We start from the raw sequence: 58530 nt of genomic DNA, 5'->3' as shown, positions 1-58530 counted from the left end.
ACGCTGAAATGGATATGATGACAAGACGGTTAAAAGACCAAGAAGAATCAGAATTTTATGTAGTATGGAATAAAGTGTATATATGGATGAATAAGAAAAAGAAGAATGTATGACTTATATTTTGTGTTTTATTTAGTCTATAAATGAAAGGGTTTTTTATATATAAGATCAAGTAGAGTTTCTTCTTTTCGCTTAAAGTATTAAGTTGACTTAAAGTATTAATAAGGTATTCTTTTTCTGTACGGAAACTTAACTTCTAGAATAAGCAGGGGTATTACAACCCCAAATTTATGTTAAATGTATGTTTGTTGGTTTTGTCTTTTTATGAAAAATCCAATAAAGTTTATCAAAAAAACAAAAAAACCACTACAGTAATTTGCTTAATAACTATGGCAAGAAAAGTCATGAAATAGGGCAAAATTTGCTTAACAACTGTCTTGCTTAACAACAAAAAAATTGAGTTCAATTGTGGTCATAAGTCAAGGATTATGTTTTCCTCACAGGTTTTTCATGGTCTATGTCTTTTGGTACCAGTGGCAAAGAACAAAACAATCCAGTTGGACAACAAATTAGAACAACATGGCTAAAGACTACAAAGTAGAAATGCCAATACAAAGGGGGGGGGGGAATTATTAATCTGTTAAAGCTGGAAGTGGCATTTATTGTCTTAGCTATTTCCTAAACCAAGTAATCCGGCATTAATGAAAACAAGGTTTTCAGTTGCTTTAGTTCTGAAAAAGAATCTCTACAATTCCCACCCAGGGTTCAGGATTGACAAAAAGAAAAAAATAAGCAACCACAAATCTTCAACAGAAGTAGGTTTTATTCCCAAGACCTCCGGAGCTAACTCATGTGCGGTCAATCAAAATAGAATTGAAAAATAAATAGATGCACACAATGCAGAAAAAGTAATATTGAAGTTACAACTGTCTTAAGTGGAGATAAAATTATGCACAGCATGACCTTGTGAAAAGGTGAAGCACAATTCTATTTAAGTGACTGTATTCATCAACTACTACAAGCTAAAATTAAAGGGTCTGCAGGCCAGGGAGAGGAAAGGAACAAATGTCAAAAGCAGCATTACACTGATACTAGATCCTTTTGTTATAAAAATCACACAGTTTGTAATATTTCCTACTCATACTTACACAGCATCACTTGTTTGATACAGGGAGTCTTCCTTCCTTCCTCCCTTCCTTCCTCTTCTTTAGGAATCAAAAATCTTACTTGGCCAGCTAAGATCTCTTTTGAGAGTTATCCAGCAGCTGATTATATGACATGCTTTTTTTAAAAGTCTATCAAATTCTTTGGCCAAGTAATTTATTTTTAAATCCCCTGCTATCCTGATTCTGATCTCTCCCTGAGTCACTCCATCAGTTCTCAGCATCAGCTTTCCAGGTGTGCAAATTCCTGCAGTCAACGTTTTGCAATATTTACCTCACTCTTGAACATTTCTTTTTTACTTCTGTTCACCTTTCCATTCCTCCATTAGTCATCTGAAAATTTTGTTACATTGCATATAAGTAATAATCAGTTCATACAGGTGTTGCAAGAACAAAGATCAAAGAGACTTTAGTAATGCAAACAATGGCACAATCATACAAAAATATTGCCTGGGCCATGGACCATCAAAGGGAGGCAGAAAGTGAGAAGGTGGAATGACATTCTCCTGGCGTATCCTGAAGTTCCCTGAAGAGGACAGAAGAGAGATTCCAGAGTTTCTTTGGACTTGTGAAAGAACTGGAGCAGCATTTTTTGGAAAGCTCAAGTCAGAATCTAATAAAGGAGAAAAAAAATCCAAAAATGTGGCTGAATTAGCATTTCCCAAATCTGTCATTTCTGAAAGTTAATATAAGTAACATCATTGTAAAGGAACCCCACTTAGACAGAAGTGAATAAGACAACAGAGGAAAAGGAAGCTATTTCAAAAATTGAATCCAGACTAGTCATTGTAGCTAAAAATCAAAAGTGATAATTATACTATACAGTGGTACCTCTGCTTAAGAACTTAATTCGGGATTCCCTTCATTTTTGCCGGCACTCCTTTGAATCCCAACGAGGGGATTCCCCTGCGGCTCAGGGGAATCCCCACGCTTCAGCGGATGTCCGGAGGTGGGGTTTCCCAGAGAGGGGAGCCTCAGGGAAATCCCAGAGCTTCGACTGGCAACGGAAGTCCGGAGGTGGGGATTCCCAGGCAAAAGGGGTGACTTTTGGGAGGGGGTTGCACGCATTATTTGCTTTGGGGGGAAATTGCTTCATCTTACGAACTTTTCATCTTACGAACCTGGTCACGGAATGAATTAAGTTTGTAAGACGAGGTATCACTGAACTTCTCAAATTAAAATCCTATGGCATCTCTGGACCCCTACATGATTGCATAACTGTGTTCTTCATTTCTGCACCTGACAGTAGTAGCGGACATAGGAATTGTTTTCAGTTTCTGGACAGCCTGCTTTCCCAAAACCTCTTCTCAGGCTTGTAATATGCCAGGCTTAACTAATTCTTCTCCAATCATATGAATTTTTTTTAATTTTTGCAATCTGAAGTGCTATCAGAAAAGAAGCCTTTAATAAGGACTTATCTTCAAGTGTCATTTTTGTTAAAGCACTTACTTGCTTTTCCGTATTTTCATGCATTTAAAAAAAATATTCAAGTGCCATCATTGGATAAGCTCTCAGAACACACAACACAAAGCGGCCATGGATCCAGCTCACGACCAGGTTCTTGAATAAATCCCAATTTCAAGTAGTCCAAACCATATCTTCTTGATACACAGAAACATAGAAACATAGAAGACTGACGGCAGAAAAAGACCTCATGGTCCATCTAGTCTGCCCTTATACTATTTCCTGTATTTTATCTTACAATGGATATACAGTGATCCCCCGATTATCGCGAGGGTTCCGTTCCAAGACCCCTCGCGATAATCGATAACGCGCGATGTAGCGGCACGGAAGTAAAAACACCATCTGCGCATGGGCGTCCTGTTTTCCATGGCCGCACATGCGCAGATGGTGGAGTTTGCGTGTGGGCGGCGGGGAAGACCCCTTCGGCCGCCCAACAGCTGATCTGCTCCGCAGCGTGGCAGCAGCGAGGAGCCGAAGATGGGGTCTCCCCGTTACCCAGGCAAAGGGGAAACCCCAAGATCGCTTGCCGCTTGCCCGTTCGCCCGCCCGCCCGGCTGCTCGCTTGCAGCGCGGCAGCAGCGAGGAGCCGAAGATGGGGTTTCCCCGTTGCCCAGGCAACGGGGAAACCCCATCTTCGGCTCCTCGCTGCTGCCGCGCTGCCGAGCAGATCAGCTGGTGGGCGGCCGAAGGAACCTTCCCTGAGTGCCGGCCGCCGCTCGAGAGCAACAGGGGGAGACATAGAGAAAGAGAGAGAAGGAAGGAAAGAGATGAGAGAGGGAGGAAGAGAGTTTGAGAGAGGAAGAAGCAAGATAGAGAAAGAGAGAGAGAAAGAAAGATGAGAAAGGAAGGGAGTGACGTCATCGGGTGGAAAAATCACGATATAGAGATTCGCAATGATCGGGATCGCGAAACTCGGGGGATCACTGTATGTTTATCCCAGGCATGTTTAAATTCAGTTACTGTGGATTTACCAACCACGTCTGCTGGAAGTTTGTTCCAAGGATCTACTACTCTTTCAGTAAAATAATATTTTCTCATGTTGCCTTTGATCATTCCCCCAACTAACTTCAGATTGTGTCCCCTTGTTCTTGTGTTCACTTTCCTATTAAAAACACTTCCCTCCTGAACCTTATTTAACCCTTTAACATATTTAAATGTTTCGATCATGTCCCCCCTTTTCCTTCTGTCCTCCAGACTATACAGATTGAGTTCATTAAGTCTTTCCTGATACGTTTTATGCTTAAGACCTTCCACCATTCTTGTAGCCTGTCTTTGGACCCGTTCAATTTTGTCAATATCTTTTTGTAGGTGAGGTCTCCAGAACTGAACACAGTACTCCAAATGTGGTCTCACCAGCACTCTATATAAGGGGATCACAATCTCCCTCTTCCTGCTTGTTATACCTCTAGCTATGCAGCCAAGCATCCTACTTGCTTTTCCTACTGTCCGACCACACTGCTCACCCTAAATCCTTCTCTTCTGAAGTTTTTGCTAACACAGAACTGCCAATGCAATACTCAGATTGAGGATTCCTTTTCCCCAAGTGCATTATTTTACATTTGGAAACATTAAACTGCAGTTTCCATTGCTTTGACCATTTATCTAGTAAAGCTAAATCATTTACCATATTACAGATCCCTCCAGGAATATCAACCCTATTGCACACTTTAGAGTCATCAGCAAATAGGCAAACCTTCCCTACCAAACCTTCCCCTATGTCACTCACAAACACATTAAAAAGAATAGGACCCAGAACAGACCCTTGTGGCACACCGCTTGTAACCTGTCTCTGCTCAGAATACTCGCCATTAACAATAACTCTCTGATGTCTATGCTTCAGCCAGCTTGAAATCCACTGAACTATCCAGGGATTAAGTCCAATCTTCACTAATTTATCTATCAGCTCTTTATGTGGAACCATATCAAAGGCTTTGCTGTTAACAGGGATTGGTTAAACAAATCAGTCAGGGGGGTAGCAATGACAGATCTGAGTTCTTTAAGAACTCTGGGGTGGATGCCATCTGGACCCATTGCCTTATTTATCTTTAATCGTTCAAGTTCTTCTAAGACATCGGCTTCTAAGATCACTGGAGCCGAATCCGTACAGCTGGAAGCAATGCTATATCCCTCTATAGTATTATTTTGTAAGGTGTCTTTTGAGAAAACTGAACAGAAGTAGCTATTGAAATGGTCAGTGATCTCCTTATTCCCATCAATGCATGTATTATTCCCGGTACTAAGCTTCGTGATGCTGCAGTTTTTCTTCTTCCTATCACTAATATATATGAAGAAGGTTTTATCCCCCTTCTTTACAGATTTTGCAATTTCTTCCTCTTTTGAGGCTTTAGCAGCATATATTATCTGTTTCGCCTCCTTCTGTCTCATTTTATACACCTCTCTATCAGCTATACTTCCAGACTCTTTATAGGCAGCCTTTTTTTCATTGACTATAGCCCTTACATCATTGCTAAACCATAGCGGTTTCTTCTTCCTTTTACCTTTAGTTATTTGCTTTACATACAGTCCTGTGGCTTTTAAGATGGCCTTTTTTAATACAGTCCACTGGGTGCTTGCTCCTGCCATTTTATCCCTCCCCTTTAATTCATTATTTAAATATTCCCCCATTGCATTAAAATTTGTTTTTCTGAAATCCAATACTTTGGTTGCAGTATAGGATTGCTCACAATCAGTTTTTACATCAAACCACAAACATAGATGGTCACTGCAACCTAAATTTTCTCCCACCTTGACCTCTGAAACCCAATTCCCATTCGTAAAAACTAACTCTAGAATATTCTCCCCTCTAGTTGGTGTCTTAACTAGCTGTGCCAGAGCTGCTCCTGTAAAGGCCTCTACTATATTCTTACTTTTGCATGTAAGGGCACTGGGGATATTCCAGTCAACATCAGGCATGTTGAAATCACCCATAACTGCCATTAGGGTAATTTCATCCACCATCTTGTTGTCATGTTCCTCAGATTGCCCTGGAGGCCTATAGATCACCCCAATTCTAATGACAGAACCGTCTTTATTTTGCATGCAAATCCAGAGGGTCTCCAGATCTTTACATGTATTTTGAATTAGTATTGTTTTTAGACTTTCTTTAACATAAATGGCTACTCCATCTCCCCTTCTCTCTATTCTATCCTTCCTATACAGTGTATATCCTGGTATGGATATTTCCCATTCATTAGAATCCTTAAACCATGTCTCAGTTATGGCAACTAGATCCAAATTATCTCTAGATACTTTGAGAATGAGAATGGTACGTTTCTAAGGAATTAGCTAAGTGTGTTCAAAGATCAGGTCTTCCAATGGGTCCTTAGCCAAGTGGGACACTTATGGGCATCAGGTCCCCAGGGCTGGGGGTTTGACTCCTGCACCCAATGCACTTTTTCTTGATTTAATTCTTGATTTCCTACGGTAAATTTCATTGCCACTAATTTTCTTTATTTGACACAGTGTTGCATTCTAATACACGCATTTTTATGCAGCTATATTATAAAGATGGCACACCTGTAACCATAGTTCCCTCTAAGCTAAGCAGTGAGCAATCGCTCACTTAAAAATCATCATCAACTCAGAGTTTTCCAAACCTGCCCAGAAGCCGAGAGGGAACGAGTGAGAGGGAAGGAGAGAGAGAGGAAGAGAGGGAGAGAAACAGATAGAAAAAAGAGAGGAAGGAAAAGAGAAAGAAAAAGAATGGGAGCAAGGAAGAGAGAAAGAAAATCAAAATCTAGTTTGAAACTAGCTCAACTATTTAAGTGGCATTTTGATATTGATAGAATTGCCCTATTATGAGCTCACTGTTATAGACACACAGTACAGTATTTTATTTTGAAATTCTCTGAGGCAAAACAGGGTGGGTTTTTTGTTTGTTTGTTTGTTTGTTTGTTTGTTTATTGATTTATTATTTTTGTGCCGCCCAGTCCCGAAGGGACTGCCGCTCAGACACTATACTTTTCCGCCCACCCCCCCCCCAAAAAATTAGAGGGAACACTGCCTGTAACAGGTAAAAACAGGGAGTTGCTTGGCCTTGGGGCTGGTAAAAAAGAAAGGAAGGGCGTTTTGATTGCCGGGTCAAAAAGATAGGAGGCACCTTTTCTTTGGCTGGTGATAATTTCAACCAATCACAACCAACAACTGTTGCATTTGAATATTTGTGTTTTTATATTATTATTATTATTATTATTATTATTATTATTATTATTATTATTATTATTATTATTTTATTAGATTTGTATGCTGCCCCTCTCCGCAGACTCTGGGCGGCTCACAACAGTGACAAAAACAATATATAATGACAAATCTAATAATTAGAATCTAAAATAACAATTGTACATTTAAAAATCTAAAAGCAAGGAATCCCAATATAAAACACATACATACAGTCATAAAGTGCACAAAAACTACATAGGCTGTAGATGTCTCAGTTCCCCCACGCTTGACGACAGAGGTGGGTTTTAAGGAGTTTACGAAAGGCAAGGAGGTTAGGGGCAGTTCTAATCTCTGGAGGGAGCTGATTCCAGAGGGTCGGAGCCGCCATAGAGAAGACTCTTCCCATGGGTCCCGCCAGACAACATTGTTTAGTCGACGGGACCCGGAGAAGACCAACTCTGTGGGACCTAACCGGCCGCTGGGATTCATGCGGCAGAAGGTGGTCTCGCAGATATCCTGGTCCAGTGCCATGAAGGGCTTTATAGGTAATGACCCACATATTGAATTGTCACAATATATAATACCTACTATTATATAAATGTCATACCTGTGACAGGTAAAAACAGCAGCAATGAAGCTATATGGCAAATTCTTTCATTTCCCATACATGAACGAATGACCTGTTGTCCTAATTAGATTGATTCTGGCAGCAATTCAATCCCCAAATTACATACCCTTGGCTCTTGCGTGGGCCGGACTAGCTGCAACATTGCTACCAGGTGGAAGAACTGCTCATTCTGCTTTTAAATTGTCCTTCAACATGCAACATGCGAAGACAGGACCTTTCAAAGGTTAACATGTCCTCATTCCTCACATGCCTATGATTCCAACTGATATTCCATTTCAGTTTCAGAGATTGCAATTTCCAATTTGACTGTTGTTATTGCAATCACCATCAACAAAGATCAAGGCCAATCTTTAGAGTTGTGCAGTTTACACATGGGTTGCTTCTTACATGGGCAATTATATGTTGCATTATATGTTCTACAGCTGGCACATCAGACAAACCAGACTCAGCCACCGCAACACATGGGCGGGTACAGCCTTGATACAAATTATCAAGAATAATTTCTTTTTCCAGTTTCTCAAAATAATTCTCTTAGCAATGTCCCAGGACTGGTACAACATTAAAAATAGTCAAATTCCAAACTTCTGGGGCATAATGTAATGTAACATTAAATATTTAAATATTAAATTTTAATATTTAATAGTAAAAGATTTCCCTATAAATACTTTTGTAAATAATAAAGTTATTCTGAAAAATGTCAATGATGTTTTATTTTTGTTATATCACCAGCAAAGAAAAACTGACATCTATTACTTCAGTATATATTCTGAGGTGTCTAGTAAATTTTAAATGAAATATTTTAATGACTTTTAATCCTAAACCTAATAAAATGAATTTGACATTTGTAAGCCCTCTAATCTTTGATGTTCTTCATATATCTGATATACTGTATCTGTAGATGCCATTAATACCAATTTTGAAAGACTGTATCAGGACTGTATCAGGAAAGACTGTATCAGGAAAGACTTAATGAACTCAATCTGTATAGTCTGGAGGACAGAAGGAAAAGGGGGAACATGATCGAAACATTTAAATACGTATGTTAAAGCGTTAAATAAGGTCCAGGAGGGAAGTGTTTTTAATAGGAAAGTGAACAAAAGGACAAGGGGACACAATCTGAATTTATTTGGGGAAAAGATCAAAAGCAACATGAGAAAATATTATTTTACTGAAAGAGTAGTAGATCCTTGGAACAAACTTCCAGCAGACGTGGTAGATAAATCCACAGTAACTGAATTTAACATGCCTGGGATAAACATATATCCATCCTAAGATAAAATACAGAAAATAGTACAGTATAAGGGCAGACTAGATGGACCATGAGGTCTTTTTCTGCCGTCAGACTTCTAGGTTTCTAGGTTTCTATGAAACATAGCTTAAGATTTTTTTTATATAAATATGTTTCAGGTTTAGATTCAGACATGAGCTACTCAAACATGAAAACACATCAATTTTTTGGAAACAGCCAAAGCATTTGATCTATACTGAGCCACAAATATGTGTCCCTTTGAATTCTGTGAAATATGTGTCCCTTTGAATTCTGTGAAAATTAATGAATAATTTTTAGGATTTCATTACCATGTGCCTCAAATTGCTTTGGAGGGAGATTTTCTTCTGAGGGAATATTAAATATTCCACTTTCACAGGCAAGCCAGTAGAAAGAGGTTAATATTTAATGGCTTCACCCAGGCATTCCCGATGGAAAAATGTCATTTTGAATGTCATTGTATTGACCTGTTACTTTTGCCTTTTTTACTTTACCTAATGACATATTTATCCTGGCCTTTCACAAGGTCGTAACAACTCACATTTGCCAGCAGGCCTGAGGCCATTGAGTCCTGGCATCTCACTCCGGCTGATGATATGAATGTAGGTTTGTGGTTAGGATGAATGTGAATGTTTCGTTTTAATAATTCTGGGGCTTTAAATACTAGATTTATGTTTGGGTTTCCCCTTTGCTGTATCTTGTATTTCATTCTTATTTTTGTAAGCTGCTCTATGGAGAAGGGTAGCATAGAAATCCAAACAAACAAACTAATAAATAAATATGGACAGCAGGGCCTCAATATTCCTAAGTAAAGGATTCATTCTGAGTTTTATCAAAAAATTGTGATTTCCCCACAAAATGTTTCAGCTTACAATATTAAATGGTCACACATTTTGGTACCTCTGTATATTTATTTATACAACCACGAATACATGCCTAATAAATATGTATGTAATATGAATATTTTTTTCTAATATCAATTATTGGTTACAAACTGGTATAATTTTTGGCAAGCTGGGCAGCATACTGTGAGATCTGTGGCTTGAAGGGAGCAAAGAGGGTGACTGGCAGGGAGGATTAGATCAGTACAAGCCTTACATGTTAAATAGGTGGTGGGAGTATCCAGTGATCGCTGCTGAGAAGATTGTCCTTCCTGTAAAGAGGTTTGGTGAGTGCCAGAAGTTGCAGAAGTGAAGCAACTTCGCGTGCAAACGCTTGTGTTGGAGTTTTGCTCCCTACGGCTTCTGGAACCTGACATATATATTGTTGCATTTTGGGTTTTAACCCGTTCGCCCTGAATCTTAACGGGGTGCACAGTGGCACAAAAAGGAATTTCCTGAAAAGCTTTGCGGGATTAAATAAAAGGGGGGGAAACCACAACAGCCTGATCGCAATTGCCACCTATGAATGAAATCTCTGTAGATGTAGACTTTGTACGAACAAATATAATGAAAGGGGTTCGTTTATATAAAATATGTATTTTCTTTTTTAAAAAGTCATATACCGTATTTTTCGCTCCATAAGACGCAGTTTTTTTCCTCCCAAAGTAGGATGAAAAATCAGCCCCGTCTTATGGAGTGAAGATGCAGGCAGGGGGGGGGGGGAGGCTGCGAACTCGGAAGCGCCATCCCGCCGGCTGGCTGGCTAGCTGCTGCCTGGCCCCCCTCCCTCCCGGAGGAGGGTCTCCCTCCGCACCACCAGCGGCGCTCCCCCCACCAGCCAGCCAGCCAAGCCCTGCGCCCGCCGGAACTGGCTCCTCGCTCTCCCCCCGCCGCCCGCCGCGTTTGCAGGAGGTGAGGAGGGTCGGGCGGCCCGCCAAGGCCAGGAGGGACGCCGCTGCCCCCCCTTCCCTCTCTCCGCCCGCCGCTGCGCCTCCTTGACGCCGAGAGGAAATGCCGGCAAAGGCTTTTCTCAGCAGAGGCCGGCGAACGCGATATTCAATGTCGGGGGCGCATGGGCGGTTGCACGCACTCCCTATCTCCCTGCTAGCCCACTCGGAATATTCAAAATAAGAAAAGCCTTTGCCGGTGAAGGTTTTTCTTATTTTGAATATTCCGAGTGGGCTAGCAGGGAGATAGGGAGCGCGTGCAACCGCCCGTGCGCCCCCGACATTGAATATCACCTTTGCCGCCGGCCCCGCCTCTCCTACAACCCCCTTGCTGAGAGCTCTCGGGAAAGGTGAGGCGGGCAGGGCGTGCGCGCGTCACCGCTGAGAAGAACGGAGAGAGAACGAGAGTGAGTGAGAGCAACAGACAGCAAGATAGTGAGAAAGAGAGAGTGAGAGAAAGGGGGGGAGAGAGAGAAAGAGAGAGGGGGAGAGAGAGAAAGAGAGGGAGAGGGAGAAAGAGAGTGGGAGAGGGGGGAGAGATAGCAAGAGAGGGAGAGAGAGAAAGAGAGAGGGAAAGGGGGGAGAGAAAGAGAGAGGGAGAGGGGGAGAGATAGCAAGAGAGGGAGAGAGAGAAAGAGAGAGGGAAAGGGGGAGAGAGGGGGGAGAGAAAGAGAGAGGGAGGGAGAGAGAGGAGATAAAGGAAGAGGAGAGAGAGAAAGGAAGAGAAAGAAAGAAAGAGGGATAGAAAGAGAGAGAGAGTGAGAGATGCTCAGTGAGCCTTTCTTTGAAGTTGCCTTTCTTTCTTTCTTTCTTTTTCTCTCTTGCTCTCTTGCTCTTTCATTCTTTTTTCTTTCTCTTTCTTTCTTTCTTTCTCTTTCTTTCTCTCCTTCCTTCCCTCCTTCCATTTCTTTCATTCCCCCTCTCTATTTTTATTTCTCTTTCATTTTCTTTTTTTCTCTCTTTCTTGCTTTCTTTCTTGCTCTTTTTCTTTCTCTCTTTTACCTTCCCTTCCTCTATTTCTTCTTTTCTTTCTCCTTCCTACCTTCTTCCCTCCCTCCCTCCCTTCAGTCCTTCCTCTCTTACTCTCCCCTTTCATAAGTTTCCTTGCTTCCTTCCTCTGTTCCTGTTCCTTCCCCCTTTCTTTCTTTCTTTCTTTCTTTCTTTCTTTCTTTCTTTCTTTCTTTCTTTCCTTCCTTCCTTCCTTCCTTTCCTCCCTCCATTTCTTGCTTTCCTTTTCCTTCCTCCCTTCTTTCCTCCCTCACTCCCTTCTTTCACTTCTTCCTCTATTCCTCTCCCCTTTTTGGCTCAAAATATTTTTTTTCTATTTTCCTCCTCTAAAATCTAGGTGCGTCTTATCAGCAGGTGCGTCTTATAGAGCAAAAAATACGGTAAATGCATTAGAAATATCTATGTACAGTACTTGAATACTGTGTTGAATAACTACAGTATATATAGAATTGTAACTAATTACTGGTAAAATAATTTACCTTTTTTTCCTTTATTGTATTTTTTGTTGTTTAAAGTGGTTTCCTTTTGGAAATATATGCATTTTTATCTTTACGATTTGTTTGTTGTTTTTTACTTTGCGGGTTGTCATGGTTTTAAAAGTCATTTTTAAAAGCTGCCTTGCTATTATTTGTAAGTCAACGTCCGGGCTTTCCAATCTTCTTGCGCTCGCTTTGGAATGCTTGAGGAAAACGTTTTGCCAAAATTGGCCGCTTCACCACAGAGGGAGGCAATACGGGGGGCGTGCGTGTTATTTATTGTTACTGTATTTAGTTACATCCCGCCTTGACATAACTGAAGGGGGCGAACGCGTGTATATACTTTACAGTGTAATATATTCATAGTAATCAATGACAGGAAACAAAATTGGACATGTGTGTGTGTATATACACATACACACACATATTCACCCACCCACAACAAATCCACCGTTAAGTCGCTGGGGGAGTTTTCCGTGTGCCAGAGTGAACCGCCTACAGGTAATACCAGGTAAGGGCGGTTTATGGACCCCGCCGGGGGACCCCCTGATTCTGCGCAGTCGCTGTGTTTGAGCTCTCCAGGTTTTTCCCGCTCGCCTCATGCTTTTTCCCTCCTCCGTTGAAGGGACGGAGGCGTCTGCTCGCTGGACGTCCGCGGAACGAGGAGGCTTTTGCCTTTATGCCTGTCCCCGTTTCGTCCCCAACATATTTTTTTCTTTCTTCCGAAAGAGACCCTTTCCTCTGAGGGAGACTCGGTTCCAATTGGCTCAAGGCAAAGTTCAAGCCAATGGGAGGCGCTGTTGGCGGCTAATGCGGCGGCTCCAGTTGCGCTGCCCGCCTTGTATACTTTGTGTGTGTGTGTGAATGGTATAAGTGGGGAAAGAGGAGCTGGGGAAAGCGGTCGCTGCCTCCGAGGACCGCCTAAAGTTGCGAAGGTGGCGCTTAAATCAACTGCAGGTGGGTCGCACGGACCCTAGCTAGCAAACCCAGCTCGCCAGAAAGCAGGCCGTTTATTTATTTTACACTTTGGGGAGATGCAACCCCGTCGTAGGTGGCCTGGGAGGGGGTTTCTGTTGGCAGAGTGTGGATGCATGTATTTATTTTTATTTATTTATTTCTCAAAAAAATATACAAGATAGGTGAGGGTATAAACCAGGGGTCCCCAGACTTTTTACACAGGGGGCCACGTTCACTGTCCCTCAGACTGTTGGAGGGCAGGACTATAAAAAAAAAACTATGAACAAATCCCTATGCACACTGCACATACCTTATTTTAAAGTAAAAAACCAAAATGGGAATGTACTATTTAGAGGGGGGGAAGAAGTCTGAAATTCATATATGTTTATGTTTTGTTTTTAATTTTATTTTGTTAACATCTGATTGGCTATACAAGGTTTTCTTGGTTTATAGAAAAATGTATAAAAATGTTTATAGAAAAATATATAAAGAAAGAAGGAAGCACTTTGGCATAATGGTTAATAAGTTAGAAATATAATTGTACTTTTTGAAGGAACATTAAGGAGGGAATTTAATTAAAAGAAAAGTACGGTATGTACCTGGATGACAACATTAGAAAAAAAACTTTTGCAACTTTTTTGATGATTGATATTAATTACTGACAAAATACCACATTTTATTCAGGGAAAATTAGATGGTACATTGTATTGTTTGAATGTATGTTGAGAGAAAATTTTTTAAAAAATTACACCCCCCCCCCCAAAAAAAAGTCCTTCCTTCCTCCACCCCTCCATTCATTTCATTCTTCCTTCCTTCTTTGTTCCCTCCATTTCTTCTTCCTTCCTTCCTTCCTTTTCCCTTCATTTCTCCTTCCTTCCCTCCCTCCCTCCTTCCCTCTTTCCACTTCTCTCTTCCCTCTCCCTTTTTCTCATTTATTTCGTTTCCCTCTCCCTCGTTCTTTCCCTCCATTTTCTCCTTTTTCTCTTTCACATTCCCTCCCCCTCTCACTTCTTTTTTTCTCTCCCTCTCTCTCTTGCGTTCTTTCTCTCTCTCTCTCTCTCTCTCTCCTTTTCTTCTCTCTTCCTTTCTATTTTCTCTAGTGGCTAAAAAATGGGGCAATGCAGTTAATCACATTGTTCTAAAACTAAGCAACCAAAGATCTTGAGATAAATCTGGTCTGATGAAATCAAATAGAACAGGATAGGTTACTTTTATCTCACCTGTACCTGGATTTAAGGACATCTAGTTTCTTCATTCTCTTTCATTCTTCCAGGGACAAATCAGCTATGTGGCTCTTCCTGGCTGCCTTGACACTACTGGTAGGGTTTTTCTTTCTTTGCCGATGGTACCTGGAAAGACAAATGGTGGAGAACCTGACAGAGAAATATGTTTTCATCACCGGCTGTGATTGTGGCTTTGGGAAACAGCTGGCCAAGCAGCTGGATGCTCGGGGTCTGCGGGTGTTGGCCTCTTGTCTGACTCCCGAAGGGGCAGAAGAGCTGGAAAAGATCACATCGGACCGGTTAAAGACCATTCTGCTGGATGTCACCAATGCTGAGAATGTTGTAGCAGCAACTGAGTGGGTGAAAACTTGTGTGGGGAACAAAGGTGATTGACTCTGTTTATTAATCTACATGATTTTTTTTTGCAGGAAGTGGGGAAAAAGTTGGCTTGTTTCAAGCCATCAGGTTTTCCCTCTCCAGGAGACATAATACATTTTCACTTTTTGTATTATTGATTTCATTAATTAGTCAAATGCATATTTAAACCAAACGGTTGGTTGGTTGGTTGGTTGGTTGGTTGGTTGGTTGGTTGGTTGGTTGGTTGGTTGGTTGGTTGGTTGGTTGGTTGGTTGGTTGATTTATTAATTATGTACTGGTTTAGTTTGTTTCTTCTTTTTTTTGCAAAAGGTTTTTTATTTTTTCTATCACTCCATACATAAATCAATATATCTTAAATTATTGCAATATAGTAGTGAAGTACATAGTTATACTGTTTAATCAATCATTCATAAATTCTTTATATATAGCACTTTATTCCAGATATATTTTAGTAAAATAGTACTGCTTTTTTTTAAAAAAGAAACACAAATCTAATTTTGTCTTCTGGGATCTCCACCAATTAATTTTTAAAAAAGTTTCTCAAATGTCACTGTTAGCTTAATTTACCAAGATAATTATTCCTTCTCTTGCCTTTTAATTTTAAATCATATTGCTTACTCATTTTTCTTAATCTTTTTATTTGTCCTTTGTTTTTCTTATCCCTTATTTTATCATAACTAAATGCCCCATAAGGATCAAAACTTCATTTATCTCATTTTCTTAGGTTCTCATAATGCTTCTCATATTAATCATAATTATTTTATCTACATTATTCCAAGTCATTTAGTTCTTCAATCTCCACAATGTATTTTTCAAATACATTTAAACTGATCTCATATATGGAATAATAAACAATCAACTAGTCTACGTGGACATATTACCTATCTAGAATCTCTAATCTGTGCTCTGCAAGCAGAAATCAGGTGCAAAATTCAGCCTTTCCATTCTAATGAGCCACATTACCAGTCCCTTCTACCACAAAGATCCTGCAGGAGAAGAGCTGTATAGGCAGGCTTTGTAATTTTAATTTAATTGGATTAATTTTGTTGTAATTTACTGTTTTTATATGTTGTAAGCCACCCTGAGTCTTCAGAGAGGGGCAGCATAGAAATCCAATTAATAAATAATAATAAATAAATAAACTGTGGGATCTGGCAGGGTAAGAGCTGTGAAACACAAACACAATGTTTTTGCTGTGTCCCAGTATAACCTATATAGTTTCTTGACAGTGATGGGCTCCTATGGGAACGGTCAGGAACACAGTTCCAGTAGCAAAATTTGGAACTCCACCCCAGAGCACCCAATTTGCACTGAAAGATGTTGAAACAAAATGCATAAGCCATGCCCACATTGTGGTAGTAAAAATCTTGATAGCCCATGACTGCTTATGCAAGACACCCTATATTTTATTTCAACATCTTTCAGTGCAAATTGGGTGCTCTGGGGTGGAGCTCCATTTTCGCTACCCCACTGTGTTCCCCCCATCCAGGCAGTAGCCCATCCCTGTTCCCTGACTGACCTTAATAGGGACACTAAAGCAACAGGTCAAGGGAGTTGTGATAACAATAACTCGAATAAGCAGGGGATTGTGGTCCAAGATGAAGAACTTAGAAACATAGAATCATAGAAGATTGACGGCAGAAAAAGACCTCATGGTCCATCTAGCCTGCCCTTATACTATTTCCTGTATTTTATCTTAGAATGGATATATATCCCAGGCATGTTTAAATTCAGTTACTGTGGATTTACCAACCACGTCTGCTGGAAGTTTGTTCCAAGCATCTACTACTCTTTCAGTAAAATAATATTTTCTCATGTTGCCTTTGATCTTTCCCCCAACTAACTTCAGATTGTGTCCCCTTGTTCTTGTGTTCACTTTCCTATTAAAAATACTTCCCTCCTGAACCTTATTTAACCCTTTAACATATTTAAATGTTTTGATCATGTCCCCCTTTTTTTTCCTGTCTTCCAGACTATACAGATTGAGTTCATTAAGTCTTTCCTGATAAATTTAATGCTTAAGACCTTCCACCATTTTTGTAGCCAGTCTTTGGACCCGTTCAATTTATCAATATCTTTTTGTATATATAGTTTCCTGACCTCCAGAACTGAACACAGTATTCCAAATGTGGTCTCACCAGCGCTCTATACAGCGGGATCACAATCTCCCTCTTCCTGCTTGTTATATCTCTAGATATGCAGCCAAGCATTCTTCTTGCTTTCCCTACCATCTGACTGCACTGTTCACCTATTTTGAGACTGTCAGAAATTACTACCCCTAAATCCTTCTCTTCTGAAGTTTTTGCTAGCACAGAACTGCCAATACAATACTCAGATTGAGGGTTCCTTTTGCCCAAGTGCATTATTTTACATTTGGATATGCAACTTGTATTAGAAAGTGGAAAGTGTGAATCACGTATTACACATCAGTCACACAAGAGCAGCAAGGTATCCAAAAAGAGAAGCCACCTTCTGGTTGGTGATTCAATTGTAAGGGATGTAAATTTAGGAAAGGATAATGAAGTTTTGAAAGAGGTCAGATGTCTGCCAGGTGTTACTGCCAGCAGAGCCAAGAGACATATTCTTAAGATAGTCAAGAATGCCGGTAAGGACTGTGATGTTGATGCTATTATACATCTTGGCACAAAGGATCTATCCCAAAAAGATGTGCTCCCTGTGCAGAATGACTTCCAGAGCTTGGGGTATGAACTTAGTAGTTTACGTTGTAGGCTTATCTTTTCAGAGGTGTTACCAGTATATAAGGAACAAAAAGTGAAAGGTCAATGTAGAGCTAAAAGAGTGGTGCAAAAGGGAAGGCTTTGATTTTATTAGTCATGATGCCTGCAGCTGGTCCAATGAAAACTGTACAAAAGAGATGGTTTGCATCCATCAAAGAAAGGGACTGAGCTACTTGGTATTAAATTCACAGATTTCCTGGATAAACATTTAAACTGAACAGCGGGGGCAGAGAATTAATTGATACAGACCCTTTCTGTCCCCAGCATTCTAAAATTAATAGGATTAATGTGCACGCAACAAAGATAAGGGTAAGTTTATCAGCCCTGCTGTCATGCAAATCCAAGGATTTAATACAGTAGTGTTTTTTATTATTGTAAGCTGCTTTGAATATTTACATAAGCAGAAAAGCAGGTATACATTTAAAAATATCAAGAAGTTAATGAGTACTGTTATCAACTGCATCAGTGGCCATATGTTTATACTAAACTACAACTCCCATTATCCCAAATTGCCATATCATGTGCACTAATCAAACAGGTAGCAAGAAAGATGGTGCAATCAGGCACAAGACAAGTTATGCAAATGCAGGGTCAACCAAAATGGACTTAAATATCTATACACCAATGCACAGTATATAAGGAATAAACAGGGTGAATTAGAAATTCAAGTAAATGAGGAAAGATATGATATAGTTGCCATTATGGAAACTTAGCGTGATGAAACTGACAAATATACACCTAGAAGGATTTAAATTATTTAAAAGAAACCAATCATAAAAGAGGAGGTGGAGTTGCACTATATATAAGAAATAACTACAACTCTGCAGAAATAAAGCACAGCAATAAAGAAAACAATCTTGAATGCATTTGAGTTAATATTAAAAGGGGTGGGGGAAATGACATTGCCATAGGTCTATACAGGGGTGGGCTGATGCCCGGACGGGGGGGACGCAGTGGGGTAGCAAAAATGGAGCTCTACCCCAGAGCACCCAATTTGCATGAAAGATGTTGAAAGAAAATGCAAGCTGTCCTGCATAAGCCACGCCCACAGTATGATAGTAAAAAAATTGGTAGCTCTTCACTGGGTCTATACTATAGGCCACCCAACCAAACAAAGGAAGTAGATGAACTTTTTGCTAGTCAGCTATCTAAGGTATGTAGGTAGCACATCACATGAGGGATTTTAATTACCCTGACATCAACTGGGAGACAAACTCTGTACCGAATGGAAGATCCAATAAGTTCCTAACAAACTTAGCGGACAACTTTGTTACCCAAAAAGTAGAGAAGTGAACAAGGGGATCAGCATATTGGACTTAATTCTCACTAACAGAGATGAAATGATAGAAGGTGTTGAAGTTACAGGAACCTTGGGGGCAAGTGATCATGCAATATTGGAATTCAACATTATGCAAACACAAAAAGTAGAACAAATTTCAATAAACTTAAAGAGAACATGGGAAAGATTCCATGGATGGGAACCTCAAGGGGAAAACAACTCAAGAAGCTTGGGAAATTTTGAAAAGTGAGATTATAAAAGCCCAGCTAGTTCAATACCAATGAAGAAGAAAAATGATAGGCCACAAAAATCCCCAGCATGGCTGCATAAAGAACTCTCTGATAAATTGAAAGACAAAACGGACAAGTATAAAAAGTGGAAAGAAGGGGAAACAGCTAAGGCAGAATACCAGCAAATAGCCCGAGCCTATAAAGATGAAGTGAGAAAAGCTAAAGCTCACAATGAACAAAGCCTTGCAACAAGAGTAAAAAATAATTTAAAAAGCTTCTTCCAACATATTAAAAACAAGAAAAAAGTCAAGGAAACAATTGGTCCATTGCGGGGAGAAAATGGCAAAAAGGTGACAAGCAAGAGGGAGAAAGCAGAGCTGCTCAACATGTTTTTTGCATCTGCCTTTACACAAAGAGAAAAACCCTGTCCAATCTATCAAAAATGGCACCACAAAAAACATATTAGGAACACAAGTTAAAATAGGGGAGAAAATGGTAAGGGAACACATATCTACTCTAGACAAATTCAAATCACCAGGACCAGATGGATTATATCCCAAGATTCTTAAGGAACTGGCAGACAAGATCTCAGAACCATTGAACTATATCTTTCAAAGATCCTGGAGCACTGGAGAACTGCCAGAGGATTGGGAAAGTGTTGATGTAGTTCCCATCTTCAAGAATGGGGAAAAAACAAGATCTAGGAAACTACAGACCTATCATCCCTCAATACAAGGGAAGATTTTGGAAAAGAGAATCAAACAACGAATCAACACCTAGAAGCAAAATAATAACCAAAAGCCAACATTGGTTTGCCAAAAACAGATCATGCCAGACTAATCTTATGGCATTCTTTGACAAAGTGACAAAATTAGTGGACAAGGGGAATGCTGTTGAGGTGCTTTACTTGGACTTCAGTAAAACTTTTGACAAAGTATACCATAACCTAATACTAAATGTTCTGCCGGGCTCCATGGTATGAGTCTCCCAAAAATTCAAGGGTACAAATTTCAGACACACACACACTTGAAAGTTCAAAAACAATGTTCTTTATCACAAAAATTCAAAAGAAACAAAGCACCCTTTTTGTATTGCAAAGAGCACTCGTCCCAAAACAACCTGGTAGTCTGTACAATCCCCTTAATCAGTCCTTAAGTACTTAGCTAGCAGCTGTGTAGGAATGTCACAGCCCTCCTTCTTCCACGAAGTGAAACACACACACTTTGCTCTGCTTTGGTTTCAAAGTCGTGAAAAATCAACAAAGTCCGGAAACAGCAAGGCACAGTCCTGAAGAACAACGATCAGATAATCTTCCACAACGGCCAAGCCAGCACACTGCTATTTATATCAGCAGCTCTAATTACTGGAGCACCACCCAAACACAGGTGGCCTCTCTTATCTCCTGTAATATTTCTTCAATTGGTCTCTTCGATGCATAATTCTGCGCATGCGTGGGTCTAACACTTCCTCATCTGAATCGACCAAAGATAATGGGGATTGGCTTCCTGGGCTGTGTGCCAAGCCCCCCTCTTCCAAGTTACCCCCACCTTCTTCTTTGTCTGAGGAAACTGCACTACCTGACTCTGTCAGCAATAAAACAGGCTTATGACATTTTGATGTTTCCCCTGCATCCACCTCCACATTCCTTGGGACAGGAGCTGGTCCAGAACCAACCACAACACTAAATAAAGTAGAAAAATGTGGGATTGACAGCAACACAATCAGATGGATTCAAAACTGGCTAACCAACCACACTCAACGTGTAGTGCTCAATGGAACTACATCTACATGGAGGGATGTTCGCAATGGAGTTCCCAAGGCTCTGTTTTAGGCCAGTATTCTTCAACATCTTTATCAATGACTTGGATGAGGGGATAGATGGAGAACTTATCAAATTTCCAGATGACACCAAACTGGCAGGAATAGCCAACACTCCAGAAGAGAGGCGCCAAATACAGAAGGATCTTGACAAACTTGAACAATGGGTGCTATCTAACAAAATGAAATTCAATGGTGAAAAAAGAAAGGATCTACATTTAGGCCAAAATAACCCCCAAAATGCACAGGTATATATGGTACATTGCTCAACAGTAGTAATTGTAAGAGAGATCTTGGAGTCCTAGTGGACAACCATTTAAATATGAGCCAGCAGTGTGCAGCAGCTGCCAAAAAAGCCAACACAGTTGTAGGCTGCATTAACAGAGGGATAGAATCAAGATCATGTGAAGTGTTAATACCACTTTAGAAGGCCTTGGAAAGGCTACACTTGGAAGACTGCATTCAGTTTTGGTCGCCACAATGCAAAAAGGATGTTGAGACTCTAGAAAAAGTGCAGAGAAGAGCAACAAAGATGATAAGGGGACTGGAGGCTAAAACATATGAAGAACTGTTGCAGGAAGTGGGCATAGCTAGTTTAAGGAAAAGAAGGACCAGGGGTGCCATGATAGTAGTGTTCCACAAAGAAGAAGGAATCAACCTATTGTCCAAAGCACCTAAGGGTAGTGCAATGGGCAATGGGTGGAAACTAATTAAAGAGAGAAGCAACTTAGAACTAAGGAGAAATTTCCTGACAGTTAGAACAATGAATGAATCCGTGGAACAGCTTGCCTCCAGACGTTGTGAATGCTCCAACACTGGAAATTTTTAAGAAGATGCTGGATAACCATCTGTCTGAAGTAGTGGAGGGTTTCCTACCTAGGCAGGGGGCTTGACTAGAAGACTTCTAAGGCCCCTTCCAACTCTGTTGTTGTTGTTGTTGTTGTTGTTACTATTATTATTATTATTATTAATAATAATAATAATATATATCTTTTTTTTATTTGATCTATTTCCACTAATTCTTAGTTTTCCACAGTTATAGTAATAACCTTTTTTGGTTTGCATGCCAAAAGGGCTGGTGTGGGTGTGCTGGCATGCGTGCACAATCCCACACCCCTTCCCTTCCCCCCTCACATGCACACACACCTACCCGCGCTACCCTCCATGCATGCGCACTGGCATTTCTAAAGCCTAGTAGCTGGAAAAATTGCCCAAACAGACAAACAGGAAGTTCAAGAAAACGCACTTCCAGTTTTTTTGTTGTGCTGTTTTTTGCACTCCAGAGGTTCGGGGAAGCTTCAGAGAAGCTCTGGAGTGCCAAGGCTGGTACTTCCAGCGCCCATGGGGAGCCCTGGGGCAGTTTTGGAACCTGTTAAGGAGGATTACTACTCCACCCCGATCGTGCATTTTCAATTGTGGGATATTGCATATTGCATGCTTTTCACTCCCTTTTTTATTTATTTCTTTTTATAATTTTCATACTTTTCACCCTTAACCCTCCCCCTCCCTCCCCTCAGTTCTTTCTTATTCATAACCCCAGTCAGGTCAGAGTTCTAGACAATTTCTTCTTTATGTCTTCATTGTCCTTATCCCTTTCCACCCATGCAAAATAAAGTTTCCATTTTTTCCTTATCCTTTCAACTTTTTCTTCCCACAGACGGTTCACTGAGGTAATATGAGTTATTTCCATTTGTTTTGGGGTTTTGGGGGGTTTTTTGAAATATTTTTATTGGTTATTTTTTTAAAAAGTATAACAAACAAGACAGACAACATTCAACATATAAAAGAGCTACAGTTGCTCCGCTACAAAAAGAAGTCTTCCTAATACAGAAGAAAAAAAACCTAACTCTAAGTTAGATCAATACAGAAAGATAAACTGATCAGTATAATATTTCAAGTAACCAATAACTACATTAAATTCTTAAATTTGAAATATTTTCTTACATCTATATATTTATAGTTGACATAATTAATTAAAACCAATTAAAAAAAGAAAGTTTATTCAACATGTATCTCTATATAATATTCAATCTTATAATATATTATAATATATTAAGTTAGTTGATATTTTATTTCCACATTTCCATAATCTTTAAAATTCTTCTTTTGTATTCCACCAATTATACACTTCCTGCCAAATTTTATAAAATTCTGTTTCAGCTTGGTTATTTAACCGTCTCGTCATCATGTCTAATTCTGCACATTCCATAATTTTTTTAAAAACCTCTTCATCTTTTGGAATTTTCTTTTCTTTCCATTTCTGTGCAAAGGTAATCCTAGCTGCTACTAATACACGAATTATTAAATAATATATTTCTTTTTTGTATCTGACATCTGTGATACCTAGTAAGAAAAATTCTGGAGTCTTCCTAATCTCTTTATTTGTAATTTCTTTTAACCATTTTTCTACCTTGTCCTAATAAATCTTAGTTTATGGGCATGTCCACCATAAATGGAAATATGTGCCAATTTCTTTTTTACATTTCCAACAAACAGGTGATGTACTTGGAAACATCTTAAAGATCCTATTGGTGGCAAATGCCATCTATAAAACATCTTTATTTGTTTTTTTTCAAAAGAGACCGATTTAGTTATTTTCCAATTATATGTCCAAACTTTTTCCCATGTATCTAAATCTATTTCTTTTCCAAAATGTTTGCACCAACTGATCATATTATCTTTTAGTATCCAACCTATTGTCTTGTAATTTATTAAGTACTTATATAGTTTCCCAATTAATTTTGCTTGGTTTTGAATTATGAATTTCTCAATTGTATTATTATATTTTTGGAAGATGAATGTTTTTATATCATTTTGGTATCTTGAGTTAATCTGGGCGTATTGCCACCAATCTATTGCTACTCCTGATTCTTGTAATTCTTGTCTTGTTTTCAATTTTAATTGATTGTCCAGTAAATCTCTATATTTCCATATTCTACCTTCATTTAATAAATTGGAGTGCATTACTCAATCTGCTCATTGCCCGCGTCACGGGGCCACACCCTTCCCTCCCCCCTGCGGTAAGCCTAATTGTGGGCTTAATCCTGCTGGCTGAAGGGTGATTGCAGTTTATTTTTCACATTTAAATCACAGATTCTACTCAACATATAACCTTTCACCTTATTCCATCGTACCATCAGCTTTTCCAGTTTGTTTTCATCAAAGTTGTTTAATCTTATTTCCATAATTTCAAAATGTATGTGATCCACCATGTACCAGTACCAATTCTGTAATGTCCATTTTATAGACTCTTTCCAACCCAATACCACTACTGCTTGAGCACTTTCCAATGCTGCGGTTTTTATTTCTTTAAAATCTCCTAGTTCTCTTTGTTTAATTAAGATCGCTATTTCTTTTGTAATTATCCAATTAATATTTAACATTTTCTTAATTTCATTCTGCACTTCTTTCCAAAATGTCTGAATTTCTACACACTCCCAGAACATATGCATAAAAATTCCCTTCTTTTGGCAACCATGCCAACAATTACCTTTCTCTTTCCCCTGGAAGTGTGCAAGTTGTGCTGGTGTATAATACCATTTGTGAAAAGTCAGGACTCCGGTAGTTTAAATCAAACTGGTTTATTCATGGCAAGAGAGATTACAAGACACTGGAACGGTAGATTTGCCGGAATGAGGGCAACGGCTAACCCGTTGCCCTTTTATACTCTTTTTTAACGCGGGCTTTTCTCAACTGACACACATTTAACTTTCGCGGCTATTTTCTGAATAGCCGCGTCTTAACCAATCGCAGATTTTCTGCGAATATTTTTAAACAAACACAACACCCCTCCCTCTTTGGCTGAGACCATGATTACGTGTTAATCCACGTCACATAGTCCTGCAAGCGGATTGGTGGCTTTACAGATCTCTGGGACCTGCGCAGTTCATTTTGCTGGGAGCTGCTTGCCTGGACGGCTGGCTCCGTTGCTCCGCTAAGGCTAGTCTCTGACGGGCCTGGTTGCGATGATGCATTTTGATCTTCGCCGGCCGCCAGGGGCAACAAGCAGCCATCGCTGGAGTCTCGAGGTGGTTCTGGTAAGTCCTCTATTGGTTTGTCTACAGTAGGCAAAATGTCTGGGTTAGTCTTCATTCTCTTGCGTAGTTGGTCGACATGCCGATGCCAACTGCGCCCATCTGTTAATATTACGATGTATGTTTTTAACCCTGTTTTATCTAATACTGTTCCATCTTTCCATTTATCGTTCGAATCATAGTCTTTTGCATAAATTAAATCCCCGATGTTAAACTGTCTCTCACTTTGTACTTTTATTTCTTTTTGGTCATTCTGGTAATTTGGGTGAATTCTGTCTAATTTAGAACGGAGATTTCTGCCCATCAAAAGTTCTGCCGGGCTTTTGTTTGTGGACGCTGACGGCGTAATATGCTGAATGGTTAAAAATTCATCAATTTGTTGTTGCCAATCTCCTAATGGTGCTTTGTTTAATGCTTCCTTTGTGGTTCTAACCATTCGTTCTGCTTGCCCATTAGCTTGGGGAAAATGAGGTGGGGTGAGCACATGCTTTATGCCCTGGTCTGCAAGAAATAGTTCCATTTGACGGGCTGTTAACTGAGGCCCGTTGTCAGATACCAAAATATCTGGAATACCATGTGTGGCAAACATTTTCCTTAATGCCTTTATAGTTGCGCTAGTAGTTGTGGATGCCATGAGTTCAATTTCCAGCCACTTGGAGTATGCATCCACAACCAGTAAAAAGGATTGGCCCCTGATTGGTCCTGCAAAGTCAATATGTATTCTAGACCAGGGCCCTCTTGGTGTTGGCCACTCTGATGGTGTGACTTTTGGTGGGTTGGGTCTTGTTCTCTGGCAGGGTACACAACCACCCACCCATGACTCTATGTCCTTGTCCAACCCTGGCCACCATAAATGACTTCTGGCAATAGTTTTCATTTTGACTATTCCTGGGTGACCTATGTGCAATAACTGCAATGCTTGCTTCTGTAAGGATTTTGGAATAACAACCCTGTCTCCCCATAATATACAATCTTTTAACACATTTAATTCAAACTGTCTATTCTTAAAAGGTTGAAATTGGTTTGGTTGTTGTTCAATTGGCCATCCCTTTAATATCCATTGTTTAATGTGTTTCAAAATTGGATCTACTTGTGTCTGATTGGCTATTTCTGTTGCTGTTAATAACGTTTGTTTACTAGTTTCAATTAATAAAACGCTTGAGGCAGGGGCTGGATCACTGACTAATTCTGTTTGGGGGCACCTGCTTAATGCATCAGCATTTCCTATCTCTTTCCCCCCCCTGTGGATTAATGTATAATTGTAAGCGGCTAAAAAAATAGTCCAACGAGTCATGCGAGGGGAAAGAAAGGCGGGAGTTTGTTTGTTTCCCGCCAAAATACCTAAAAGCGGTTTATGGTCGGTGATTAACGTAAAGGGCCGACCACAAAGGTAATAATGAAATCGTTTAACTCCAGCGACAAGGGCTAACGCCTCCTTGTCGAGCTGGGAGTAATTCCTTTCAGCTGCCGAAAGAGTTTTAGAATAATAGGCTATTGGGGCTTCTGTGCCGTCCGGAAAGTTATGGCTGAGGACGGCTCCTATGCCGAACGGTGAAGCGTCGCAGGTTAGGGACAAAGGCATAGCTACATTATATTGAACTAAGACACTATTGGATGAAAGCAAATTTTTTACTGCTGTGAAAGCGGCTTGTTCTTTTGGTCCCCACGTCCAGGCAGAGTCTTTCTTTAGGAGGTTATGAAGCGGTTCTGCCACCGTCGCTTTCTGTTTAAGAAAGACGGAATAAAAGTTAAGGAGTCCTAGGAATGCTTGTAAGTCTGTCTTATCTGAGGGGGTGGGGGCATTTCTTATGGCATCAACTTTGTCATTTGTGGGGTGAATTCCAAAACGATCTATTGTAAAACCCAAAAATTCAACTTTGGGCACGGCCCAAGAACATTTATCCGCTTTTAAATGGAGTCCTGTTTCTTTAAATTTAATTAAAACGCGCCTGATTCTGTCCCATAACTCAGATTTGGATGTGGCTGATATTAATACGTCGTCGAAATATGGAACGACCCCGGGAATATTATTTAAAATGCGTTCCATCAGACCCTGAAAGATACCTGGGGCGGTAGAGACTCCAAACTGGAGTCGGGTGCATTTAAAGGCACCTCTATGAGTTACGATTGTCTGGGCCTCAGAGGTGTCTTGATCTACGGTAAGCTGTTGATATGCCTGGGCCAGGTCCAACTTCGCGAAGATGGACCCATTTCCTAAGGTGTGCAAGAGTTGTTGCACTACTGGGATTGGATAGGCATTATGCGGTAGTGCTTTATTAATCGTGGCTTTATAATCGGCGCAAATTCTAATAGAGCCATCCGGCTTAACGGGCGTTACAATAGGGGTTTCCCATTTGGCATGATCAGTGGGAATTAAAATGCCTTGAGCTATCAATTTGTCCAATTGTTCATCCACTTTAGGCAAGAGTGGAATGGGAATTCTGCGGGGCTTTAACCGGATAGGCGAAATATTTGGGTCCAAATTAAACGATATGGGGCTGCCTGTATATTTACCCAGAGTGCTAGAAAAAACTTCGGGAAATTCTTTCAACAAATCATTTGGGTCAAAAGAGTCACATACATTGTTAACCCCTGAAATTTCAATGCCTAAAGGTTGTAACCATCTAAGTCCCAGTAATGTGTGTTTAGGACCGTCAACCACTAACAGAGGTAAAAACCCTTGAAATTTTTTAAACGCAATAGGAACATTTAAACATCCTAATACTGGAATTGCATGGCCCTGAAAATCACTCAAACCCGGTTCCCAAGGTTGCAAGTCAGTTTGTTTTACACGAGGTAAATATAATCTAAGTTTTTCCCAAGGCATTATGGAATGTCTGGAACCGGTGTCTAATTCCATTTGGCAGGGGTGACCGTTGAGGAAAAGAGAAACAAATAGCTTGTTTTCCGCAGCGGGGAAATTGCAGTTTACGGAAGAAGGGGAGTTACCTCGTTGGGTAGAAGAGGGCGAGTTGTCAGCCGGGCGGGAAACGTTGCGTGAAAACGGTGGTCGTCGATTCCTCGGTAAAAAATAGGGTCGTTGGTTTTGCTGAGTTGCTGGAGTTGGGTTGGCGGCGCGGCAGACTTCAGCGATGTGGCCGCGGCGCTGGCAACGGCGGCAATAGGCGTCCTTGAAATGGCAGCGAAAACGAGGGTGATTTCCGTTGCAGCCGGCACATCTGTCTGCACGGGAGGCTTCTTTGGCGTCATGGTCGGAGGCTCTTCGGATTTGGAGACAGGTGTCGTCTGGAGTAGCGGATTCCGAGTGTTTTTCATCAGGAGAGCAGGCGTGCCAAGGTGATTCATCAGGAATGTGATGAACGGTTGAGGTTGCGCGTTTAATTTCGGCAACAGATGTTTCAGATACCTCGGAGGCTTTTGCTGCCTTAAGAATGTCTTGGAGAGAGGCATCCTCATCAACTAAATATTTCTTCTGGAGCGTGATATTGGTTAGACCGAAAATAAGGCGGTCAATCAATTGTTCCTCTGGATCCTTGTATTTGCACTTCGGAAGGAGTGCGCGTAGCCGAGTTATAAAATCGTTGGTGGATTCTCCGTCCGCTTGCCTCATCTGAGCGAATTGATGGCGGTATACGCGGACAGGAGTCGTCGGCTGGTAATGAGCGGCGAGTTTTGCTTGTAGAGTTGACCATGCGACGGTTTCCAGGGTGTCTGGGTCAACGAGTGTGGAGGCTAGGCTGTAGACTTCTGTGCCGCAATAAGCGAGGAATATAGCTTTCTTCCTCTCGTCATCGGCGTCATGTAGATTGCTCGCTTTCAGGAAAAATGTGAATTTGGACATATACGAGGTCCAAGCTTCCGTCTCGGAGTTGAATACAGGAGGCGGTGGAGCCATGGCCGAGTTCATGGCTGCGTTAGCGGGAGTTCGACCTCCTCGTCGCCACTGAAAAGTCAGGACTCCGGTAGTTTAAATCAAACTGGTTTATTCATGGCAAGAGAGATTACAAGACACTGGAACGGTAGATTTGCCGGAATGAGGGCAACGGCTAACCCGTTGCCCTTTTATACTCTTTTTTAACGCGGGCTTTTCTCAACTGACACACATTTAACTTTCGCGGCTATTTTCTGAATAGCCGCGTCTTAACCAATCGCAGATTTTCTGCGAATATTTTTAAACAAACACAACAATTTGTGTAACATTTTCCTTCTCATCTCTTTAATTCTTGTATTTTTAATCTTATGTATATTTTCTACTATTTCTTTCATTTCACTTTCATCTATTTGTAAATCATTTTGCCAGCATCTTGTCAAACTTTTTATTACTTCCTCTTCCACTTGCAATAACATTCTATATACAGTGGTACCTCAAGATACGAACCCCTCGTCTTACGAACAACCCGAGATACGAACCCGGGGTTCAGAAAATTTTTGCCTCTTCTTACGAACATTTTTCGTCTTACGAACGGCAAACCCCCTGGCTGTTTTAAAAGGTGACAGCCAGGTGGCGGGGCTTCTCGGCGACCTCCCGAACACTGAACCCGGAAGTTCGGGTTCCAGAGGCCTCTGAGAAGTCCCGCTGCCCAGCTGTCGTCTCCCACCAGTACTTCTCCCAAGACAACGCGGTTTCAGCCTCCCTTTGCTCCATGCTGCTTCGCCCTGCCTGTCATCCTGGCTCAAGCAGGCGGCGGCAGACCGTCTTTGTGTTTTTTGCTGGGGGGGGAGCAGGAAGACCTTCCTGACTCCCTCCCCCCAGCCAAAAACACAAAGACGGTCTCCGCTTGAGCCAAGATGACAGGCAAGGGCGAAGCAGCGCTCAGCAAAGGGAGGCTGAAACCGCCGGCGGCTTCAGCTTCCCATTGCCCCGTGGGCGGCGGCAGACTGCCTTTGTATTTTTGGCTGGGGGGGGAAGGAGGAGGCGCAGGATTGGGGCGGCGACGGGCGCGGGGCGAGGCAGCAGGTCAGCATCCTGGGCGGGCGAGGAGACGCGGCCGAGCGGGCCCGGCTCAGGCTCCGGCTAGACCTCCAGCAAGACGGGGCGGGCAGCGACTGGGTGCGGTGGTGGTGGCGGCGAGGGTGTGTCTGACTCAGGGCTGGCAGCGCCTGACGCAGCGGGGAACATTGGTGCGGGAGGCAGGAGAGGACCAGGTGACCGGAGTAGCAGCGCCGCCGCCGCCACGCCCGGCTCGGCTTCCCTGGCTGCTTGGCCAGGGGGGCTCGGGCAAAAGGGGCTAGAGCCGCAGAGCTTTGCCTCCCGCCCCTCGCCCCTGTGCCGCCAGCGCGTCATCTTCCCTCCCAGACAAAAAGGCCGGCCTTCGGGGATGAGGGGGCGTGCTTGGCTCTGCTCCGGTCCCCCGATCGTCTCCTGCCTCCCGCGCCGATGTTCCACGCCACACCCGGCTCGGCTTCCCTGGCTGCTTGGCCAGGGGGGCTCGGGCAAAAGGGGCTGGAGACGCAGAGATTTGCCTCCCACCCCTCGCCCGTGCCGCCGGCGCGTCATCTTCCCTCCCAGACAAAAAGGCCGGCCTTTGGGGATGAGGGGGCGTGCTTGGCTCTGCGTCTCCAACCCCTTTTGGCCGAGCCCCCCCGGCCAAGCAGCCAGGGAAGCCGAGCCGGGCGTGGAACATCGGCGCAGGAGGCAGGAGACAATCGGGCGACCGGAGCAGCAACACTGCCACCGTCACCGCCACGCCCGGCCCGGATTCCCTGGCTGTTTGGCCAGGGAGGCTCAGCCGAAAGGGGCTGGAGACGCAGAGCCGAGCACGCCCCTTCCTCCCCGAAAGCCGGCCTTTTTGTCTGGGAGGGAAGATGACGCGCCGGCGGCACGGGCGAGGGGTGGGAGGCAAATCTCTGCATCTCCAGCCGATGTTCCCTGCCACGCCCAGCTCGGCTTCCCTGGCTGCTTGGCCGGCGGGGCTCAGAGGAAAGGGGCTGGAGACGCAGATTTGCCTCCCACCCCTCGCCCGTGCCGCCGGCGCGTCATCTTCCCTCCCAGACAAAAAGGCCAGCTTTCGGGGAGGAAGGGGCGTGCTCGGCTCTGCGTCTCCAGCCCCTCACCGCCACGCCCGGCCCGGATTCCCTGGCTGTTTGGCCAGGGAGGCTTGGCCGAAAGGGGCTGGAGACGCAGAGCCGAGCACGCCCCTTGCTCCCCGAAAGCTGGCCTTTTTGTCTGGGAGGGAAGATGACGCGCCGGCGGCACGGGCGAGGGGTGGGAGGCAAATCTCTGCGTCTCCAGCCGATGTTCCCTGCCATGCCCAGCTCGGCTTCCGTGGCTGCTTGGCCGGCGGGGCTCGGAGGAAAGGGGCTGGAGACGCAGAGATTTGCCTCCCACCCCTCGCCCGTGCCGCCGGCGCATCATCTTCCCTCCCAGACAAAAAGGCTGGCTTTCGGGGAGGAAGGGGCGTGCTTGGCTCTGCGTCTCCAGCCCCTTTCGGCCGAGCTGCCTCCCGCGCCGATGTTCCACACCCGGCTCGGCTTCCCTGGCTGCTTGGCCGGGGGGGCTCGGCCGAAAGTGGCTGGAGACGCAGATTTGCCTCCCACCCCTCGCCCGAAAGGGGCTGGAGACGCAGAGCCAAGCACGCCCCTTCCTCCCCGAAAGCCGGCCTTTTTTGTCTGGGAGGGAAGATGACGTGCCGGCGGCACGGGCGAGGGGTGGGAGGCAAATCTCTGTGTCTGCAGCCCCTTTCGCCCGAGCCCCCCCCCCCCGGCCAAGCAGCCAGGGAAGCCGAGCCGGACGTGGCGGCGACGGCGGCGGTGTTGCTGCTCCGGTCGCCCGATCATCTCCTGCCTCCCGCGCCGATGTTCCCAGCAACCCCCCCAGCCCGGCTGTCACCTTTTAAAACAGCCTGGGGGCTTCTCGGCGACCTCCCCAATGCCAAACCCGGCGTTGGGGAGGTCGCTGAGAAGCCCCCAGGCTGTTTTAAAAGGTGACAGCCGGGCGGCAGCGGTTTTTTTGCGGGGCTTTTTTTTGGTTGCACGGATTAATTGACTTTACATTGTTTCCTATGGGAAACAATGTTTCGTCTTACGAACCTTTCGTCTTACGAACCTCCCCCCGGCACCAATTAAGTTCGTATCTTAAGGTTCCACTATATATTGCTAGCTTGAGCTTTTGTATCATTAATCTTTTCTTTTATTATTTTTTCTAAACAATTTTCTTCTCGCAAGAAAGCTTCTTTATTCTCACTTTTATTTAAATACTTACTTATTGCATTAATCTGCAGCCATTTCTGTTGACCGAGCCACCATTCCAATCGAGTTCTACTAACTCTCCCATCCTTCTCATATAATTGTTCAATTCTCATTATCCCTTTGCTATTTAATACTTTTATAATTCTAGTTAAGTTAACATCATTACCTGTATTCAATACGTGTAACGTTGATAATTTTGAATTTCTAGTTCCACATTTCCCCTGCCATTTAGACCATATTTCTAAACCTGCTTTCAGCGGGTCGGTTAAGTTATTGATTTCTATTTTACTCCATTTTTTAAATAATAACTCCTTATTATTTATATTATTAATTTCCTTTTCCAACTTCACCCACTTCTTTTCCCCCCATAGCTGTAATTCCATTAATCTTTCTATTTGAAATGCTTCTCTATATAATTCTAAGCACGGGCTACCCCACCCCCCTCTTTCCCGTGGGCAAACAGCCATTTTTTTCTTATTCTAGGCCTTTTGTTTCCTTCAATCCAAAAATTTAATTTACTATCCCATTCTCTCAATTTTGCGCCAGGAAAGGTACCTGGTAAAACCTGAAATAAATACATCATTTTTTGGTATTATCATCATTTTAAGGGCTCTAATCTTAGCAATTCTTCTCAACCTTTTTTCCCTCCAATTTTTTATTTGCTTTTGAAGTCTCTTCCATATTAAATTATAGTTAACCGTCGCAATTTTAATAGGATTCTTAAACAACCAAACTCCTAAATATTTCATTTTTTTTACATCCCAGTTTCAATCCTGACACTTTTTGTATCTCGATTTGCTCTTTAGGGCCTGTATTTAGACAAATTATCTCTGATTTCTCTATATTAACCTTAAGTCCCGATTGGTCTTTGAATTCCTGGAGTAAGATCATTATTCTTTTCATCATTTCAATTGGGGTTTCAGTCAATACTATGGCATCATCTGCAAAAAGATTTAATTTTAATTCAAGTTTTCCTATTTGGTAACCTCTCCACTCCTTGTCATTTCTAATTTTATTTGCTAAGACCTCAATTGCCAATGCAAATAACATTGGGGATAGTGGACAACCCTGCTTAGTTCCATTCTGAATTTTAACCTTCTCTGTTCTTTTGCCATTTACTCTAATATAAGCTATATTATCCTTATAAATTGTTTCTATAATCCTACAGAATGTATCTCCCATATTTAAATCTTTGCACAATTGAAACAAGTAATCATGGTTAACTTTATCAAAAGCTTTGTACACATCTAACTTTAAAATACCTAATTTTCTTTTGGTAGTGGTAGCATGGTGTATCACATTAACGACGTTTCTAATTGGTTCATAAATCTTTCTTCCTTTAACAAATCCATATTGGTCTTCTCCAATTATCTTTGGTAAGATATTCTCTATCCTGTTTGCCAATATTTTCATAAATATTTTGTAATCCTGATTAAGTAAGCTGATAGGATGATAGCAACCTGGATCAATTAAATCACGATCCGGCTTTGGGATAGTTATAATCTCTGAAATTTTCCACGACTGTGGAGTTTCAAAAGTCTGAAAAACATTATTAAACAATTTTTCCAGATGCGGTAATAATTCATTCTTATAAGTCTTATAATATTCACCAGTAAAACCATCTGGGCCTGGGGCTCTAGCAGGTTTCAACCCTTTAATAACTCTAGATATCTCATCGTTTGTTATTTTTGCATTTAAAATTTGTCTATCTTCTTCCGTTAGTTTCTCATTAACCTCTATAGTTTGCATTGTAATATGTTCTTTTTTGTATAAATTCCCATAAAAGTCTCTCATTATTTTTTCCATTTCTATATTACTACGTTTTATTACACCTTCCTTATCCTTTAAAGCAGAGATATGGGATTTCTCCTTTCTTTTTTTCAAATAATGTACCATTTGTTTCATTGATTTGTTCCCCCAACCCATAATTCTCTGTTTTACAATCATCTTCATTTTATTCCATCTCTCTTCCTCAAGAGATTGTAATTTCTTTTTCTTAAGTAATAATAATGTATTCCAGGCTCTATTTCTTGTAATTTTCAGAGTCTCTTGGATTAGATCTATCTCTTTTAACAAACTTTCTCTTTAAGCTTCCCAAGATTTCCTAATAAAAGCTTTGGTACTAATACAATTACCTCTCATAACAGCCTTGTGTGTATCCCAAACTATTGTTTGCTTAATTTCTCCTGTTTCGTTAATACTAAAAAATTCACTCAATTCCTTTTGTAATTTGAGTCTATTTTTCTCACTAGCCGAAACCATAGGGTTGTATCTCCATATCCTTTGTTGTCTACTAGCATCCATTTCAATCACTGCTAACAGTGGAGCATGATCTGATAACCAAATGCTTTTAACTTCTGCTCTTTTGAGGTGTGCCTCCCCCATTTTGTTCATTAATATATAATCAATGCAACTAAATTTATTGTGTCTTGCTGAGTAAAATGTATCCCTGTTTACTGTGTTTTCATGGAGGTCCAACATATTAATTTTATTTAAATGTAACTTTTTCTTTTCTCCCCTCCCTGCTGTTAATTCCAAGTTGAAATCACCTGCTAAAATCACTATGCCTTCTGCAAAATTATCTAATTTACGCTTTACATTCATTATAAATTGTTTTGCATTTGCATTGGGGGCATAGATTACTGCTAAAGTTACTGCCTTGTTATTTATTTTCCCCTTGATGAATAACATTCTGCCGTCTTTGTCCCTTTTAATATTAATTAATTGGAATGATAGTCTTTGGTTAATCAAGATAGCCACGCCTCTACTTTTTGCCGTCCATCTCAACTCATAGACCCTTTGCCAATCGCTATTGGTAACTAATTTATCTGATCTTTTCCTCCCTTTGTGAGTTTCTGATAAAAATAAGATATCAGCTCTACTATCCCTAGCCAGCTTCATGATTCTATAACGTTTTTTCTGTGATGAAAGACCGTTTACATTCAATGACAATAAAACTATTTCACCCATTTTACATACTCTTAAAAGTGTTCCCCCCTCCTGCAAAACAGAGCCTGTTGGAAAAGTATTTATTAATTGTCTTGAACCCCCACCCTAGTGCCCCTTCCCTTGCACCCCCCCCAAAGGGGAGGCAACGAAAAGAATTTTCGTTATCCAAGAGGCACCCCTGGATTTACGTTCCACTAGAGAACTCCACCACCTTTCCCCTTTTAATGCAATAAAGAAAGACCTTCCCTCCTTCCCTCTTTATCCCTTGTTAGTTGGCATTGAATACACAAAGAAGAAGCTAGTTAGTTGAGAACAATAATACCATGTTGACAGATCAGCACAGTTCAGTTCATTATTTCTTCTTCTGGCGCGTAATTCTAGGTTCTTTTTTTTTTTTCTCTTTCCTGGAGTAAATCAAGTTCTTTTTGTAAAGCTGCAATTTTTTCATCTTTTCTTTGATCTGCTGTGCGAATTGGCTGGAGTGTAAACAAATCTTCTTCTCCTCTCCCACCTCCTACTGCTGGTTTATCCATCGCTGTTGATGCCTGGAGATTTACATCCAAATCGATCCCCAGCTGTTGGAGCAATTTCTTCCCCTCATCCAAGGATCTCGCCTGGAAAACTTTGGAATCTTTAAAAACAATTATTGTGGCAGGATGTCTCCAGGAGAAACGGATTCCTCCTTCATATAGTTGATTCGTGATACTTCTCATTTGGTTTCTCGCCTTGAGTGTTTCTGCAGACAAGTCTTTTAAAACGCGTATTGGAGTGGCTTTGTAATGTAAGTTTGGAATCTGCTTTAATTCTCTGAAGATTTCTGCTGCTCTCCTTTCTGAAATGAATCTCACGATAACATCCTTTTGATCTCCTTGACTACGAGAGCCAAATACCCAGTGTGCTCTTTCATATTCACCTGGGTCACATTTAATGTTATTTTCACCAAACCATTGATGAATTGCTTGGATAAGACGTTTACCCTCAGCAAAATCTTGTTTAAAGCCTCTCAAACGCAGATTGGCTCTTCTTTGTCTGTCTTCCAAATTATTTATGCGTAGTTCCTGGCGACTTTTTCACTCCTCCAGTATCACAATTCTCAGATCTTGTGTTTTTGACTGCTCTTTTAAATCAGTTACACCAGCACTAACGACAGCAATTGCCTTTTGCATCTCTTTGAGTAACTGCCCCATATTTGCAAATGCTGATAACAGTGAATCCATTTTTTCCTCCAGATCCGGGGTAGTCGCCATCTTTCCTTTGTTCTCTCTTTTTTCCCCTACTCACGTTTAAAACTGCAGCTTGCTCCTTCTTTGCTTCTTTTTTGTAAAGTTTTCAAAAACTCCGTTCAATCCGCTCCCCCTCAATCCACTTTACACCAAGCTAGAGAGGGTTGTCAGGGGTTAACTTTCACTTTTCCTAATTCACATTAGGGAGCTCTCTGTAGAGGCATCTATCTATTCCGACGCATGCGTAAATCCTGGTCCCATTCCATACTTCTATTAACGCTTTCCTAATTATATTTTTCTTAAAGTATGAATGAGTTTTAAGCTTTTCATACCAAACAAATGCATGCCAGCCTAACATTAGATCATGGCCTTCTAAGTTTAATAATCTTCTATTATCCAATGTTAGCCATTCTTTTATCCAAGATAATGCTGCTGCTTGATAATATAGTTTCCAATTCAGGAGGGAAAGCCCTCCTCTTTCTTTCAAATCTTCTAATGAACTTTGTTTTATTCTAGGTTTCTTACCTTGCCATGTAATTTTTTTAGTAATCTTAGTTAACTCATTAAAGAAATTCCCTCCAGGATTAATTGGGATTACCTGAAATAAAAACAATACTTTGGGTAAAATATTCATTTTAATTGTAGAGATTCTTCCTATTAAAGATAACTGTAAATTATTCCATATTTCCAAGTCATTTTTAATTTGACCTAATAATTTTATATAATTATCATTTTTTTGTGATAAGGCTTTAGCGGTAATCCAAATACCCAAATATTTTACTTTTTTGTTATTTTCATATTTGTTAATTTTTCTAGTTTGTTTGCCTGTGAATCCCTCATATTTTTTGTAAGTATTTGTGTTTTATACTTATTAATTTTCAAACCTGCCACTTTCCCATATTCTTCTATTAAATATATTAGTTTTAATATTGATGTCTTAGGGTCTTCTTGTTCTGTCTGGGTCCCCCAGACACCAACACCAACCAAAAAGAGTATCCAGACACACTGGTAAAAAGCAAAGGCAGTTTATATACTGGAAAGCAAACACAGGTAACAAAAACTGTTCTTACAGACAGGAACACGATGCAGTTTCACAGAGGTTTCACGAAGGCCAGACAATAAAACAGGATTCTTGCTGGCAAAAACAACTCTGGAGATAATAAAACCCATGCCTCCCCCAAGTCTTCCAGGCTTCTAGGCCACAAGCCAAGATTAGAGACGCCAAGAATCGAAGCAAGGTCACAGGACTCCCAGTTGATAACTCTCCACGAGACTGTAAGGGCGGGCCTGCCTTTTCACCCCTGCTGAGGAGAACCACACCCAAACCCAGCTGTTGCCAATTCAGGGATGGAAATATCTTTCTAATTGGCCCCTTCTTTGAGCTGCACGTCTCTGCCTCATGTCTATTATAGCCTGTGCGTCTTCATCCAATGAATCCAGGCTACTAGCTGGGGAGAGGGCCCCCCCGGGGGTCTCAGGCTGCTCTCCCTCCTCCTCCTCCTGACGTTCCTCTCCCCCGTCTGCCTGGTCCTCCCCCTCCTGGTCACTGTCCTCCTCCTCTGGGCATGGATCCGGCAGAGCTCCAGCCAGTCCCTGAGGAGCCTCAGGCTGAATCACAACATCTTCTATTATAAAAACAACATCATCTGCAAATGCTTGCACTTTATATATTTCTTTTTTGATCTGTAATCCTTTTATATCTTTTTCTGTTCTTATTTTTATTAATAATGTTTCTAAAGTTAAAATAAATAATAGTGGTGATATAGGACAGCCTTGTCTGATGCCGCTTTGTATTTCTAATCTTTCTGTTTGTTCATTATTTATTATAATCTTAGCATCTATTATATTGAAAAATTTAGTTCCCACATTCATCGTGATTAGTTGCATTTTCATGAAGAGCCAATCTACATTGTCGAATGCCTTTTTAGCATCCAAAAATACTAATGCCATTTGCTTTTCAGGATGTTGTTCATAATATTCTAAGGTATTTATTATTGTCCTCAAATTATTTTTAATTTGTCTGCCAGGTAAAAATCCATTCTGGTCTTCATGAATTATGTCATTTATAATATTTTTAAACATATAAGCATATATTGAAATAAACATATAAGCATATATTGAAATAAAAAAATTATAATCTACATTTAATAATGTGATTGGTCTATAATTTTCATTTTTTTCTTTTTCTGTTCTTTCTTTATGTATTAGCGTTATTAAAGTTTCTGTCCATGATCTAGGTAGTTTACCATCAGCTATTATCTTATTAAATATCTCTAACATATTTGAGGAAAGGATATCACTATCTAATTTGTAAAATTCCGCTGGAATTGCGTCGGGGCCCATAGCTTTGTTGTTCTTTTGATTTTTAAAAGATTGTTGCAATTCTGACATTGTAAAAGGTTTATTGAGTTTTTGTCATTGGTCTTCCGTTAATATTGGTAGGTCTATAGAACTCAAGTACTCAAAAATTTCATTTTCTTTTATTTCTTCCTTTTCGTATAATTTTTTATAGAATTCTAGTACTATTTCCTTCTTTTCATCTATTCTATGTCTTATTACGCCTTTACTATCTAATAGTTTTTTTTTAATAATTTTGGATTCTCTTTCTTTTCTTAATTTATAAGCCAACCATCTTCCTGGTTTGTTTGCATGTTCAAAATAATTTTGTTTAACTCTTTTAATTTTTTTCAGATATTTGTTCTTGTTCTATCAGCTTTATTTTGTGTTTTATTATATCACTCTGATTTTTAACTTTGTCATCATATTCATTCCGTTGCATTTCAAGTTCTAATTTTTTAATTCTGCTATTAATTTTTGGTATTGTGTCTTTTTCCCTTTATTTTTTTTTTTGCCATATAAGAAATTGTTAAGCCCCGAATATATGCTTTTGTTGTATCCCAAAGATTTTGTGGGGTTGTATCATTATTTTTATTTATTTTAAAAAATGATTCTAATTCTTTATCAATCCATTCTTTATATAAAGGATCCCGTAGAACGTTCCTATTCATATACCAATTTTTAAATTTTGCCTTTCTTATTCCAATATATGTGGATTATGGTCTGCCCAGCTGTTGGTTTCTAATTCTATATCTGTGATCTGTTCCATTGTATGAGCTGGAGCCCATGCCATATCTATTCTTGTCCATATTTTATGAGGATTTGAATAAAAAGTATATTGTTTATTTTGTGGGTGGTATTCATGCCATATATCTTTTAGCAACAATTCAGTACTCATTTTCCAAAAAGTTATTGGTAAAATTACCTTTTTTCCCCCTTTCCTTTTCCCTGAATAGTCCATTTGGCTATTCGAAATTGCATTGAAATCACCTACAATTAGCATACAGTGATCTCTCGGTTAGCGCGGGGGTTACGTTCCAAGACCTCCCGCGCTAACCGATTTCCGCGTTATATTGGATGCGGAAGTAAAACCACCATCTGCGCATGTGCGCCATTTTTTTCATGGCCGCACATGCGCAGATGGTGGAGTTTGCGTGTGGGCGGCGGGGAAGACCAAGGGAAGATTCCTTCAGCCGCCCAACAGCTGATCTGCTCCGCAGCGCGGAAGCAGCGAGGAGCCGAAGATGGGGTAAAGGCAAAGGGGAAACCCCATCTTCGGCTCCTCGCTGCTGCCGTGCTGCAGAGCGGATCAGGTGTTGGGCGGCTGAAGGAACCTTCCCTTGGTCTTCCCGCCAGATCACTTGCCGCTTGCCGCTTGCCAGTCCACACACGCCCCCCTGGATGAGCGGCCCCGCATGGCCCCAGCGCCGGACTCCGTTGCCGAACGGCGAAACCGGAAGGGGCAAGGTGGGGGAGAACGGGAGGCTCAGCATTCCGGCAGTCGCAGCGCTGGCTGTCAACTTTTCTTTTTAGCACTGGGGAGGCAAGTCAGCTCCTGCCCAGTTTTAAAAAGAAAAGTTGACAGCCAGCGATTGTTCCGCTGCCGCCAGCATGGAGCCCACGGGGGATTCGCCTTCCTCCCACCCGCAGCCGAGACTGATCGTGGGCTCCTTCGCAACCTCGGAGAGCTTCCAGGGCATGAAAGCTCACGAAAACCAGGAAGCTCTCCGAGGTTGCGAAGGAGCCCACGATCAGTCGGCTGCCGGCGGGAGGAAAGCGAATCCCCCGTGGGCTCCATGCTGGCGGCAGCGGAACAATCGCTGGCTGTCAACTTTTCTTTTTAAAACTGGGCAGGAGCTGACTTGCCTCCCCAGTGCTAAAAAGAAAAGTTGACAGCCAGCGCTGCGACTGCCGGAATGCTGAGCCTCCCGTTCTCCCCCACCTCGCCCCTTCCGGTTTCGCCGTTCGGCAACGGAGTCCGGCGCTGGGGCCATGCGGGGCCGCTCATCCAGGGGGGCGTGTGTGAATGCCACGGGGCTGGGCTCGGCTCCCCCCTCGGCTCCCCCCCTTACCAGCCCCGCCGTGGAAGGCTCCATTCTGTTCCCTGCTGGCCCGATTGAGCGGCCGGCGGTCTCCATTCAGGGAACAGACGTCCACCCCCTCCTCGGAGTCCCCGGCACCCAGCGTCCCCACGCCGCCTCCACCTCCCGGTAATGCGCCCGACCTCTGCCTCTCTCTTTCTCTCTCATATACCACGCCGGCAACAGGGAGAGAAAGAGAGAGAGAACTAGCGTGGACTTATTTTTTATTTTTTAATATTTTATTTTTTTAATTAATATTTTTTGAAAAACCGCATTGCAGCGTTTCGCGCTAATCGAGAACGCGCAAATCGAGGGACCACTGTATTATCTATTGATAATTCCATTATTTTATCATGTAATTCCTTGTAAAATTGTTTTTGATTATCATTCGATGCATATATAGATATAATAACGAGAGGTTTTGGTTCTAGATATAATTGCACCATTAAAATTCTACCTTCACAATCACTATATATCTGTTTAGACTCTATTGTTTCATCAATATATATTGCTACACCTCTTTTTTTTTGGTTCGCTAAGCTAGTATATAGTTTCCCTAATTTTGCTTTATTAAGTAGTTCTCTGTTTGATTTTTTAATATGAACTTCTTGTAGAATATTTATTTGTGCTCTTTGTTTTTTAAGTTTTGTCAATATTTGGTTTCTTTTTCTAGGGTTATTCAATCCATTCACGTTGACTGAAAAGATTTTTAAATCTTGTAACATCTCTATTTATAGTATTTTTTGTTTCTTTAGGTTCTCTCAATCTGCTACTTAAGACCAATTCCTGTTGAATTTGTGGTTGTTTCTTTCTGACTTCTTGTATTTCCTCCCTCTCTTTACCGGCAGCCCCCTGTTGCTCTTCTTTATTTTTGAATTCTTTATTTGGTTGTTCTGTTCTATCCAATCCATTTTGCACAAAGAAAGCTCTTGCTTGTTCTGCACTCTCAATCTTGATCCTTACACCTTGCCAAAATAAGGAAAGTCCTTCTGGTACGAGCCAACGGAAAGTTATATTTTGTTTAATTAGTACTATAATAAGGAAATAATATTCTGGTTTCTCTCACTCTCCTGACGAACTTGATATGAACCTCTCTTGCAAGGTTGTGCCTCCTTACATAGCCAGTCTGGACTCTATATATTTCATCTATTTCTTTTATAAGTTCTTGTGGATCCATCTGAAGTATTTCTCCTATTATTTCTGCCATCTTTACAGGTAGATCTTCATCCTACTCTTCGCTTATATTTTGAAATCTCAGTCCATGTGAGGCTGAATGAAGTCCAAGATTAGTTATTGCTTCATCAAAGCCTCTGTTAATTGCAAAATTATGTTCTTCATATTCTTCCAACTTTTGTACTACGTCTTCTACTTTATCTTCCATTGTTTTGATTCTTTTTTCATTCTCCTATAAGTTTTGTTGTATGACTTTAATGTTTTCCGTCCATCTCTTTCATGCTGCCTTTCACTTCTCCCATTTCAACTTTCAGATCTCCCATCTCTGTTTTCAAATCTCCGATCTCAGTTTTCAGGTCTCCCATCTCAGATTTCATTTCAGATTTCATTTCTTCTAAGTATTTTTTGACTTCCTCTCTATTTGTATCCATTGAAGTTTGAGTTTTCTGCATGAAATCTTGGATGGAAGCTAAGGCGTCTTGTATAGACTGGAAGTTTGATTCTGTTGAAGTTTTCTCTTTTTCTTTATCCTTAGCCAACATTGTTGTTATTGATCTCTGTTGTAGTGGAGATGGTACTGGAGATACCTTCGGGGTAGAAGTTAGAGTGGATGCCTGTTTTTTGTTGTTGTTGTTGTAATAGTAGTCGTACTTTGCATCTTAAAAGCACCTCTCATATCTCTGTAACTTTATATTCTATCTTCAAATTGGTAATACAATATCTTAACTTACTCACTATTTTTCTTAAAAATAAGATTGTATTTTTAAAAACTGAGTAATATTACAATGAAGACAAGATAATAAATGGATTAGACAATATAAAAAACAATAGTAAAACAATCAAATAATAGTCCTCATTTAATGAATAAACCAAGAAGAGAGACTTAATCGAAAATTAATCAAGGACTTAATCAAAAACACCTTAATTACGAACAACTATATCTAACAATAATTTCAAAGCACACCCTTAATTACTTATTTTCACTTCAATTAAAACAATTAAACAATCAATATATATATGTATATTTAAAGAAATTAATAAAGGAATATGAAAAAGAAAGGGAAAGGGAGCATATATAGCTAAGAAATAGAGAAATTCGAAGAAAATAAAAAACAGAAGAAGAGAAAAAAAAGAAAAGAGGATAAATCAATTACTTCTCATAAAGGACAACCTGTCTATATAGGTTAGGGGGTATACCAGATCGAGGGGGGGGGGAAATGAACTTCTAGCAGATCATTTTAATTCTATTGTCTATATTCAAAAGGAAAGCCGATAGTTTAAAATGTAGTAGAAAGAGAAGGGGGGAAAAAAGAAAAGAAAAATATGTGTATATATAAAAAAATAATTCAGGTCAGTAAATACTTGATTAATAGGTAGGTGATTCCAAATGTATGAAAACAAAATTTTAAAATTAGTTCTTCAGTCCTTCGTAGATCTTCTTTCTTCTTTGTTCTATCTGTCTTTTATTCTGTAATATATAGTCAGTGATATTTATTCCATTCTCTCATTGTCAATTCGTAATTTATTTTAGTTGTAAACTAAGCCAATGTCCAATACAATTCAAAATCCTCTGCCTATAGTCCACAATCCATAAAAGAGAAAGGAACAAATGTATGTAATAATAATATCCAAAAAAACACCTTTAATCCAAATAGTCCACACTGATGTTTTCTTCTATTTATAATCCGAAAATTGGGAAATCAGTTCATTAATGTATAAGTTCATTGTGGAAAAGATTTTAATCCATGCGCTGCAATTTCTTTTAAAATAGTCCACTTAAGAATTTATCAGGATCTCACAAAAGTTCGTAGAAATTCATTTTATAAAATCCAAGTAATTTATATTAGCAAAATTCAGTCAATAAATTTCAAAAACCAGAATCCAAAATCTAATATTCAATAATTAAAGTGTAGGGTTTTAAAAAAAATAGACAGTTAGACAAAGAGAAGTAGATCCGGCAGTAGCTTACTTTTGCGGAAGGATTTAACTCTGAAAAGTAAACTTTTTCTCTGTTCGCCTTTTATGCTCAAGTTCTTCGCTTTTTAAGTATTATGTTGTATCCTGAAATGGCTACCTTGTAACTCTGTAAATAGTTTGTTCCTCTTTCCAGCGCTGTCTGAGCCCAAGCAGGAAGTCGCTCCTGATTGGCTCAGACGCGGCCGGCTCTAGCTGTGGCGGGAACCGCAAATATATAAAAGGAGCGGTTTCTCCAGGCAGAGTCAGTCGGTACTCGCTGAATTGTCACTTTGCCTTGCTGAGCTGTCACTTGTTCTCAGAGCTGAATAAAAGTACCGATTGCTCAAAACCCTGCCTCTGGGTCTACTTCACTGGCGACGAACGGACGGAAGAAACATCGCGTGCAAAATGAACAAAGTCCAGATCGGCCAGGCTCCGGAACTCTTCAATCCCGAGAAAACGACCTGGGACGAATACATGACCACCTTCGAGATCTTCCTCGAGGCGGCGGGAATACAGGACGCCGAAGCCGATCGCAGACGGGCTATTTTCCTTAATTACTGCGGCGCAGAAATCCGTGGACTTGCCCAGACTCTCACCGAACCGGAGCAAGCAAGAACCGTAGCGTGGGACGTCCTACAGGAAAAGCTAGCGAGCCACTTCAAGCCGACCAAACCAGCCATGGTTTTTCGGCATCAATTTTCCATGATGGCTCAGAAGGAAACCGAGTCGATCAACCAGTTTACAACGCGGCTTCGAACGGTACTTGCTCAATGCAAGTTTAAAGACCCGGAAGCTCGCCTCACCGACGCCTTGGTTTTCGGCATGAAAAACAGCACAGTGAGAAATAAACTCCTCACCGAAGAAGAGCCGACTCTACAAACCGTGATTAAACTAGCGCAAACCGCAGAAACAGCCGACGCAGCGGCTAGAGAATTGAAAGAGCACGGAAGGCGAGAACTCATTGCCAAAATTGACTCCGTTTCTCCCAGCGCCGTGGAATCAGACGACCTCAGCCAACCAACTCACAGCGGGGACAACTGCCTCCTGGTGCAAGACCAGCCGAGACATCTTAGAGCTACTCACCCAGCCCCCTGCGCGGGCTGCCGGGGAAATCACCAGCGCCATCGATGCCCTTTCCGAGACGCTACATGCCGCCGCTGCAACCGTAGAGGCCACATCGCCATCGCGTGCAGAGCAACGGCACCGGAAGAAACATTCGCCACACCGCAATACCAGCGACCACAAAACCAGACCCCCCAATCGCGAGAAAGGAGACCGTTCCGCAACTCGGGTCAAAGGAACTACTCAACCGCTAACCGCGACTACTATAGAGGTAACTCTCAATTTTCCGTGAATAACACGGCAACCAAAAAAGGGGCTAAAATTGTTATCTCACTGTTACTCAATAACCAGCCTTGCTCAATGGAGCTGGATACGGGCTCTAGATATACCATCATGCCCTGGGAAAAGTTTAAACTGTATATGCCTAATGTGTCTAAGGCTGACCTAAATCAAACCTCTTTGGTGATTAGAGACTTTCAAGGGGGAGTAATCTCGGTCCTGGGAACAGCAAATGTACCTATCGCATTCAAAAATGTTAAATGTACCCTTCCCATGCTTATTGTAACGGGGGCCAAGCACTCTCTTCTGGGTTTAGCGTGGATGGAACCATTGGGGATCGAAATTTCGGGTGTGTGTAATGTAAACTGTGATAATATGCCTAACTTTGTGAAAGAGTTCCCTGAAGTGTTCAGCCCCACCTTGGGTTTGTATAAGGGGCCCCCTATATCATTCTCTATTGACCCCAAGGTCCCACCGATCAGACTAAAACCTCGCAGGGTCCCCCTTCCGCTCCTCCCCAAACTAGATATACAGCTGGATAAACTCATTAGCCAAGGTATTTTGGTCCCTGTGGAACAGGGGCCATGGGAAACTCCCATAGTTACACCTCTGAAGCCAGATGGTTCTTTAAGAGTTTGCGCTGATTACAAATCGACCCTAAATAAGGCACTCCAACACCACCCCTACCCCATCCCGGTTATGCAACAACTTCTACACTCCCTGGGGGAGGGGAAAAGGTTCGCAAAGATCGACCTGGCGCAAGCTTACCAGCAACTTCCGGTCGATGAACAAACAGCAAACGCCCAAACAATTGTAACGCACAGAGGGGCTTTCAAATGCACGAGGTTACAGTTTGGGGTAAGCATAGCCCCAGGAATATTCCAGAGCATTATGGAACGCCTATTGTCAGGGGTAAATGGGGCCATTCCATACTTTGATGACATCTTAATTGCAGGGGAAAACCAGGAACAAGTAAACAAAAGAATAAGGGAAGTACTTAAGAGGTTACAGGACAAAGGATTAAGAATCAAGCCTGATAAATGTGTCTGGGGAACCAACAGTATAGAATTCCTAGGATATAAAATAGATAAAGAAGGCATCCACCCAACAACAGAAAAGCTGAGAGCAATTAGAGAAGCCCCAGAACCACGAGATAAGAATGAGCTGCAGGCATTTTTAGGCCTCCTTAATTTTTATTCCGTTTTCTTAAAGCAGAAGGCAACAGTAGCAGAGCCTCTCCATCGTTTACTCCAGAAGGAGGCCCGCTGGACATGGGGGAAAACTGAACGTGAAGCTTTTTCGCAAGTAAAGAATTTATTAACTTCTAAAAGTGTAGTAGTCCAATATAGTGCTTCTCTACCCATAAGGCTCACGTGCGACGCTTCGCCGTACGGCATAGGAGGAGTCCTAGCTCACGTTCTACCAAATAAGACAGAGGCCCCAATAGCATTTTTCTCAAGAACCATGACCAGCACAGAGAGGAATTATAGTCAGTTAGACAAGGAGGCTCTAGCGTTAGTGGCAGGAGTAAAGAAGTTTCACAATTATATTTTTGGAAGAAGTTTTGAACTAGTCACTGACCACAAGCCCCTACTAGGCCTGCTAGCCCCCAACAAGCCCACTCCACCTTTTATGTCTCCAAGACTAATCAGATGGGCTCTTTTCCTCTCAGGGTACCAGTATGAGCTCACCCACAAGGGGGGGAAGGAAATCAATCACGCAGACGGCCTCAGCAGGTGCCCCATAACAGACTTAGTGGAAGACCCTGTCCCTTCCACAGATGTACTAATGATAGAACTCGAGGATAACCCACTAACCACGGCCAAAGAGGTAGCTGCACACACGCAGCAAGATCAAATCCTTAAACAAGTGGTGAACTGTGTTCTAAGGGGATGGCAAAATGATGTTGTGAAACCTGAATTGTGTGATTTTAAAAACAAAAGACTTGAATTATCTTATGTAAAGGGTTGTCTGCTGTGGGGGGATAGAGTGATCATCCCCAAAAGCCTGAGGGAAAAGGTACTCAAAATGTTACATGTGGGTCATCCTGGGATTGTCAGGATGAAGAGCCTGGCAAGGGGGCATTTATGGTGGCCAGGGCTGGATGCTGACATTGAAAGTTGGGTATCAAAATGTGACCCGTGCCAGGAGTCACGGCCTAGTCCCCCCAAAACAACTCCAGCTGAGTGGGAACAGCCTACTGGTCCGTGGTCTAGAATCCACATTGATTTTGCTGGCCCAGTGGGGTCCCAGTATTTCTTGATAGTGGTTGATGCCTTCTCCAAATGGGTGGAAATAATAGCAATGAACAACATAACCACAAGTGCCACCATCAAGGTATTGAGTAGACTGTTTGCATCCCATGGTTGCCCAGATATCTTAGTGTCTGACAATGGGCCACAGCTAACAGCCAGGCAATTCGAATTGTTCCTAGATGGCCTAGGAGTCAGGCATGCCCTCATCTCGCCTTATTCGCCCTGGGCTAATGGATTGGCAGAACGTTACGTTCGTGTGGCGAAGGAGGCATTGCGCAGGTCAGGCCCTGGGGATGTACAACAAAACCTGGACCAATTCTTACTCACCCAACACATTACCCCTAACTCGCACACACATGTAAGCCCTGCAGAGTTATTGATGGGAAGAAAATTGAGGTCACCACTAGACAGGTTAAACCCAAGGTTCTGTGTTAATAATAACCAAATGTGTGTAAAACCTGAAAGAGAAATGTATTTGGGACAAAATGTATATGTAAAAAGTTTTGATGGAAATGTAAACTGGATGAAAGGAATTGTTGTTAAGCAAAATGCACCTAAGACTTATATTGTAAAACTAGAGGATGGTCGTTTGTGGAAACGACACATAGACCACATTCGGAAGCGAGCAGAAAATCAATTGCCACAAACCGCCGACATGGACTCTTCCCCTTCAACAGACTTTAGTACATTGCCCGAGCTAAGAAACACGCAAAGAGACTTATCGGGCCAGGGGGGACCATCCAGCGACGCCGAGCCATCCTCGTCCTCCGAAGCCTTCGTTGGGCCCGCCAGGCCAAGTCCGCCGCGCCGGGAGAACAGCGGCGAGCCATCCTCCACAGTCAGTGGCGAAGGAGAAATTGAACTGCGCAGGTCAGCGCGAGCTCCTCGGAGGCCCCACCGATTGGACGACTTTGTCACATGGCTTTCTTGATGGATGTGTCCAACTATGAGGGGAGGGGTGTTGTATCCTGAAATGGCTACCTTGTAACTCTGTAAATAGTTTGTTCCTCTTTCCAGCGCTGTCTGAGCCCAAGCAGGAAGTCGCTCCTGATTGGCTCAGACGCGGCCGGCTCTAGCTGTGGCGGGAACCGCAAATATATAAAAGGAGCGGTTTCTCCAGGCAGAGTCAGTCGGTACTCGCTGAATTGTCACTTTGCCTTGCTGAGCTGTCACTTGTTCTCAGAGCTGAATAAAAGTACCGATTGCTCAAAACCCTGCCTCTGGGTCTACTTCATATTAGGTTCCAAAATTTTACCTCGTTTTGTGCTTTATATCTTTCTTTCTTCCTGTAAATCTTCTTACTGTGGACTTCTATTCAATTCTTTTGCTTCCTCCGTATACGGATCGCTATGGCCGCATCCCTGCCGGTGCTGGGACACAGTTCTTCATGCTGCAGTTGCGGGGCTTTCCTTACCCTTTGGGGCAGTGGCGTTCTGCCCCTAGGGATCCAGGAGACCCCTTGTTCTAAAATGAACCCTCCAACCTCAATCAAAGCGCAAATTGCACCCTGCAGCAAAGAAAGTGGAAGAACGGAGACAGAGCACTGTCACCGTCCTCCCAGCGCGATCCGATCGCCACCCGGAATGAGTTATTTCCATTTGTACTTGTTCAAATATATAATCATTCCAACATTTTAGTGTCCATTTATTTATTTTTATTTTTATTTATTGATTTTGTCCAATACACAATACACATTGAAGAGAATAGACAAGTAATAATATATATAAAGAAAAGGATAGGAGAAAAGATATAAAAATAGAGAAGATATATGAAAGGAAGAAAAGATAAAGGAGATAAAGGAGAGATAATTGGACAGGCGACGGAAGGCACACTAGTGTACTTATGCACGCCCCTTACTGACCTCTTAGGAACCTGGAGAGGTCAATCGTGGATAGTCTAAGGGGAAAATGTTATGGGTTTGGGGTTGACACTACTGAGTCAGGTAATGAGTTCCACGCTTCGACAACTCGATTGCTGAAGTCATATTTTTTACAGTCAAGTTTGGAGTGGTTAATATTAAGTTTGAATCTGTTGCGTGCTCTTGTATTGTTGCGATTGAAGCTGAAGTAGTCATTGACAGGTAGAACGTTGCAGCATATCCTTCCATCCATATACTATAGTTGCATGAACAGCTTTTATCATAGTCCTTAAAACTTCTTGTTCTTCTGTCTTCAATCCTTGTGCAGTATTCCCTCAATTTTCACAGATTTGAAAGTATGTACCACGGTTTTTCAAAAATATTAATTAAAAAATACTTAACTGTTTTTTCCCTATACAGTACCACAGTTTTTCCCGCCCGATGATGTCATATGTCATCACCAAACTTTCATCTGCCTTTAATAATTATATTTTAAATAAACTTTAATAAATAAGCATGGTGAGTAATAATCTAAATGGTTGCTAAGGGAATGGGAAATTGTAATTTAGGGGTTTAAAGTGTTAAGGGAAGGCTTGTGATACTGCTCATAGCCAAAAATAGTGTATTTACTTCCGCATCTCTATTTTGCGGAAATTCGACTTTCATGGGCGGTCTCGGAATGCATCCCCCGTGAAAATTGAGGGAACACTCTATTTCTTTAATACCTCCTTCTATTCCGTCCCAACCCACCTGCAATTCATTTTTAGCTATTCCATCTATTATTCAAATTATTTACTCCATTCCATGCTTCTCACTCCAAGCAGCCCAGGCTTGAAAGTGCATAGCTGGGGTGGAAGAGCAGACCTACTTAACAAGCTACAAAACTGCTCCAAGCCTGGGTGCCTTGTGGGCGCTGGAAGTACCAGCCTTCCCCGCCCAGTCAGTCCAGTCTCACTCCACACACCGATTCCCCCAGTGCCAATCGTGGATTGCTATCGATTCGCCCCAGCCCAGATGTCATCATGGATGATCTGCGCATGTGCAGAAGTGCATGCACATCTCAGAACCAATAGCAAAAGTAAGTGAAACCCACCACTGCCCAGTGCCCCATGCACGCAACACCCCAAAATTTTCCACAAATTTTATCTGAATAAAACGGTATGGATCAAACTTCCCTCTTGCTGACTTTCATATTTTTGGAAGGGTTATTACTGGATTTTATCTCTGGGAGTCATTCATGGCATAAAAAGGAGAACTGTTGCAATTGGGGTTCCAACTAAGATTATTCCAAGATGGAATCATGAAGATCCTCCTGAATCTGACTTTTTTTTCCCTCACAGGACTTTGGGGGTTAGTAAATAACGCAGGCATTAATTACCCGGTTGCTCCCAATGAGTGGCTGAGGAAGGAGGACTTTGCTAAGGTGCTGGATGTCAACTTGCTTGGGCTGATTGACGTGACCCTCCACATAGTGCCCCTGGTGAGGAGAGCCAGAGGGAGAGTGGTCAACCTGTCTAGTGCAGTGGGAAGACTAGCATCCCCCGGAGGCGGGTATTGCGTATCCAAGTTTGCTGTGGAAGCCTTCTCAGACGCTCTGAGGTAAAATATAAACTTTGTAGCTATTTTCCTTTCAGGATCTAATCTGGGTCAGTCCCCAGAACAGAGATTTTGCCTTCTGAGCTTTTGGACTTGTGCTGAAGCTCATCTCCAAGGAACGCCTCTCTAGTAGAATGTGTAATTTATAAAATGATTTAATGTTGGCCTATGATTGTCTTTAAAATGTCTAAAGGTACTTCAAATCTATGTTGGAAATGTTGGTGACCCAAAGAGTCATTTTAATCATGCTTGGTGGACTTGCAGAGAAGCCAGACAATTTCAGATTCAAATACACACAAAGATACAAAGCATTGAACTGAAACTAGGACTGGATAGACAATTAGAAAACATTGTAGAAGATTGTTTTTATATATGATAACTGGCTGCGAGTTTTTACGTGCCCAACAATGAAAAGATTCTGAAATACCTACAAAGAAACTCAAGGCAGCTTAAATAAGCCCCAAGGAGCATTTATCGCTGGAGTAGCGTATAACTCAGTCTCCCTTCTCCTAGTCTTAATCTTATTCACACCACCCTTCTGGCTCTCTGTATGTAAAGGTAATCCTTTTGTTCCAATACAGGCGAGAGCTTTCTCCTTTCGGAATCAAAACCAGCATCATTGAACCTGGAGGCTTTGCCACAAAAATGCTCAATAGTCCAGATGAGTACTACTCAGAAGGTGTTTTCAAGCAAATACCCCCACATGTCAAAGAATGTTACGGACAACAATACCTGGATGACTGTGAGTAAAAGGAGAACTGTATAAGGGTTTTTGTCTCTGTAGTAGCAGGAGCAGGAATCAACTCCCCCCAGAGATTAGAACGGCCCCCACCCTCCTTGTCTTTCGGAAATTACTCAAGGCCCACCTTTGTCGCCAGGCATGGGGGAGTTAGGATATTCCTTCCCCTAAGCCATTACAAGTTATGTATGGTATGTTTGTGTGTATGTTTGGTTTTTATAATAAGGGTTTTTAATTGTTTTATTAAATTGGATTGTTACATGTTGTTTTTTATCATTGTTGTTAGCCGCCCCGAGTCTGCGCAGAGGGGCGGCATACAAATTCAATAAATAATAATAATAAAGGTAACCAAAGCCAACACAAGACATTTGGCAGCTTAAAATAAGTCAGGAACGGTTGCCCTTCATCTACTCACTGATGGTGATGGTGCAATAACAGATTAAATATTGAGCATGCCTTTTCCAAATCCAGCACAAGCAGTGTAGACCCCACTGCAGAAAATTTATTACAGTTGTGAAAATTAGCCTGGTTATTTTCTCACATTTGGTAGAAAAGCCCATGTTTCTCCATCTTGGCACAGTACGAATTGTAAAATAGCAATTTGCTACCCTTTCAGGATGTTTAATGCATCCTGCTTGAAGTGATTGTCTCAATTCACTTCATTGCAGGCCCGAGCCTTGAGTTGACAGGCCCTACCCATCCCATAGCCGTTCCACTTTTGAAGCATCATACATATTTTCTTTTAAAATATATATATATATATATTATAATACAAAGATTAAAAAAAAGAGCAAGTATATATTGTTTTACATCTTATATCATCTTATACCATTTCAGAACATCATCATAATTATATAGTCTTTGTGCTTAACTTCTAAATGTTTTGTACAAGTATTTTATATCATTTCAAAGCGTGATCATCATTATGTCATCGTTGAGCTCAAATTCTAAACTTTCTATACAAATAATTTATACAATACTGCCCTTAATTACCCCATTCCCCCCCTTTGAACTGTTATATTAACAGTTCCAGATTTCTTTTAAGTATCAATGTGCAGCATATGGCAACAGCGGTTATTAGAGCTTTGTTCTGTCATATAATTAATCTAAAATCAGATTGGATTGATCTTAATGTCAAGTTGTCTGATGATTCTCAGAACATATTGTTTATTCACTACCATTATTGTTATTATTTATATTCTTATTTTGGTTTTGAGAAATGATTACAAAAATTTATGATTGTGCAGAAATGGATAGATTAACCCAAAAACTCAAAAACAAAGAAGACTCAAAATATTAGGAAATTTGGAATAAATTTTATGACTGGGTAGAAACAAGGAAGAAAGATCATACATATTTTCAGCTACCTCTTTGGGCTGAGGAGATAACTTTCCATTGTTCGCTCTTTTTAGCATTAACATTTAGACTTACCATATATACCGCTTCACAGTGCTTTACAGCCCTCTCTAAGCGGTTTACAGAGAATAAGCCTATTGCCCCCAACAATCTGGGTCTTCATTTTACTGACCTTGGAAGGACGGAAGGCTGAGTCAACCTTGAGCCTATTGAGATTCAATCTGGCAGATGGTGATCAGCAGAAATAGCTTGCAGTATTGCACTCTAAACCCTGCACCACCGAGGCTCTTAACACACAACAAGGATACTGGACACCTTAGCACACAATAAAGGTACTGCACACCTTGTCTCCCACTCTGCCTTTCTCCTAGCACAGACAGTTGGAAACAAACACCCCCCCCCCATTTTTTTCTATATAAAATATAGCATAGAAACTATTATAGAAAGATAACCCATTGACTGATTGTTACTTAATATTTCTTAGATTACAAACTTATGCGCCGAATCACGATGCTCAGCAGCAAGAACTTCAGCTTGGTCACGGATTGCATAGAACACGCTTTGACATCTCATCATCCTCGCACCCGTTACTCACCCGGCTGGGATGCAAAATTCTTCTTCTTGCCTTTATCTTATCTGCCAACCGTAATGACAGATTTTATACTGAGAATGATTTTTCCAAAACCAGCACAAGCAGTGTAGACCCCACTGCAGAAAATGTATTACAGTTGTCCAAATGAGCAATCAAATTAATTTCAGTGTTAGTGACAACGGGTAAGACAATTTAACCGATGCAAGAATAATGCATATTTTCAGCCCCACTGTTTAAGAACTTGAAAGTCGTCAGTCTTTGAAGTAAAGGAACAGAAAGATTCGCAAAAAGTTGTTTTGTTTGTTTATTCCTCTTAAAACAAGAGGTTAGGAAGTCATCTATTATATCTATTATGCTTTCATTTGGATTTCTGGATAGAGTGGGGGTGACCCAAGGGGGAGGTGCCTTTGCACTAATATTCCAGACTGTTACATCATCAAGAAGCCAAGTGATGTGTAGTGAAATGGTCTTTGAATTTAGCAAGCCAAAAAGCGTGGGTCAGGCAGAGGATGCGTGACAGTATTTCAATGGCTAAATTAATCTGTCAAACCATTTGGGCTGCAGTCAGTTTTACAGTTCCGAAAATCCTTGGCAAACTTTTCTTTCTCTTGAGGGCCACGCCATATTGACTTGTAATATAATTTTTGTAGTATATTGTTGCATTTGGCTAACTAACATGGGTTTTGTGGTATATTGTTGCATTGGCTAACTAAAATTGTATTGTAAAATTTCCTTTTTTAAATGTATTGGATTTCAGCAAAACAAATTTCAATGAAATGGGGGAATATTTAAATAATGAATTAAAGGGGGAGGGGTAAAATGGTAGGAGCAAGCACCCAGTGGACTGTATTTAAAAAGGCCATCTTAAAGCCACTGGACTGTATGTAAGGAAAATAACTAAAGGTAAAAAGAAGAAGAAACCGCTATGGTTTAGTAATGATGTAAGGGCTGTAGTCAATGAAAAAAAATCTGCCTATAGGAGGTATAAAAAGTCTGGAAGTATAGCTGACAGAAAGGTGTATAAAATGAGACAGAAGGAGGCAAAACATAATATATGCTGCTAAAGCCTCAAAAGAGGAAGAAATTGCCAAATCTGTAAAGAAGGGGGATAAAACCTTCTTCAGATATATTAGTGGTAGGAAGAATAAAAACGGCAGCATCACAAAGTTAGTATTGGGGATAATACATATATTGATGGGAATAAGGAGATCGCTGATCATTTGAATAGCTGCTTCTGTTCAGTTTTCTCAGAAGGCAGCTTACAATATAATACTATGGATGGATATAGCATTGCTTCCAGCTGTAGGGATTCAGCTCCAGTGATCTCAGAGCCCCATGCCTTAGAAGAACTTGAACGATTAAAAACATATAAGGCAATGGGTCCAAATAGCATCCACCCCAGAGTTCTTAAAGAACTCAGATATGTGATAGCTACCCCACCCCTGGACTGATTTGTTTAACCAATCCCTTTTAACAGATGTTCCTGATGATTGGAGAATGGCTAGTGTTGTGCCTATCTACAAGAAGGGCAGTAGAGAAGAATCTAGTAACTATAGGCCAGATAGCTTGACATCAGTTATAGTTAAAATGATGGAGACTCTACTCAAAAAGAGGATAAATCAGCACGTAAAAACCATTATTGGACCCAAACCAGCATGGCTTTACTGAGGGTAAATCATGTCAGACTAATCTCATTGATTTCTTTGACTATGTCACAAAGGTGTTGGATCAAGGTGGTGCCGTGGATATTACCTATCTGGACTTCAGCAAAGCCTTTGATACGGTTCCACATAAAGAGCTGATAGATAAATTAGTGAAGATTGGACTTAATCCCTGGATAGTTCAGTGGATTTCAAGCTGGCTGAAACGTAGACATCAGAGAGTTACTGTTAATGGTGAGTATTCTGAGCAGAGACAGGTTACAAGCGGTGTGCCACAAGGTTCCGTTCTGGGTCCTATTCTTTTTAATATCTTTGTGAGTGACATAGGGGAAGGTTTGGTAGGGAAGGTTTGCCTATTTACTGATGATTCTAAAGTGTGCAATAGGGTTGATATTCCTGGAGGCATTTGTAATATGGAAAATTATTTAGCTTTACTAGATAAGTGGTCAAAGCAATGGAAACTGCAGTTTTATGTTTCAAAATGTAAAATAATGCACTTGGGGAAAAGGAATCCTCAATCTGAGTATTGTATTGGCAGTTCTGTGTTAGCAAAAACTTCAGAAGAGAAGGATTTAGGGGTAGTGATTTCTGAAAATCTCAAAATGGGTGAACAGGATTGGAGGATTGGAGGGAGGCAAATGTAACACCAATCTTCAAGAAAGGATCCAGAGATGATCCAGGAAATTATAGACCAGTCAGTTTAACCTCATTTCCAGACAAAGTGATGGAAACCATTGTTAAAGATAAAATTACTGGGCACATAGAAAAACAGGCATTGCTGAAAGAAAATCAACATGGTTTCTGCAAAGGCAAATCATGTCCTACTAACGTTAGAATTCTTTGAGGGTGTAAATAAACACATAAAGGGGGCCCAGTTGATATTTTATATCTTGACTTTCAAAAGACTTTTGACAAAATCCCTCACCAAAGATTCCTAAAAAAAGCTCTTCAGCCACGGAATTAGAGAACAGGTCTTATCCTGGATTGGTAACTTTCAAAATTGTAGGAAGCAAAGAGTGACAATAAATGGACAATTCTCTGGATGGAAAGAAGTGAGAAGTGGTATACTCCAAGTTTCAGTATTGGGATTCATTAATGATCAGGATGTAGAAGTAAATAGTGAGGTAGCAAAGTTTGCTGATGACACTAAATTGTTCCAGGTAGTGAAAAATGAAACTGATTGTCAGGAGCCCCAAAAGGATGTCTTGATCATCCAAGGGCATGGGGTGAGGTATCATCAGTATGCAGATGATACCCAGCTTTACATCTCCACCCCTTGTCCAGTCAGCGAAGCAGTGGAAGTGATGTGCCGGTGCCTGGAGGCTGTTGGGGTCTGGATGGGTGTCAACAGACTCAAGCTCAACCCGGATAAGACGGAGTGGCTGTGGGTTTTGCCTCCCAAGGACAACTCCATCTGTCCATCCATCACCCTGGGGGGAGAGTCACTAACCCCCTCAGAGAGGGTTCGCAACTTGGGCGTCCTCCTCGATCCACAGCTCACATTAGAGAAACATCTTTCAGCTGTGGCGAGGGGGGCGTTTGCCCAGGTTTGCCTGGTGCACCAGTTGCGGCCCTATTTGGACCAGGAGTCACTGCTCACAGTCACTCATGCCCTCATCACCTCAAGGCTCGACTACTGTAATGCTCTCTACATGGGGCTACCTTTGAAAAGTGTTCGGAAACTTCAGATCGTGCAGAATGCAGCTGCGAGAGCTATCATGGGCTTTCCTAAATTTGCCCATGTCACACCAACACTCCGCAGTCTGCATTGGTTGCCGATCAGTTTCCGGTCACAATTCAAAGTGTTGGTTATGACCTATAAAGCCCTTCATGGCACTGGACCAGAATATCTCCGGGACCGCCTTCTGCCGTACGAATCCCAGCGACCAGTTAGGTCCCACAGAGTTGGCCTTCTCCGGGTCCCGTCAACTAAACAATGTCGTTTGGCGGGACCCAGGGGAAGAGCCTTCTCTGTGGCGGCCCCTACCCTTTGGAACCAACTCCCCCCAGATATCAGAGTTGCCCCCACTCTCCTAGCCTTTCGGTTTTTTTTTAAATTTTTTTTTTAAAAAAAATTATTTAAAAAAAAAACTCTCCTAGCCTTTCATAAGCTCCTTAAAACCCACCTCTGTCATCAGGCATGGGGGAATTGACATGTTCCTTACCCCTAGGCTTATAAAATGTATGCATGGTACGCTAGTGTGTATGATTGGTTTTAATTTGTGGTGTTTTTTAAAGTAATTTAAATATTGGATTTGTCGTACATTGTATTGCTATTGCTGTGAGCCGCCCCGAGTCTGCGGAGAGGGGCGGCATACAAATCTGATTAAACTTGAAACTTGAAATTGAGTGAGTGGGCAACAAAGTGGCACATGCATTTTAACCTAAACAAGTGCAAAGTTATGCATATCGGGGCAAAGAACCCCAATTATACCTACCAACTGAGGGGGACCAAGCTTTCTGAGACAACCCAAGAAAGGGATCTTGGGGTTTTGGTGGACAACTCAAAGAAGATGTCAACCCAGTGTGCAGCAGCAGTAAAAAAAGCAAATTCCATGCTTGGCATGATTAAGAAGGGAATCGAAAATAAGTTGGTAAGTGTTGTTTTGCCTCTGTACAAATCAATGGTGAGACCACACTTGGAGTACTGTTGTATAGTTCTGGCCACCGCACCTCAAGAAGGATATAATGGAACTGGAAAAGGTGCAAAAAAGAGCAACAAGAATGATCAAGGAAATGGAGCACTTCCCTTATGAAACCAGATTGCAACGCCTTGGTCTCTTTGGCCTTGAAAGATGGCGTTTAAGGGGTGACTTGATTGAAGTGTATAAAATCATGCATGGGATAGAAAAGGTGGATAGAGAAAAATTGTTTTCTCTATCACACAATACTAGGACAAAGGGGCACTCCCTAAAGCTCATAGGTAAGAAAGTGAGAACAAACAAAGGGAAATATTTCTTCACTCAGAGGGGCATTGGTTTATGGAATTCACTTCCAGAAGAGGTCGTGACAGCTGTCAGCCTGGATAGCTTCAAGGCAGGATTAGACAGATTCATGGAACAGATGTCCATGTGCCACCTCTATGTTTGATTGAGGCAGGCAGGGGGTCAAGGGAAAGGGAGGGTTTTGCCTTCTCTTTCTACTCAAGATCCCCATGTACAATTGGTGGGCCACTGTGGAACACAATAATAATAATAATAATAATAATAATAATAATAATAATAATAATAATAGTAATTTATTAGATTTGTATGCCGCCCCTCTCCGAAGATTCGGGGCGGCTCACAACAATAATAAAAAACAATATTGCAATGGAACAAATCTAATATTTAAAAGAAAAAATATATAAAACCCCAACAATTAAAACCATACAACACATACATATCAAATATAAAATATATAAAAGCCTGGGGAGGTGTCTCAGTTTCCCCATGCCTGGCAATATAGGTGGGTCTTGAGTAATTTGCGAAAGAAAAGGAGGGTGGGGGCTATTCTAATCTCTGGGGGGAATTGATTTCAGAGGGCCGGGGCCGCCACAGAGAAGGCTCTTGCCCTGGGGCCCGCCAAACGACATTGTTTAGTCGACGGGACCTGGAGAAGGCCAATTCTGTG

General features: G+C 41.5%; 1 protein-coding gene and 1 long non-coding RNA gene across 3 annotated transcripts; one reads left to right on the top strand and one right to left on the bottom strand.

Annotated features, from left to right (window-relative positions):
* Window positions 1-809: 809 nt before the first annotated feature.
* On the bottom strand, window positions 810-14914 carry LOC139161485 (uncharacterized). The gene is made up of 2 exons (XR_011558115.1): window positions 14170-14914; window positions 810-1776 (listed from the first exon to the last, which is right to left on the bottom strand). It is a non-coding gene; the product is annotated as an uncharacterized lncRNA (long non-coding RNA).
* LOC139161484 (retinol dehydrogenase 7-like) lies at window positions 12443-53547 on the top strand. Of its 2 annotated transcripts, none has more exons than XM_070740672.1 (5): window positions 12443-12503; window positions 14223-14557; window positions 50315-50573; window positions 51152-51312; window positions 53150-53547. In XM_070740672.1, the coding sequence occupies exons 2-5, from the start codon at window positions 14236-14238 to the stop codon at window positions 53365-53367; spliced, it is 960 nt and encodes a 319-aa protein (XP_070596773.1). In that variant the 5' UTR covers window positions 12443-12503; window positions 14223-14235; the 3' UTR covers window positions 53368-53547. The 2 variants fall into 2 exon arrangements, with proteins under 2 accessions (XP_070596773.1, XP_070596772.1); XM_070740671.1 differs by lacking the exon at window positions 12443-12503 and adding an exon at window positions 12874-12949.
* Window positions 53548-58530: the final 4983 nt, after the last annotated feature.

The sequence above is a fragment of the Erythrolamprus reginae genome, chromosome 2 (assembly GCF_031021105.1).
Source record: "Erythrolamprus reginae isolate rEryReg1 chromosome 2, rEryReg1.hap1, whole genome shotgun sequence".
NCBI lineage: Eukaryota > Metazoa > Chordata > Lepidosauria > Squamata > Dipsadidae > Erythrolamprus > Erythrolamprus reginae.
This window is presented reverse-complemented; position numbering and strand designations above follow the sequence as displayed.

Excerpts from the sequence above, each read along its gene's own strand:
- LOC139161484 (XM_070740672.1), top strand. The coding sequence starts at position 14,236 with ATGTGGCTCTTCCTGGCTGCCTTGACACTACTGGTAGGGTTTTTCTTT. Across the intron at positions 14,558-50,314 it reads AACTTGTGTGGGGAACAAAG|GACTTTGGGGGTTAGTAAAT; the intron begins GTGATTGACTCT and ends TTTCCCTCACAG. Across the intron at positions 51,313-53,149 it reads ACAACAATACCTGGATGACT|ATTACAAACTTATGCGCCGA; the intron begins GTGAGTAAAAGG and ends AATATTTCTTAG.